The sequence below is a fragment of the Liolophura sinensis genome, chromosome 7, assembly GCF_032854445.1.
Source record: "Liolophura sinensis isolate JHLJ2023 chromosome 7, CUHK_Ljap_v2, whole genome shotgun sequence".
NCBI classification, from domain to species: Eukaryota; Metazoa; Mollusca; class Polyplacophora; order Chitonida; family Chitonidae; genus Liolophura; species Liolophura sinensis.
The window spans coordinates 59,834,259-59,906,347 of NC_088301.1; the positions used below are offsets into that span (position 1 = coordinate 59,834,259).

The following is a 72,089-nucleotide window of genomic DNA, read 5'->3' on the forward strand; positions in this document are numbered from 1 at the left end:
ATAGGATCATTCTGTTTTATATACTAACGTATTCAGGAGAGAATTTTAAGGCAGTTATGCTGGGCATTATTCCAGCGTGTCAAAAAATGATGCGTTTAGGAGGAATTGAACATCCTGTCAAGCTATTTCTCTTCCAAACATTTTATGTAATGTCAGACTACATGGTCATGGCCGACATTTCACATAAAGACATAAATGTAACTTTACACATTAAATAGTCATTTTGCATTAAACAGGTGACAGAATAATGATTTTTTCTGAGTGTATGAAAAAAATTATTGTTACATATCTGTTAAAACTGCTTTCTTTGGTTGTTTATTTTTAGCAATGCTTGGGTCCTCTGATATTCCAGATTGGTAAGTGATTTTTTTAATCTAGTTTATTCTTTAATATTAATTGCAGGAAAGCTGTCCTGTGATTCACTAGATCTGTAAGTTGGCTCAAATGTTTCACTCTGAATAAAAGAAATTGAAAAAGTCAGTTGGATAAAAGTGATGAAAGAGAAAGAAAAAAAAAACCACATAGAAATTGTAGTGTAGTTTCCTGTAACAGAATAAACTGAGATTTTTGCAAGGTTTTTGATTTCTAAAAAAAATTACACTCGTTCTCTGTGGTCTTCTTATTAACATGTTCACACCTCCTTTGCAGGATATATGTGGAATGTGGTTATGAGTTTGACTTTGTCAATTTGCCAAATCCTGATATGTACAAGACGTTCTGGTCAAAGTCTCCTATCAGATATATTGATCAGGTGAGTAGTTGGAAAGTAAAGGTGAAACCAATGAAAATACTCACCAAATTAACCCCTCTTAGCAAATGCTCTTGTTCTTACTGATAACTGTAACGGTCTTTCACTTCCTGTTTGTTTACCCACCTCACACACACTGAAGAGTTACAAAATACATGTAGCAATGCAGGATTATGCTGGAGGATGCAGTCCACGCAAAGTGATGAGAGCACTCAGATGTTTGTACATGTACTTGGTGTATGAAAGTAAATGTTGGAAAGTCAAGTCAAGTATTTGTATTCAGTGATTAGGAAAAGTAACACTTACTTTGCCCACTTGTATAATAATTACAATGTATATTACAAATATTTTATGTAATTGCTACAAAAATACCAATTTATACCTTCAGATGGAATGTGCTATGTGGTTTAAATAGGGTACCTTTCATTAGCTAGGAAACAGGAGGTGCAGGTACAGATTCGAGCTTTGAATCCGAATTTGTGGATTCCCCTGCTCTCAATGCGTGTGGGGTAAGAAGCAGCCAATGAACTGTCTAACGCTTGGTGAAAACCACTTGTATTCCACTAATACTTCATGTGGGTAAATTTGTTAGTAACTTGCCAAAGATCAGTGGTTTACCCTGGGCACTAGTCTTTCCTCCACTGCAGTTGGGAAGGGGTTTACTCTGGGCACTAGGCTTTCCTCCACTGCAGATGGGAAGGGGTTTACCCTGGGCACTAGGCTTTCCTCCACTGCAGATGGGAAAGGGTTTACCCTGGGCACTAGGCTTTCCTCCACTGCAGATGGGAATGGGTTTACCCTGGGCACTAGGCTTTCCTCCACTGCAGATGGGAATGGGTTTACCCTGGGCACTAGGCTTTCCTCCACTGCAGATGGGAAAGGGTTTACCCTGGGCACTAGGCTTTCCTCCACTGCAGATGGGAATGGGTTTACCCTGGGCACTAGGCTTTCCTCCACTGCAGATGGGAAGGGGTTTACCCTGGGCACTAGGCTTTCCTCCACTGCAGATGGGAAGGGGTTTGCCCTGGGCACTAGGCTTTCCTCCACTGCAGGTGGGAATGGGTTTACCCTGGGCACTAGGCTTTCCTCCACTGCAGGTGGGAAGGGGTTTACCCTGGGCACTAGGCTTTCCTCCACTGCAGATGGGAAGGGGTTTCTCCTAAATTCACTAAACAGTGTGGCTTCCATGGCCATATTTATTTTCTGTTTGTTAAGTTTGATAATGTTTCAACCCTACAAAACATGTATTTACAAACAGAAAATGTATTTCATTGTCTATGTTAGACAGGTGACATTGACCCTAATAGTGTAGTTTAAGGTTAGGTGTCAGGTCTGGCATGGGCAGTGCTGGGTGTATCATTCAGTAATGCAGTTTGATATTCATAGTTTTGTGTTAAATCAGGTGAAGACCCCAACCATGATAATGCTTGGAGCAGAAGACAAAAGAGTCCCTCCAAAACAAGGCGAAGAATATTACCGTGCCCTCAAAGCAAGAAACATTCCTGCCAGGTGAGACTGGAAATATGTACATGTATTTTGTACTGGAATGGAATGACTAATAGAAGAGAGTTAATGATGACCACACAACAGTTAATTGGATCCACATGACATATATTGTGTAAACTTTGTTTCTGGCTATTATTTTGTCACCATATTTTGATTTTGCAACACTCTCATACTGAAGAATGGGTATGATGAACCAGCTCATAGGAGATCAGTTTCCTGCTTCTGTGTTCATTTGGAATCTACAAAAAGAATTTATTTTATGCATACATGTACTCTGGCAAAAATTTACCTGGCTGGAGATTTGAACTTCTGTTATTTCACTATGACAGTCTTTCACAATGACCTTCACATTAGCAATGACAGTCACGTTCACAATGACTTTCTCATTTATATTGACTTTGACACTTACAGTGACAATCTTTCACAATGACCTTCACATTAGCAATGACAGTCACGTTCACAATGACTTTCTCATTTATATTGACTTTGACACTCACAGTGACAATCTTTCACAATGACCTTCACATTAGCAATGACAGTCACGTTCACAATGACTTTCTCATTTATATTGACTTTGACACTCACAGTGACAATCTTTCACAATGACCTTCACATTAACAGTGTCAATCACACTCACAATGACTTTCACATTAACAGTGCCAATCACACTCACAATGACTTTCACATTAACAGTGCCAATCACACTCACAATGACTTTCACATTAACAGTGCCAATCACACTCACAATGACTTTCACATTAACAGTGCCAATCACACTCACAATGACTTTCACATTAACAGTGCCAATCACACTCACAATGACTTTCACATTAACAGTGCCAATCACACTCACAATGACTTTCACATTAACAGTGCCAATCACACTCACAATGACTTTCACATTAACAGTGTCAATCACACTCACAATGACTTTCACATTAACAGTGTCAATCACACTCACAATGACTTTCACATTAACAGTGTCAATCACACTCACAATGACTTTCATATTCACAATTACCTTCACATTTACAATGAATTTCATGTTCCTCTTAGACTCCTGGTGTATCCTGAAGATTGTCATCCTATCATCAAGATGGATTCTGAATCAGATGCCTTTGTCAACATCATCAGATGGTTCAGTGATCACCTCTAGAAGACAGGTGTGGCCTCTTTTGAATTCCAGCTGAAGCAGTTTCTACCAATTCAATGTGGTGTGTAGCTCACATCACAGCACAGTCTGGATTGTAACTGTGACTGAAGCTCTGACTCCTAGATTGGATGTTATTTGATACATGCCTCTTTATGAAGATTTTCTTGAAATACCAACTATCTGCATATAATCAGAATATTTCTTGAAACAAGTAAATCTGTAAATTCTTATGTTCACTTAATCATTTTAGTAACAAGTATAATTTTTATTTTGAACCTTATTACAAGTATTTAGTTTTATGACATACACAAATTTTACCATCAATGAATTAAAGAAAAGTGTTTACACATGTAAGTGTATACAGTACATTATTGACTGTACTTAGCTTTTTACTGAAGTTGTGAAAATTACATACTGGTATGATTAAAAGGATTCCATCATTTGTAAAAGTGATGGATGATTTAGCCATTATCATAGTACCATTCATGTTAGTCGGATAGAATCAGCATGTCAGGTTATGTGATGATCTTCTCAGCAGTGGAGGAGCTATAGGCATAACGTGACCTTCTCAGTACATGTAGTGGAGGATCTCCAGGCATAATGTGACCTCAGTATATGTAGTGTAGGATCTCCAGGCATAATGTGATCTTCTCAATGCATGTGATCTTCTCAGTACATGTAGTGTAGGATCTCCAGGCATAATGTGACCTTCTCAGTACATGTATTGTAGGATCTCCAGGCATAATGTGATCTTTTTCAGTACATGTAGTGTAGGATCTCCAGGCATAATGTGATGATCCTCTCAGTACATGTAGTGTAGGATCTCCAGGCATAATGTTGTGATCCTCTCAGTACATATAGTGTAGGATCTCCAGGCATAATGTGGTGATCCTCTCAGTACATATAGTGTAGGATCTCCAGGCATAATGTGGTGATCCTCTCAGTACATATAGTGTAGGATCTCCAGGCATAATGTGGTGATCCTCTCAGTACATGTAGTGTAGGATCTCCAGGCATAATGTGATGATCCTCTCAGTACATATAGTGTAGGATCTCCAGGCATAATGTGGTGATCCTCTCAGTACATATAGTGTAGGATCTCCAGGCATAATGTGGTGATCCTCTCAGTACATATAGTGTAGGATCTCCAGGCATAATGTGGTGATCCTCTCAGTACATATAGTGTAGGATCTCCAGGCATAATGTGGTGATCTTATCAGTACATGTAGGAGCTCCAGGCATAATGTGGTGATCTTCTCAGTGCATGTAGGAGCTCCAGACATGATGTGGTGATCTTCTCAGTACATGTAGGAGCTCCAGGCATAATGTGGTGATCTTCTCAGTGCATGTAGGAGCTCCAGACATGATGTGGTGATCTTCTCACTACATGTAGGAGCTCTAGGCATAATGTAGTGATCCCCTCAGTAATGTAGGAGCTCGAAGCATAATGTGGTGATCCTCTTTGCAGTGTAGGAGCTCGAAGCATAATGTGGTGATCCTCTTTGCAGTGTAGGAGCGTAACTTATCAGCTGTGAGTAGGCTCAGAGGGAAATCGCCATCTGTGACACACCCTATGATAAAGTTTGTGTTGAAGAAGTGATTAAGAGGCCAGTGGTGTTAGTTATTTTTGGATGTGTTTTTGAAAATTTGGACTTAATAATTGTTTTGATACAAACTATTTTTGTAAATTCCCTGGTGAAATCTGCATTGTGAGGTCATCATTTTACCTGTCATTAAAATACAATATCAATTTCCATTTCTTTGTCAATTGTCTGTGGAATAAAAGTTCTGAAATCAAAATCTATTGTCATTTGAGTTATAGATTTTATGAGATAAACATGATCTGTATCCTACAGATATCACTTTTATGAAATTTGAGTCTAAACTATTTCTTGCTAGTTTCAGATATTCCGAAGGTCATGGGACAAATCAAAATTATTGTGTATTTCATAAGTTTGATATCTGAGGATGCTCAACATATTTACCTCATTGAGAACAGTAATTTTCATTAAATTAAGTTTAAAGCCAGGTTCGAACTATTGAAAAGTAATGTGCATGTAACGAATATGAGGAGAGTCTGAACTTCTACCTTTGGAATGAACAAAACAGTGGAGAAATCACTTCACAGAATGATAATAATAATGGATACATGTAACGTATCGCTTTTATTCCTTAATGTGCAGCTGAGGCTGTGGCGATAACATGAAGCAAAATTCTCATTCAATCATTTGATTTGATAATGATCTGAAATTTACTGAAAAAGCTGATGCCAATAACAGAGGTCTTTGTTGCCAGTGGCCAATTCCTAGATATATCTTAAAGCGAGGTGTATGTTATGTTATTGCATATGACATCAAACGTACACATGGTGATTTTGACCAAGGAAAGGTCTGGAATGGTCCATTGTACTGGAAGGTGATGGGACAGAAGCATCATGAAGTTTGCACGTAACGATCCTTGATCTTTATACCTGACCACTCATAGATACATGCAAATAAAATGTTACTGAATACTGTGGTAAACCCCAGTTCAAGAAACAAATGATTCCTAATGTACCTGAGAAACTATCTGGTTGAATGGTCAGAAACTGTGGATCAGGTTTTATCTATAGTAGATTGAACAAAGCATACAATAGTTCAAAGAAAGCTTTAACATAACCATTGGACACTTCTTGCCGATTTTAGATACATTGTATAGACACAAAATGTGCGTGTGTGCACACGCATACATCTAGATGTGTGAGTATAACATAGAGGTAAGGAAATCCTACTTTAAGACTTTTTGTAGAATTTTCATGAATATACGATCTAACCGCATTCTGAGATGGCTGATAAGGGCCACAGTATACCGCAAGTGATGCGAAGGGGCGAAGTTGCGATGCGAAGTGGCTAAGAGACCATAATCCGAAGATACGATGTGAAGGGGCGCCTCGCCGCTTCATCGCCCTCGATATAACTGGGCCATTACTGCAGGCATATTCCGGCCTTTATCAGCCATCGTATCATTCAGTACGGAGGAAACAGGCCTACCGTTTCACATAAGCTACGATCTGTTTGCTACATACCTCACCGATTGAACATATAGCCATTATCACCTGGGAATTTGTCGGTACGCCTATAAAACTGATCAAAATCGATGTGTGGCCTGTACTATTACGGATACACTTAATACAGAGACTTAGTAACTCAACAGATAATTGTTTACAAGATGTTGCTATTACAAAGAGATTTTCCAAAACATAATAGAATATATTTGTACCGTTGTTGATTATTTTCGTTTTTTTCTTCCGTTCCTTGAAGGGCGGCAACAACTACAACTACATAACTACATGATATAATGAACCAGGGATTAATATGATGTGAGACTAATGTATAAGTGACTGAGTACAAATCAACGTGTAAGACGAAAAGAGAAGTATAATCACAAATGCACCGTATTATAATGAGTGTGAAGTTTCTTTACATTCTGCTGCCTTCATTGTTCTAGCGGCACTTGAGCCAATCAGCGGCCGACATCGCTTGTAAGCTGGTTTACAGGCGGTCTTATATGAAGACCGTTTCAGATCACGCGCTCCCGACCGATACATGATACGGAGTTCAGTGCAGGGGAATCTGTACATCAAACATGGCAAAGTTATGCTCTCCTGTATAAAATATAGGCATTCTGGTTCCATCCACCCGACTCTGAAACCACATTCGTCGAAAGCAAATTATTTTGTGAGTATTCGGCAATAAACATCATTACCTTTCAATCATTCAAGCCGTCGGTTGCCAGAGTATATTGACCCGATTCAGAGGCTTGATCTTGTGGATCTGTAGTCCGCCAAAAGTGATGCCCGTTCAAGTTTGCTCTTCACGTCATTCGCTTAGTAATACTGTGATTGTCTGATTTTTTATACACATCGCCATTTATAATAACAAAACTGCAAAAAGAACGTTAATAAAAGGTGTTATTCAACTTAAAGCCAGTCTGAATATTTCAATCTTTTTAATCAGTGATCTGGAAAAAAAAAATGTCAATATGCAATTTTTGTGATTTACTTGTTATGTATTTTAATTGTTTAGGTAAAATTGTTTTGTTCCTGTAAAATGTATGAATATATTTCAGAAAAAAGGAAAAATATCTTATAAAGTATGCTTAATTATATAAGTACAAAGATATGTGAACAGTTGTAATAACAATAGTGAAATCTTCTTACATTTAATGCAGTATCAATTTTTGCACCATATATTGCTGATATCATGACATATACCTTGCCAGGCAGACCTGTTTCCAATTCATTAATCTTATGTAACATTCCACCTCACCTTCTGCTGAAAAATACCATGGTAATAGACAAGGTGGATCACTGAAATTTATTATGGTTGGAAGAAAGGGTAGAGACTAAAAACAAATCCTCGGTCAGAAATGCCTGATACAAAGCATTGGTTTCTAACAGAGCCATACCTGGCCCCCCTTATGTCTGCATGCCTACTGTTACTTCACCACTTATGAATGCATGTCTCAGGAACCTCTCACTAATGCAGTCACTGTGAGTTCAAATCAAGCTTATATTGGCTTCTCCTCTGCCATTTCTTGCTTGGGAAGGTCTTGCAGCAACCTGTGGATGCTCGTGGATTTCCTGTGGGCCTTGTTGGTTTCCTCCCACCATCGTGCTTGCCACTGTCCTGTAAGTGAAATAATCTTGAGTATGGCATAAAACACCAATCATAACATAAATAGCTAATACATGCTTTTACTTGTTGTACTTGCTTGTTGTGCTGAGTGTATTTTCAACAGTTTATGTCAGAACAGCTGACTATTATTGTTATTCCAGCCAGACCTGAGAATATTGCTTCATTCTCTTTTCCCACATTGTGCTTCTGTAGCTTTGATGATGACTGTGTGCATGTAAGCCTGGCTGTACCAACCTGGCTCATATTCCTGACAATATGTCTTCATTGGAATCCATAGTATAGAGTATCACATGGACGTTCATGCTTAGTTTCATTTAATTGTTTTAATGGGTGTTCACAAGAAAACTGACCTTTGTAAGTTGTATAATTAATTACTCCACACATTGTATATTGTGTCTCATGTAAGTGGTTCATGAGATAATTATTATAATTTATTTATTAAGTGAATTGGTTAATGCCTGATAGACCATAACAAAGATACACGTTACATTTGTGTGGTTTTTAAATGTGTTCTTGATGTTTATGTTCAGTGCATGTGATAAAGAGTCTACATCAAGGACACCTGCTAAAATGCACTTTTTCTATAATGATGTCTAATATTAGAATAATATATATTTTTTTTTCACCTGGAATTTTAAAATTTCCAAGAATGCACACTCCTCTGTTACCACAATCGTGTGGCTCAATCCCTAACTTGTGGGTGTTGTTTGATGGTGAATAACTCTGTAAATCCACAGACCTCTGGTTGTGATAGTGACCTGGCCCAGAGAGAATGTACTGAACCTGTGGTATATGTTAACTCGTCCAAATGAAATCAATATGTACTTCAGAATATATCATCTATGTATATAAATTTGCTGTGTCTTTGTTTAAAGTCATTTGAAGGTTAAAATAAAATTCAATGAGGTACACTTGTACGACACTAAATTTTAAGAACAATGTCTATACTGAATATAGTATTATGACATACTATAGAATGGCATAGATAAATAACGCTCTACTGCCATTATTCTCTATTGTGATTTAACTTGCTATGTAAGCTTGCCTGATCTGTGCTGATCCAATCAAATCTTGCCATTCACGTGTCATCCTGTTCTGACCCATCTATTGTGTATGTTTGAACAGGTATGGTATTTACTGTGTAAGTAAGCTCGCATTTCGATGGTCGTACACACTATGGACCTATGTATCTCTATACACTAAGCAGGACTAGGTACATAAATATAGCTATAAATACATAAATGATGTACATAAAGTCTGTTGGATAAAAATTAGAGCCCAAAAATTCAGTTTTCTATGAAGGATTAAGTCCAACAAACAATTCCAACTGCAGTTTCAAACTTCATGTTATTTTCAAGGAATATGAATATGAATGTCCACAGAGGTGTTTATATAGGATATGTGTTACCAGTAACTAAGGAACATGTTACAGTTGTATGTACATGTCAAAACAGGCAGTGTTTTGTTACATGGCATAATACATAGATAAATTGTTGCTGGGAACAAGGTCGCACATGTATAAAGCTGTTACGTAGCGAACAATAGATTAATAAGTACCTAAGAGTGTCTATCCGCAGGGCGACTAGTGACGATGCGTCTTTATTAGCATCAAACGGATGACCCTGCGGATAATCTGTGACATAATATTTGTACATATACAATGAGTAATATGTATACAATGAGTAATAAGAATGAACTGGTTTGACAAAATTAATCAACATGAATTATACAAGCATGTGGTACATCATGATGACTACCAGATCTGCTGGAGATCTGTGGTCTGGCCAATATATTGTTTGCCACATCCCAAGCAAACAAGTGCATATACAACATTTTTATACAGTGCAGTACAAGTCAAATTTTGCATTAAACAAAGAATCTTCTCTCTCACACTGAAAGCTTGATCCTTCTAACATGTGTATGCATGCCCCACATCTAGGTTTATTGCATTTAGAAACCGATGGAGTCACAGATTTTTCTGAAAAGTGAGTGCGAGTTACCATTTTTTTTTTTAGGCTTGGAGTCTGTTGTTTGCTATTAATGACCTTAGATTTGGCTAGAACATCTTTCATCCTGTCACTGTTTTTGAGAATTGGTAAGGCACTCACAATGACTGGGAAGATGTTGTTATTTGTTGAAACAAATGGAATTACTTTATATATATATATATATATATATATATATATATATTATACATATATATATATACATATATATATATACATATATATATATATATAGGTTTGCAATCACATCAAAGAGCACCTTACTGCTGCACACATTAATTATCATTTCCTTTTTTTCAGCATTAAATTTTAATTTAAAGCATACCTTTTGTAAGTTTTACATTGGCCTTGGCACCCAGATTGCTCTGGTGTCTCATCAGATATTTAAATAACTCAAAAGTTATAATGTTGAAAGGTATTTGACTTAATTTTTCCAATAAATCTTATTTATATCTGTTTTCAGTTAAGAGTTGTATGATTCTAGTAAACTCTTGTCAGGTTACAACATTTCAGGGTACCGGTAAAGCCTACAGTTTGAATGTGTTACTGGATTATGTAATTATTTCAGCTGTTACCCAATACTATACCTCTGATTGGACATTTATTTGAGATTGTTGCATCTACCAGCATCAACCAAAATGTGCTTTTCTACAAAACTTTTTTTTTTAATTTAATTTTGTTCCATATAGTGCATGCATGGTAGAAAAACAAGGGAAGTCTTGCCAAACAAGGAATTCACGTAAATTCTTTATAATGTTGGAATATCTTAGATCAACCAAGGGACAATAATAAATATTGCAAGGACGAGGAAGGTATACAGTACAGATCAGGAACAAACATTTATTCTTTCTTTTAAAGAAGATATACTGATATGTACACGTATGATTAAGATTTACCCATTTGCACTGTCCCCTAGCTTGGGACCACTATCCACAAACTGCACATGTGGTGTATTGCAGACAGGTAGAGTCATGTGTCCTTACCAAACCTAACCAATTCTTATACCTGATTCCTCTAGCGAGCTGTAGTCAAGAAGTTTATTCTCTACCTGATATTAGGACAGTGGTCTTCTGTTAACTTGCTTCCCAATAAAACTTGATCAGCCTTGTAGGTGTCAGATAGTCCTTAGGACTGTGTGAAGTTCCAATGAAATAAATAAATAAATAAATAAATGTTCATAATTGTTAATTCATACTCTGTCTGTTGGAGGTTATTTCAGAACAGAATTTCCTTCAGAATTGAACAACCATTGCTCGCTTATGTCTGCCAGACTAACAATCATTCAATTTTTGTGGGATATAACACATTGCATGAGATTGTCCTAACTAATGTTTCCACTGGTTGAATGCAGTGAAATGCATACTACATTTCACTGCAATATATTTAAAAAAAAAACATAATTAAAAAACAACCAACAAAAAAAAAAAACATTTGAAGCGAAGTCATTGAATTTGTTTGATATCATCAATGTGTTTTATGTTAGTTGGCAGTAAATTTTATGGATGTAGGGATAGTGTAACTGTGATGACACCTTGATAATTTACCTGATTGTCTGAGGATCAGTCTGTTGATTTCAGTCTGGCACTTCAGCATTAGGAATTACATTTATGCAGAGCAGGCAGACTGATACTCATGCTCTTTAGTGGATGAACCTGGTGATGCAACTGCACAGTTATTGAAAAAAGTTAATTTATGTTTTTTTATTAGGTTGTGATTTACAAAAGGCACATTCTCTGTATGTTGTAGGCAAAGTCCAGTGTGGTCTTTCATGTTCTGCTAGGTTTTCTACTAATAACATCTTAGTGGCTGAATTCAATGGAAGTTTGACCTGATTTTCAGTTATTTATGGTAAACATATAAAGCTTGTTTGATGTTTATGTGTTCCTTCCAGCCCGAGTTTATTAGGTGCCCTTTACTGAACACACACATGTACTAGTCTTATGAACACTGCCCATTATGGTTTTCCAAAGAGGCCATGGCCATCGAGGGGAGGGTGCCTACCCAGTGCTCAGTCTGAATTGCCGTGCACAGACTCTGTTATACACCAGGCTAAATTCTTTAGATCTTATCGACATACTGCAGAGTTTCACAACTGAGTAAGTTGATTTGCAAAAGATAGGATGGTGCCCCTGGGGGTGTGCTGGGTAAGTGGGCCTGGGTGAGATCTGTGTGGGGATATGCTCACCTGTTGATAACTTCAGGTGGTGATTATATATGCCTAGAGATTCTATCTTACTTGTGCATATCCTCAGACAGAAACATGTGTAGTATTTTGTCCTGTGCATAGAAATCAAAGTACATTCACTGTCAGTATATATATTGGGGGTAAGTATTTGAATTTTTCCACAGTACATCCAGGCATTCACTTTCACTTTCATTGTAATTAAAGTGTATCTGAGGTGAGTAACAACTTTGGTAAGTAATGGTGCTGTATGTTGTGGATTGAATTAAAATAAAAAAGGTTATTTTACATTGCTGTCTCTATTCTAATGCATCCACTGTAGCATAAATAGTACTAGATTTTATTAAACTCCAATTGTGATATAGGTACCTTCAGTACAAAGGTAAGCAATGGAATACTCCATAATCTTAATAATTAATAATAATAATTTAAAAATAGAACATATTTTCTGAAGCTTTGTCAGGAAGAAACTTGTTTTTTGGAGCTTTGTCGCGTAGGGACTTGTGATGCTTCATCCTGCTGGGGACTTGCATTGTGATGCTTCATTATGTTGGGAACTTGTGTTGTGATGTTTCATTCTGTTGGGGGCTTGTATTGTGATGCTTCATTCTGTTGGGGGCTTGTATTGTGATTCTTCATTCTGTTGCGGACTTGCATTGTGGTGCTTCATTATGTTGGGGGCTTGTATTGTGATGCTTCATTCTGTTGGGGGCTTGTATTGTGATGCTTCATTCTGTTGGGGACTTGCATTGTGATGCTTCATCATGTTGGGGGCTTGTATTGTGATGCTTCACTCTGTTGGGGACTTGCATTGTGATGCTTCATCGTGTTGGGGGCTTGTATTGTGATGCTTCATTCTGTTGGGGACTTGCATTGTGGTGTTTCATTATGTTGGGGGCTTGTATTGTGATGCTTCATTCTGTTGGGGGCTTGTATTGTGATGCTTCATTCTGTTGGGGACTTGCATTGTGATGCTTCATCATGATGGGGGCTTGTATTGTGATGCTTCACTCTGTTGGGGACTTGCATTGTGATGCTTCATTCTGTTGGGGGCTTGTATTGTGATGCTTCATTCTGTTGGGGACTTGCATTGTGATGCTTCCTCCTGCTGGGAACTTGTATTGTGATGCTTCATTCTGTTGGGGACTTGCATTGTGATGCTTCATTCTGTTGGGGGCTTGTATTGTGATGCTTCCTTATGTTGGGGACTTGCATTTTGATGCTTCATCCTGCTGGGGACTTGTATTGTAACGCTTCATCCTGCCGGGGGCTTGTATTGTAATGCTTCATCCTGCTGGGGACTTGTAACGCTTCATCCTACTGGGGGCTTGTATTGTGATGTTTCATCCTGCTGGGGACTTTTAATGCTTCATTCTGTTGGGGACTTTTATTGTAATGCTTCATCCTGTTGGGGACTTGTATTGTAATGCTTCATTCTGTTGGGGACTTGTATTGTGATGCTTCATTCTGTTGGGGACTTGCATTGTGGTGCTTCATCATGTTGGGGACTTGTATTGTGATGCTTCATCCTGTTGGGGACTTGCATTGTGATGCTTCATTCTGTTGGGGACTTGTATTGTGATGCTTCATTCTGTTGGGGACTTGCATTGTGATGCTTCATCATGTTGGGGACTTGTATTGTGATGCTTCATCCTGTTGAGGACTTGTATTGTGATGCTTCATTCTGTTGAGGACTTGTATTGTGATGCTTCATTCTGTTGGGGACTTGCATTGTGATGCTTCATCATGTTGGGGACTTGTATTGTGATGCTTCATCCTGTTGGGGACTTGCATTGTGATGCTTCATTCTGTTGAGGACTTGTATTATGATGCTTCATTCTGTTGGGGACTTGCATTGTGGTGCTTCATCATGTTGGGGGCTTGTATTGTGATGCTTCATTCTGCTGGGGACTTGCATTGTGGTGTTTCATCATGTTGGGGCTTGTATTGTGATGCTTCATCCTGCTTCCCAGTGTATTGTGTATTGTGATGCTTCATCCTGCTGGGGACTTGTATTGTAACGCTTCATCCTGCCGGGGGCTTGTATTGTAATGCTTCATCCTGCTGGGGGACTTGTAACGCTTCATCCTACTGGGGGCTTGTATTGTGATGTTTCATCCTGCTGGGGACTTTTAATGCTTCATTCTGTTGGGGACTTGCATTGTAATGCTTCATCCTGTTGGGGACTTGTATTGTAATGCTTCATTCTGTTGGGGACTTGTATTGTAATGCTTCATTCTGTTGGGGACTTGTATTGTAATGCTTCATTCTGTTGGGGACTTGTATTGTAATGCTTCATCCTGCTGGGGGACTTGTATTGTAACGCTTCATCCTGCCGGGGGCTTGTATTGTAATGCTTCATCCTGCTGGGGACTTGTATTGTGATGCTTCATTCTGTTGGGGACTTGCATTGTGATGCTTCATTCTGATGGGGGCTTGTATTGTGATGCTTCCTTATGTTGGGGACTTGCATTTTGATGCTTCATCCTGCTGGGGACTTGTAAGGCTTCATCCTACTGGGGGCTTGTATTGTGATGCTTCATCCTGCTGGGTACTTTTAATGCTTCATTCTGTTGGGGACTTTTATTGTAATGCTTCATCCTGTTGGGGACTTGTATTGTAATGCTTCATTCTGTTGGGGACTTGTATTGTAATGCTTCATTCTGTTGGGGACTTGTATTGTAATGCTTCATTCTGTTGGGGACTTGTATTGTAATGCTTCATTCTGTTGGGGACTTGTATTATAATGCTTCATCCTGTTGGGGACTTGTATTGTAATGCTTCATTCTGTTGGGGACTTGTATTGTAATGCTTCATTCTGTTGGGGACTTGTATTGTAATGCTTCATTCTGTTGGGGACTTGTATTGTGATGCTTCATCCTGCTGGGGACTTGTATTGTAACGCTTCATCCTGCCGAGGGCTTGTATTGTAATGCTTCATCCTGCTGGGGACTTGTAAGGCTTCATCCTACTGGGGGCTTGTATTGTGATGCTTCATCCTGCTGGGTACTTTTAATGCTTCATTCTGTTGGGGACTTGTATTGTAATGCTTCATCCTGTTGGGGACTTGTATTGTAATGCTTCATTCTGTTGGGGACTTGTATTGTAATGCTTCATTCTGTTGGGGACTTGTATTGTAATGCTTCATTTTGTTGGGGACTTGTATTGTAATGCTTCATCCTGTTGGGGACTTGTATTGTAATGCTTCATTCTGTTGGGGGACTTGTATTGTAATGCTTCATTCTGTTGGGGACTTGCATTGTGATGCTTCATTCTGTTGGGGACTTGTATTGTAATGCTTCATTCTGTTGGGGACTTTTATTGTAATGCTTCATCCTGTTGGGGACTTGTATTGTAATGCTTCATTCTGTTGGGGACTTGTATTGTAATGCTTCATTCTGTTGGGGACTTGTATTGTAATGCTTCATTCTGTTGGGGACTTGTATTATAATGCTTCATTCTGTTGGGGTCTTGTATTGTAATGCTTCATTCTGTTGGGGACTTGTATTGTAATGCTTCATTCTGTTGGGGACTTGTATTGTAATGCTTCATCCTGTTGGGGACTTGTATTGTAATGCTTCATTCTGTTGGGGACTTGTATTGTAATGCTTCATTCTGTTGGGGACTTGTATTGTAATGCTTCATTCTGTTGGGGACTTGTATTGTAATGCTTCATTCTGTTGGGACTTTTATTGTAATGCTTCATCCTGTTGGGGACTTGTATTGTAATGCTTCATCGTGTTGGGGACTTGTATTGTAATGCTTCATTCTGTTGGGGACTTGTATTGTAATGCTTCATTCTGTTGGGGACTTGTGTTATAATGCTTCATCCTGTTGTTGACTTGTATTGTAATGCTTCATTCTGTTGGGGACTTGTATTGTAATGCTTCATTCTGTTGGGGACTTGTATTGTAATGCTTCATTCTGTTGGGGACTTGTAACGTGCACCATCACATATAACATTAGTATATAATTCATTGGTGAAAGCATGACTCTAATATGAATTTTCATGTCACTCTGATATCTTATTGTGTCCGTCAGTGCGTCTGTGCGCTGGTGTGTATGCGTGTGTGTGTGTATGTATATATATATCTGTAGGTAAATATATATATATACCTACAGACCGGTTGAGAAAGCTTGGTTACTGGAGTGTGTCGAAGTGGCTGTCAGTCTCATGGAGTGATTCATGAGGGGTATTGTGTGCTTTTCAGCTTACCTACAGGTAGCATGTGCCACCCGTTATATACTCACCTGTAGACCTTGAGAAGGGCTGCTACTGGCTTGTCTTCAGACTTGTGGTCAGGAGGCTTACTTACATGCACATGAGCACATACATGTCTATGTGGGCAGATACCTTGAACCAGTCCTACTGCAAGCTGTTCAGATGAGATCTATATACACGTAGGAAACAAGTTGTGTAGGAAATTCGCTTTTCTTGACTCCTTGTAGGAAGGCTTGACAGACCTCCCAAACTCCTTGAGTTATCTGAAAGTGTGCCACTATGTCAAAGGATATATTCAACTAAGGAGATCACATCTTAAGTCATCGATTAGGAAATCTTTGCCAGGTGACCTTAAAGACTCTGGATTACTAAAGCAAAGGTGAGGTGTAATTGTCATGCTGTACTGTGCATGTTATACAGGTGCAATGTATAGAATGGATCAAAATCCTTGCTAGACACGTCATTTCAGATATTCCAGCAAATGTGTATCCCAAGTTTAATTAACCCAGTCTTGTTTGTTTGGCAAACAGTGAGCTGTTGTACATGCAGCTAAAGTTTACAATGTTATGTAAAAGACTTTTTATTAATATTAATTTCACTTTTTATTCCTGATTTGAATAGCCAAGGCAGAAAATGAGTATTGTTTGTATACATACAATGTAAGCTCACCTCACAAGAGTGGTGTCACTTATGACATGACTGTGTGAATATGCCATCATACATTTGGTGGTGATGATTTTAGTTTTATGGCTCCTGTGTAGTGCCATTCTATGACACTAGTTGGTAAATAATTATCATTTGTCAGGTCTTGTGACTTCATAGTGTCTTGATGAGTATAGGCCTGCGCTTCCCCTATAATTTCTGTGTGGCTTATCATATGGGCTTACATGTAAGTGGAGAACACCTCAATATCTCAGGGGGCCTACGTGGCTCAGTTGGTTAGCCTGCTAGCACAGCATAATCACCCAGGAGCCTCTCATCAATGCGGTCGTTGTGAGTTCAAGTCTAGCTCATGCTGGCTTCCTCTCTGGCCATGCGTGGGAAGGTCTTTCAGCAACCTTTGGAGGGTCATGGGTTTCCCCCGGAGCTCTGCCCAGTTTCCTCCCACCATAATGCTGGTTGCTGTTGTATAAGTGCAATATTCTTGAATACAGCGTAAACCACCAATCAAATAAATAAATAATCAGTATCTCAGTGTGGCTTATACTGTGGGCTTACATGTAAGTGGAGATGACCTCTATAACTCAGTGTGGCTTATACTGTGGGCTTACATGTAGGTGGAGATCACCCTATATCTCAGTGTGGCTTATATTGTGGGCTTATATGTAAGTGCATGAGATCACCTCTTATAATTACAGGTGTAAAATGTAAATGAAGCAGAATTACTAAATGTGCAAGGTTATTAGTACAGTTATGTTTTGAGTGTTATTAAAGTGTATGCTTTTTTCACTCCAACACTTTTAATTAAAGAAGCTTTAACATGATTTGCTGATGGATTCTTTAAAGATCAGATCTGTGCCAGTGTTCTTCCATTCAAGATCGAGACACTTTTAGATATACATGTTTTAGTTATTTGCTCATATCTACATGTTTCCTGTTTCTTGTAAAATAGACATATGCATATGTTATGTTGAGTATGCAGTGCGCATAACATCCATGAAATTAGCAATTGCAATGATGGAACTAGGCTCAGTGACAGATCATGAACGTGCTAGAAGCATAGAATAAAGAGCATCTACACAGCCAACGTATTTTAACAGAGATATTTTTAAGGGCTTATAAAGATACTTTAATATGTGCTCAAAAATAGTCTTTGTACATAAAACATTTCAAATTCATCTGGTTGTATCATATAAATGTACACAATGTAAACAAAATAAAGGCGTTGAAACAAGGAAACTGGGCAAATTTACTATGAAGATTATCTTACAAGGGTTGGGGTTTGACACTTTATTGGCAACATTGTTTTACATGTATGGTATACTAGCTCTCAATTATTGCATGTAATGTGCTGAAATTTGGTAGTAATGTTTGTTTTGGTTGGCGTGGGATATAAGAGCACTTGTGTTATAAGAGTTCAAGGTGTTTATGAGTGTGGATCTTTGAGGTAAAGGCCCATGCCTCTAATATTTCCTGATCAAAACAGGATGCTAGATAAACATTTGGTGAAAACAGATCCTGTTCTTGTCAGTTGTATCTATAATGTGTAGTAAACATCCTTGAAATTCTTTTCATTTATCCTAAACATGAGTCATCATTGTGTCATAAAACTCAGACACTGGAATCATATGTATTTCCTGTGCTGTTTACGTAAATGTGTGTCAGTTTGATTGGGGTAGGTGTACATAGGCCTACACTCACATATAGGTAGGTCTGCTGCATAAGACAACCAATTTTTTGTCTTGCCTCTGTAGTTTGTGGTACACAGGTATACAACTCCCTACAGTCAGGTGCCAAATACAAATTGATCTGTATACAGGTATGAAGTTCTGGACACACATTGATCTTGGTCAGTGATCTTTCAGGTGTGTTTACCTGTTACCTGCTCACCCCTCCCACAGGATGGTACAAATAGAGTTATTACCTGGGATACTACACAAGCCTGAACACAAAGCATGTAACAGTGTTTCTGCCTTTTACACAAACTTTACAAATATTTCGCAAGGATCAGGTTGTCCACCAAACATTCACTTGTATTGGATGTGCGTGTGCATGTGTGGGCGTCGTAACTCTGGTCTCAATGGCCAACTTTGTCAGAGTATGCGTCATTTGCAATGGAACATGGCTTATAGTATGGTGGTTTAGTAATAAATTCCGCCTATAGATGCAGATGTGTCGGGAAACAATTCAATGTTTTGTTGTATTTATATCATGCAATTCATGTGTGAATGTACACCTAAAACTCACACCAGTTAAAGCAATACATGTACTGATGATTAAATAAAGAGAACATTTGTATGTAAAAAAATTTTTGAAATGTCACCTTTCTTGAGAAGTGGCCTATATGTTTCCAATACAGGACTGAATAAAAATAAGTTTCCTGAGCTTATCCCTCTCTGTCCAGTGAAATGTAAACAGATTTGATCAGGTGTGTAGGATGACAGAGATGTAGGATGAGCTGAAGGAGTAATACTGTTCATAAAACCATGTTGTACTCTGTGCGACAAAAACAACAGGTTTAATGTACACAACATGTATGTTTTGTGTAGAGCCAAGTGTTCATTCAGCATAGTTATGTGGAGCAATTGTGTCACAAAGCTCGTCAAGTGACCTGCTCAGGTGAATTGAGTGTCATATTATCTATAATGATACCGTTACCTGTCATTAAAGTATCGTGTATCACAAGGGCCCTATTTTGGCCACGAGAAAGAGCTCATACATGAACACACACACACTCGTAATCAGGGTAGCTTTTAGACAGTCAGCTTTTTGGATTTCCATTTTCATACAGGTATGCTTTTTTTGAAAGGGACTGAAATATGACTTAGTGTGGCTTGTGCTCAGGTTATTGATCACATATCCAGGCAGAAAGCCTGACATGATGTAGAGGCAAGCCAGAGAATGTTATAAACTATTTATTATTGGTTGATCTACCTGAGTGTGTATTACTCCTGTCATTCACTGTATACATGTGGACTGTTCACCTTATTTAGTCATTGGGCGAATTAATTTAGAAGTCAATCTTTACAGATTAATTCACAAGCCCAAATTTTGAAAAAGATATGAATATTGTTAGAGTATGGTAAGTACACGTGAATGATGAGCCAGCAGTAAAGAAGTGTTAATACTAATTTAAAGATTCACAAAGTACAATTATTTGAATTTTGGTTTAGGTTTAAGGCTGGTTTGTGGAATGGGCGTATCCACACAATCATATAATATTGTGTTGCGTGGTATCTATGGAAGTAGCAGCTGTGTATACGCTACATCTATGTCTCTGTTATTTGATTCGCATGATTTGTTTGTTGTGTGTGAATTCTGAGCTTGTCTCGCAAAGCTTCACAACAACTGGGAATGATAAAATCCTTCAAACATTTAGAACATATGTTTAAATTTCAAATGGGAATGATGGGAAGTTCTTCAAACTTTTATAACATGTTTAAGCTTAGATGGGAGTGATAAAGTCCTCAAACGTGTAACATATTTATGAAATTTATCCTTTACAAACTTTAACTGAGTCTTTCATTTCAAACAATTTTGATCATGTGAATAATGCATGCTGTCAGACTGTGTCTGTTCTCGAGTGTACATAGCAGACAGTGTAAAGGATCAGTGGGTTAATTATAGCCGACTGAAAACTGTTAAGTTCAGGTAAAAGTAACATTCACAATGGTAAACAGCAATGGTACTAAACCACAGACTTCAGATTATTTAGACCAACCAAGCAAATTTACAAATTGAACACTGGTATCATTGTGTACTTCTTTCTTTCAGTACATAGCATATTAATCTTACTAATTGTAACATATAACCCAGCATTTTCCTTCTGCTCCGATGTTGACCTGTTCTATTTGCACATAATTATGCTGTGGTACTAATGTGTGTGATTAAATCAAGGTATGTGTCCATAAATAAGTGCCTATGGACAGTGTACATGTCCATGTGCGTATAGCTTATCTGTTTGATATGCATACAAGTGTATGTGCATATACAAGTGTATTTGTGTGCCCTACTTCAGTATTAAGCTATCATCGTACGTCTGCTTCTATGTATACCTGTAAGATATATGCTGTCCCTGCATTTCCTTGTGCACTCTTCTGTCATCATGTCAGCCAATCTGTTGTGGATTTGAGTAAGTCATACATTGACCACCCATTGTGATTGCTGCTTTATATACATGTAGCACGTAGTGCATATATGATGTGAGTGCTACTTATAGCACTTAGGGCTTATATGATGTGAGTGCTACTTATAGCACTTAGGGCTTATGTGATTGAGGATTGCTTATAGCACATAAACCTTATATGTTGTGAGGACTGATTATAACTCTTTGGGTTTACGTGATGTGAGGACTGCTTATAGCACTTAGGGTTTATATGATGTGAGGACTCCTTGTAGCACCTTGAAGGGCTAATACGATGTGAGGACTCCTTGTAGCACTTTGAAGGGCTAATACGATGTGAGGACTCCTTGTAGCACTTTGAAGGGCTAATATGTTGTGAGGACTGATTATAACTCTTTGGGTTTACATGATGTGAGGACTGCTTATAGCACTTAGGGTTTATATGATGTGAGGACTCCTTGTAGCACTTTGAAGGGCTAATATGTTGTGAGGACTGATTATAACTCTTTGGGTTTACATGATGTGAGGACTGCTTATAGCACTTAGGGTTTATATGATGTGAGGACTCCTTGTAGCACTTTGAAGGGCTAATACGATGTGAGGACTCCTTGTAGCACTTTGAAGGGCTAATACAATGTGAGGACTCCTTGTAGCACTTTGAAGGGCTAATATGATGTGAGGACTCCATGTAAGAATTTGGGTTTATATGATGTGAGGATTTTTTGTAGGTTCTTTGTGTTGGTCACAGCTCAGGGTGTACTTGGTGTTTGTGATGTTTGGGCATTTTTTATATGAAACATTGTGCCCGGCTGCAGGAAGACCTGTGAAAAGCCATTGTTCTAAAGGCCATTCATGACTGTTTCATGAAGATATCAAGATAATTCCTGATATGGACACAGTGGTGTTTATGCTCATCATTGGTTATTTTTTGCAAACATTCTAAGTAACTGTAGGCTCAAATTTTTATTTTGTTGTTCTTCTTTTCTTTCTTGCTTCTCTACACTTGCACTGATCATTGGATGCTTATTGTTTGTGATTGATTGTGATGTGACCAGTGTAGTACGTGTGGGTATTGTTTGTGATGTGACCTGCAGTGTAGTACGTGTGGGTATTGTTTGTGATGTGACCTGGAGTGTAGTACATGTGGGTATTGTTTGTGATGTGACCTGGAGTGTAGTACATGTGGGTATTGTTTGTGATGTGACCTGCAGTGTAGTACATGTGGGTATTGTTTGTGATGTGACCTGCAGGGTTGTACGTGTGAGTATTGTTTGTGATGTGACCTGCAGTGTAGCACATGTGGGTATTGTTTGTGATGTGACCTGGAGTGTAGTACATGTGGGTATTGTTTGTGATGTGACCTGCAGGGTGGTACGTGCGGGTATTGTTTGTGATGTGACCTGCAGGGTGGTACGTGTGAGTATTGTTTGTGATGTGACCTGCAGTGTAGTACATGTGAGTATTGTTTTTTACAGAAAAGGCATTTTGTGTAACTGTCCCACAGAATTGAGTTTCTGTTCAATAAAAATGTCAAGGAAGTAAAAATTGTGAAATACATTTAGCTTCTTGAAGTAAAAGATCAATGTTTTATGTTGAAGTCCACCAGTTTCAGAAGTACAGTTGCACCAGAGTATTGGGAGTTAAAACTTGACTGATGTTCTTGTAAAAATCTGAGTGTCGTTCATTGAGTTTTTATAAGTTTGACTGAAAGGTGATGTCTGTCCTTCCATGCATCTTTTGCCAAAATATCTTTGGCAACTAATTTACATATTGTGAACTTAATTGTTTATGTCACATAATATTTTATTGACATTTGACCTACCCTGCTGTGCTGTGAGGACATCATATCCCTAAAACTATGGACCAAATTCAATAAAAGGTACTTGTATTCATTGACCACCCAGAAGGTATTAAGAGTGCAGGGGAGCACAAATGACTTTTGACCTACTTGTTCAGGTCAGATTTTATGTGTCTTGTAAAGCTATATTTCCAAAACTACTCAGCCAAGTTTAATGAACCTTCGTAGGAGGAATCTCTTATAATTAAGGTAGGTTTCTCTGACCATATTATATACATTATTATTGTGGTAAATATGTCAGACTGACATATTAAGCACAATTTCTCACATCAGAGTTCATATCTATCTTCCCATTTTGTCTTCAAGACTACAGTACCAAATATAATGAAACTTGATAGATGGGTTCATTGAGGAGGTCCTGGAAAGAGCCTTAAAAGATGTTGTAAAACAGTCAACAGACATTTAGTGTGGAGTAAATCTGAAGGAATCACAAGGAAGTGTCACCAACTGGTTACCGGGCGTCCTTATTAAAGACATGTTAGAAAATGTTCTTTGTTTATGTTGTCATTATCATTGACCTATATGCAGGGTAAAGGTATTGAGGATTTGGTTGATTTTAGTGCCTGTGAACCTTGACCATGTCACCATCGTTGACAGTAAGGCCTATATCAGTGTTATCAGTATTAACATTTACTAATACCATCCTTTCTCTTTTGTAGGTTTCTCTCGACCATTGTGTGTTCAGTTTATTTTTCCATTGTTTATGATCAGATTCAACTCTCCCAATAATTTTATATAGGTCATCTTGACGTACATATCGCAAAAAAAAATAGCCGCATGTTTAACACAATATGTGTAAATTTGTTGTAAGTTACACAGCAGTCGATCATGATGAAGACATACCAGAAGGCACATGTAAACGTATTAACAATATGACATCCAGATAGTGATAATTAAAGCATGGGGAGGATTTCATAAATCTCTCTAAACATAGAATATAGACAAGTATATATAGGCAGAGAGGATATGCCATGTACATTGAGGGCAGGTAAAAACTTTACAGCACGACTGTCCTTCACAAATAAACTCTTGTGAGTTCTGCTGGCCATGAGTGAGGTGATCCCAGTCTTATTTATGGAGCATATGTGCTTCATGTTGTACAGATGACTACAATCTGAAGCTTGTTGACTAGTCTGCAGTGTGTATTCCCTCAAGCCATTCAGTCATAGTGGCATTACAATGACTCTCTGCTATACATGTATGTTTGTAGTTTAATGCAGTGTTTAATCTTTAAATTAAAACATTATAGTGCTAACACACATTCCAGTAGAAGGGGATGTTTGGAACTGTATTTGTCAATATTTACACTGGTTGTTCTGTTTGTAGTTGCATTTGATATAAAAATGGTGGAACAAAATATGAGATTCAGAACAGATTGCCTCAGAAACCTATGTATGATGGAATTATTAAATAGTGAATTAAACATACAAATGTATGTTTTAGGGGAGTAGCAAAATGTTTAAAAAATGAGAAAAAAGCACCACATAGCTTTTATCATTTAAATTGTATATGTGCATGGAGACAATATGTTTTCAGTTTCCTGATGTAACAGTGTAATAGAATGGATTATTTGTCTGGCGGTGATCCCATATCTTTAGCTGTTTATGAGTGCTGGTGAGGTAATAAAAATATGGTTCTTGTGCATGAAATGACAACCTCACAGCACAAAGACTAAGGACTATGTACATCGAATTTCATAACTCACATATTGTATATCTAGTTACTGTGCCAAAGTGCATGGGAAGGACAGCTGCACAATTTGACAGTCATATTTTTCATACATCTCAGAATGTGTCGGAAGGCAAATGTGTCTCACATATGATGTAATTATGATCTGCTGTTTGATTGTACTCCAAATTAATGATGGAATCATGGCCTCAACTCTGCACAGGTTGATTTACCTGTGTGTTGGCCTCAATTCTGGATAGGTTGATTTACCTGTGTGTTGGCCTCTACTCTATACAGGTTGATTTACCTGTGTGTTGGCCTCAACTCTGCACAGGTTGATTTACCTGTGTGTTGGCCTCAATTCTGGATAGGTTGATTTACCTGTGTGTTGGCCTCTACTCTATACAGGTTGATTTACCTGTGTGTTGGCCTCAACTCTGTACATGTACATGTTGATTTACCTGTGTTTTGACCTCAACTCTCTACAGTTTGATTTACCTGTGTTTTGGCCTCAACTCTAATCCTGTTTACTGTCAGTAGTCTACATTCTTTTGCCTGAATGTTGTGTGAAAAAATACTTTGATTATGAATTGCCTCTGCGAGAATCTGAGACATCTTTTCTTGAAATAGAAAGCAATTAATGTGTTTTAAGCATGATATGTATAAGAAACCATGGAATGAATAATTGTAGTTCTGGTTTTTATTGTGCAATAGCACCTGACATCTGTATACTTGTATATATGTTTTGCCTTGGTGACACCACACACAGCTTACCTGTAACATGGAGGTAGAATGGGAGGAGGAACAACTTGCCCAGTCAGTCCAGCAAGTCAGCCAAACATATCTTCTGTGTCTTTGCATACTGAATGCAACCGCCCGTGGTCACATGGCCTTTAATGTTCAGTGTATGATACCACACTTCACAGAGCGAACGCAACCCCGGCTTGGCGTGATCCGACTCAAGTAGGATCCCACCCTTTGCCCTTACTTTGAGTAAATACTGGTAACTCCAAAATATAGTATGGCCATGCATCTAAGGGGGCAAATTTAATCACTTTGACAGGAATGTAGAATTGAAAGATATATAGTTTGTATAGGATGGTAGACATTGTAGTATGATAAAATTATGTTTTCCGGTTGTCATTAGTTTATAGCAAGTACTCTACCATTTTATTTTAAATTATGATTGAATGTTGAAAAAAATCTGCGACTTTTTCCAGAAATATCCCAAATTGGTCATGTTTGAATTGTATTAAAGCTCTGCACAACTAACAAAACAATGCCTAGTTGGCATGCCCGTCCCACTTGTGAGGGAGCCATACCCCACTCATGTGGCAGCCCTTGTGAGGTAGTCGTGCTCAACCCATTTCTTGTGGGGTAGCCGTACCCCATCCATGTGGCAGCCCTCGTGAGGCAGCTTTACCCCACCCATGTGGCAGCCCTCGTGAGGCAGCTTTACCCCACCCATGAGGCAGCCCTTGTGAGGTAGCCGTACCCCACCCATGTGACACTCCTTGTGAGGTAGCCATACCCCACCCATATGGCCACCCTTGTGAGGTAGCCGCACCCCACCCATATGGCCACCCTTGTGAGGTAGCCGTAACCCACCCATGTGACAGTCCTTGTGAGGTAGCCGTACCCCACCCATATGGCCACCCTTGTGAGGTAGCAGTACCCCACCCATATGGCCACCCTTGTGAGGTAGCCGTACCCCACCCATATGGCCACTCTTGTGAGGTAGCCGTACCCCACCCATGTGGCCACCCTTGTGAGGTAGCCATACCCCACCTATATGGCCACCCTTGTGAGGTAGCCGTACCCCACCCATATGGCCACCCTTGTGAGGTAGCCGTACCCCACCCATATGGCCACCCTTGTGAGGTAGCCGTACCCCACCCATGTGGCCACCCTTGTGAGGTAGCTGTACCCCACCCATGTGACAGTCCTTGTGAGGTAGCCGTACCCCACCCATGTGACAGTCCTTGTGAGGTAGCCGTACCCCACCCATATGGCCACCCTTGTGAGGTAGCCGTACCGCACCCATATGGCCACTCTTGTGAGGTAGCCGTACCTCACCCATATGGCCACTCTTGTGAGGTAGCCGTACCCCACCCATATGGCCACCCTTGTGAGGTAGCCGTACCCCACCCATGTGACAGTCCTTGTGAGGTAGCCGTACCCCACCCATATGGCCACCCTTGTTAGGTAGTCATACCCCACCCAAGAATCAAGTTTACAATCCTGTCACAAAGTACAAATTAAATTACCTCTCAATGTCCTTCAAAAAATAGGCCAAGCTCACAAAATATATATAGGATTCGTCACAAAGCCTCATTATACATCTTGTATAAGTTGAATAAACCTGAATATAAGCTTTCAGATTAAAAAGTGTTAAGGCGGTGGAGACACAGACTAAATGACCTTGAAAACATCTTAATAAAAATCTTTTTTATAACTATTCACCCAAGTACAAATTCATACAATGCGAAATGGGCATGTACAAAATTAAGGCAAATGAGAACATTTGAAAACACATGTAAAATACATAAATGAAATTTGTACTGAAACTTAAATTTCGTGTTTTAAAATCATTTTACTTGGGGGAAAAACTTCTAAGAAACAATTCAGACTTTTTTCTTGGACAAAGTTTAATGGTCATTCATGTGATATATAGCTCATTTCAGTGTTTCCTTGGGCTTTAATTTATTTATGTATTGAGCATTCAAGATCTACATGTATGAATGCTATTGCTAAAGGAGTGAAACAAACCATTTAAAGCCAAAAAGAAAAAAAGGAAAATAGAGGAGAAAAATATTGACCCCCTTCTCTCAACAGTATTTAATTATATCTGATATGTGCTCTATGATAGTGTTTTCTTTGTATTAATAAGCACATAGGACATCCATAATGGAACATCCCCGGTATGTTACTGTGCTTTACATGTATTCAAAATCTGAGTTAAATTCATAGAGCACTTTTCAAGATACCATGGTTGAGCCAAAAATTGCATACTATATACTGTGGCCAATAAGTCTACAGGATAAAATATTCTATGTTGGACATTCCGTAGGCATAATAAAAAGAAAAACCCCAGCCCGTTCATGAAGGAAAGCATCAAGATAAATTTATATAATGCAGAGCATCCTGGTACTTTCAACTTGAGTCTCATTTACATGTAGATATAGCTCACAAACTAGTGATGGTTAGCTTTGAATTGGTTCAGACCTTTTAAGCATACTTTGCTTCAAAATGACAAAAGTTATGTGAAGTTATCTTCACTTAAACCTGTCTATCTTGTTTGCTTATGTCAAAATGTAATATGTCTGTCTTATCTCCATGTGATTTGGACAAACAGACAGGTACACTAGCTATTACACTTGATAATCAAGGCAAAGAAAGAAAACACAGGTAGGGGAAAAACAACTACATGTACACAGTAAGACTTAAATATTGCCATTTGATCACAGGATACCTTGGCCGCTTGTGCCCCACCTACCTGGGTATTTGTGTCCCACCCATTTAGGCTCTTGTGCCTTACCAACCTAGCCACTCATGCCTCACTCACCTGGCTCCTCCTGTCCCAGTGGTGCCCAACCCATGTGCCCCAACCATATAACCACTCATGCCCCATCCACCTGACTGCTCGTTCCCAAACCATGTGCCCCACCCACCCCACCCCACCAGTCATGCCCCACCCAACTCAAAACTTGTGCCCGACTCACCTGGCTGCTCCTGCCCGAATGGTGCCAAACTCATGTGCCCCAACCACATAACCACTCATGCCCCATCCACCTGACCCCTCGTGCCTTAACCATGTGCTCACCCACCTCACCAATCGTGCCCCACCCAACTCGAAACTCGTGTTCGACTCACTTGAGTACTCCGCTCCACCCACATAACCATTCATGACCTACCGATGTGCCAACCCACCTGATCACTTGTGCCCAACTCATCTAACTATTTGTACCCCAGTTTGACTGTACTTAGTCATTTATTCAAACTAGATCCAACAGGCTTTATTGCCCAGGTCTTCTGTTGACCCTGGGCAATCCTGGTTGTCATCCCAATACAGGGTGGGCATACACAGTATATATTCAAACAAATCAAAACACAAAGTTTGAAGTGACCCTTGTACATGCTTTGTACATGTATGTGTGGGCAGATCCCTATATTTCATGTGTATCATATTAGATACACATGAAATTCTGCCTGACATACAATCCATGAAATATGGACTATCATCCTACGTGATAGACATGCAAATACAATGTAATGCAGAGATAAACTGGCCGTTCTGTCTTAGCATTGCAAGGATATCCATTTGCAGGGCTCTTTCACAAGAGGGCAGGGTTACCACATGGGCAAGGCTGGGCTCCCTTACAAGTGGGATGGGGCCACCATATGGGTGGGGTACGGCTAACTCAAAAGGACTGCCACATGGGTGGGGTATGGCTACCTCACAAGGGCTGCCACATGGGTGGGGTACGGCTACCTCACAAGGGCTGCTACATGGGTGAGGTACGGCTGCCTCACCAGGACTACCACATGGATGGGGTACAGCTGCCTCACAAGGACTGCCACATGGGTGGGGTAAAGCTGCCTCACAAGGGCTGCCACATGGGTGGGGTACAGCTACCTCACAAGGACTGCCACATGGGTGGGGTACAGCTACCTCACAAGGGTAGGCATATGGGTGAGGTACGGCTACCTCACAAGGGCTGCCACATGGGTGGGGTAAAGCTACCTCACAAGGACTGCCACATGGGTGGGATATGGCTACCTCACAAGGGCTGCCTCATGGGTGGGGTACGGCTACCTCACAAGGGCTGCTACGTGGGTGAGGTACGGCTACCTCACAAGGGCTGCCACATGGGTGAGGTACGGCTACCTCACAAGGGCTGCCTCATGGGTGGGGTAAAGCTGCCTCACAAGGGCTACCACATGGGTGGGGTACAGCTACCTCACAAGGGTGGCCATATGGGTAAGGTACGGCTACCTCACAAGGGCTGCCACATGGGTGAGGTACGGCTACCTCACAAGGGCTGCCTCATGGGTGGGGCACACGTACATCACAAGGACTGCCACATGCGTGAAGTACAGCTACCTCACGAGAGCTGCCACATGGATGAGGTATGGCTACCTCACAAGGGCTGCCTCATGGGTGGGGTAAAGCTGCCTCACAAAGGCTGCCACATGGGTGAGGTACGGCTACCTCACAAGGGCTGCCTCATGGGTGGGGTAAAGCTGCCTCACAAGGGCTGCCTCATGGGTGGACTAACTCACAAGGGCTGCCACATGGGTGGGGTACAGCTACCTCACAAGGACTGCCACATGGGTGGGGTATGGCTACCTCACAAGGGCTGCCACATGGGTGGGGTACGGCTACCTCACAAGGGCTGCTACATGGGTGAGGTACGGCTGCCTCACCAGGACTACCACATGGATGGGGTACAGCTGCCTCACAAGGACTGCCACGTGGGTGGGGTAAAGCTGCCTCACAAGGGCTGCCACATGGGTGGGGTACGGCTACCTCACAAGGGCTGCTACATGGGTGAGGTACGGCTGCCTCACCAGGACTACCACATGGATGGGGTACAGCTGCCTCACAAGGACTGCCACATGGGTGGGGTAAAGCTGCCTCACAAGGGCTGCCACATGGGTGGGGTACAGCTACCTCACAAGGACTGCCACATGGGTGGGGTACAGCTACCTCACAAGGGTAGGCATATGGGTGAGGTACGGCTACCTCACAAGGGCTGCCACATGGGTGGGGTAAAGCTACCTCACAAGGACTGCCACATGGGTGGGATATGGCTACCTCACAAGGGCTGCCTCATGGATGGGGTACGGCTACCTCACAAGGGCTGCTACGTGGGTGAGTTACGGCTACCTCACAAGGGCTGCCACATGGGTGAGGTACGGCTACCTCACAAGGGCTGCCTCATGGGTGGGGTAAAGCTGCCTCACAAGGGCTACCACATGGGTGGGGTACAGCTACCTCACAAGGGTGGCCATATGGGTAAGGTACGGCTACCTCACAAGGGCTGCCACATGGGTGAGGTACGGCTACCTCACAAGGGCTGCCTCATGGGTGGGGCACACGTACATCACAAGGACTGCCACATGCGTGAAGTACAGCTACCTCACGAGAGCTGCCACATGGATGAGGTATGGCTACCTCACAAGGGCTGCCTCATGGGTGGGGTAAAGCTGCCTCACAAAGGCTGCCACATGGGTGAGGTACGGCTACCTCACAAGGGCTGCCTCATGGGTGGGGTAAAGCTGCCTCACAAGGGCTGCCTCATGGGTGGACTAACTCACAAGGGCTGCCACATGGGTGGGGTACAGCTACCTCACAAGGACTGTCACATAGGTGGGGTACGGCCACTTCACAAGGGTGGCCATATGGGTGGGGTACGGCTACCTCACAATGGCTGCCACATGGGTGGGGTACGGCTACCTCACAAGGGCTGCCTCATGGGTGGGGTACAGCTACCTCACAAGGACTGTCACATAGGTGGGGTACGGCTACCTCACAAGGGCTGCCTCATGGGTGGGGTACAGCTACCTCACAAGGGCTGCCACATAGGTGGGGTACGGCCACCTCACAAGGGTGGCCATATGGGTGAGGTACAGCTACCTCACAAGGACTGTCACATGGGTGGGGTACAGCTACCTCACAAGGACTGCCACATGGGTGGGGTATGGCTACCTCACAAGGGCTACCTCATGGGTGGGGTAAAGCTACCTCACAAGGGCTGCCACATGGGTGGGGCACAGCTACCTCACAAGGGCTGCTACATGGGTGGGGTACAGCTAACTCACAAGGACTGCCACATGGGTGGGGTACAGCTACCTCACAAGGGCTGCCACATGGGTGGGGTACAGCTACCTTACAAGGACTGCCACATGGGTGGGGTACAGCTACCTCACAAGGGCTGCCACATGGGTGGGGTAAAGCTACCTCACAAGCACTGCCACATGAGTGGGGTACAGCCACCTCACAAGGGTGGCCATATGGGTGAGGTACATCTACCTCACAAGGGCTGCCTCATGGGTGGGGTAAAGCTCCCTCACAAGGGCTGCCACATGGGTGAGGTACGGCTACCTCACAAGGGCTGTCACATTAGTGGGGTACAGCTACCTCGCAAGGGCTTCCACATGGGTGGGGTAGGGATTTATTGACAAAGAGGCAGATACTATGCATAAATTTAGACAGACTTTTGTGGCATGAATACATGTGATTTTTTTTTCTTTCAGCGAGCATTAATGTCAAGCCAAGGAAACTACGTACAGATGTGTGCATGATAGTACTGGATTCTGGAGTGAGGATAATTCATGTTCTATAATCTGACTGGTGTGCATGTCCTTACATTTGGGAGAGAGCAGTATGACTCTCCAGTGGTTGATTTTTATCTGCTTGCTTGTTGGATGGTTTCCAGGTGCGAAATTTTAAATTGACTTTATTACTTTATTTTTTAATGCTCTATAAGGCTACATACAGGTGGACTGTTTTTGTGTTTCTAAAATTATACACAGTAACGTAACATCAATTTATGTTTCAAGAATCTTTCCTTTTATTTGTGAATAATATACATGTAGGACTAATATGGTTACACACACACACACATTTATATATATATATATATATATATATATATATATATATATATATATATATATATATACATAAAATATTGGTTGCACTTTAGTGAAGAGGTTTGGATCAAACTAAAAAATGTGTGTAAAACAGTTGTGTGAGGTAAAGAAATAAATGTTTCTTTACAGTGAAACATAGTCAAGTTTTAATTGTGACTTTTGTTCATTAACAGGTAGCAGCTTTGCTCAGAATCGTACACAAATTGGTGTGAGAGATAGTGGACAGCTGTGTCCATATCTTTGGAATCTCAGTGCAGATGTAGGGGACAATGGAACCTGCTTCCGGGCATTCTTCCAAGAGGCGGCCAATTGGTCGCAAGCATTAAGGATTTGCCGGCAACATGATGGGTTCCTTCTCAAAGCAACCAAGGACTTAAAATTTAAAATCCCATCTGTTTTGAGTAATTTCGGTATGGATTAATCAATACTCTTGTTATAATACGAAATTTAATCTGCCATGTTTCATTTGCTCATAATATATGTATGCCCACTAACGAGGTATGTTTTATTTTGATCTAATCAGGATATTTAAACAGCATAGTGAAAATTAAAATGATAACAGCTTATATGTCATCCAGCTCCCTCACACTGAAGAATTAGGTCTGTCATAAAACACAACAAACCGATCACCATTACCTTTTTATTGTTTTGGCTGTTCAGTAGTTTTTTCAGCCTTTATTCCAATCCATGACTGTGGTGACTTGTATTTAGTGATATTCGTTGGAATATGTAGACAGTTTTGTGAACCATGAAAAAAATAGTACTGATATCAGATTTCTATGGTTGGAATGGGTGATGTTAAAAGATTTTTTTCTATAAAAACTAGTGGCGGGTTGTGGTCCATTGGTTAGGTATTTTTCTTTTATTCACCAGGAGACATGAGATAAGATTTCAATCCTGGCCTTTGAAAAGGATTTGTGGTTTCCGTGCTGTCAATGGTGACGATAAGGTTTCCCTGCTGTCACTGAGCAGTGGACCATGGTGACGATAAGGGTTCCCTGTTGTCACTGAGTATTGGGCAATGGTGACAATAAGGTTTCCCTGCTATCACTGAGTTTTGGGCAATGGTGACAATAAGGTTTCCCTGCTGTCACTGAGCAGAGGACCATGGTGACTATAAGGTTTCCCTGCCATCGCTGAGTATTGGGCAATGGTGACAATAAGGTTTCCCTGCTGTCACTGAATATTGGGCAATGGTGACAATAAGGTTTCCCTGCTGTCACTGAGCATTGGGCCATGCTGACGATAAGGTTTCCCTGCTGTCATTGAGCATTGGGCCATAGTGACAATAAGGTTTCCCTGCTGTCATTGAGCATTGGGCCATGGTGACGATAAGGTTTCCCTGCTGTCATTGAGCATTGGGCCATGGTGGCGATAAGGTTTCCCTGCTGTCATTGAGCATTGGACCATAGTGACGATAAGGTTTCCCTGCTGTCATTGAGCATTGGGCCATGGTGACGATAAGGTTTCCTTGCTGTCACTGAGTATTGGGCCATGGTGACAATAAGCAGTCATTGAGGCAGGCGTGACTGTTTGTGCATACTTATGATATGCTAAGATTGCCTGACAGATGACCAAGTCCATAGAATAAATTTGGGGAATTTGGAGAGTATTCATTAAATGGAATGCATCATTTGTTTCAGAACTTGAGTATGTGTGGACAGGACTCCACATCCATCCTCGCACAGGTAAACTGATATGGGATGAGATTGAGGAAAGGGTTCTTCAGTCATCAGACATTGAGGAATTTTCTGTTATGTAAGTACAAATATATGAATGAACCACGTCAAGCTGTGATAATGTAAGAAATTTTTGTTATGATAATGTTCATTGGCCTACAGATTTAAGAAAAATATTGGAATTTTAGGGTGTGTCATACATGTAAGTTAGGTACAATGAATATGAACTGTTCAGTTTGCACAAAGAAAAACTTTGGCAGATGGATGACATGGGTGGTTGGGACATGAAGCAGGTTTGAACCAAAGACTTGTGCTTATATCACTAGATTAAATCGGAATTAAATTTATGTCACAACTGGAATTGTTTGCAGGGTTCTTAACTCACACAGGGAACACATGTTTAGTTTCAGTTCATACATTAGAATGGACACTGTACCCACCACTTTCATTTAACATGCACAAATGCAGCAATTCATTTTTAGAGTGCATTTAAAGTGCATTTTTAGAGGTAATATTAAATAAGTGTCACACAGTATTATTTTTGGTGCTGAAACTTACAATTGTGTTTGGCTAATTTCCCAAGAGCTAGGGAGACTTGGTTAGCAATGCAGCCTGGTGTTTTAAAGGTGTGGTGAGATGTAGAGCTGAGAAGATTGGTTAGCAATGCAACGTCATGTTTTAAAAGTGTTGTGGGTCCAAGAGGTTAGGGGATGTGGTAAGCACTGCAGCCTCATGTTTTAAAAGTTTTGTGGGCCCTAGAGCTGAGGGCAGTTAATAGTTAGCAATGGAGCGTCATGTGGGCTCTAGAGCTGGGGATTTTTGGATAGCAATATAACCTCACATTGTAAAGTGTGGTGGACCTGATAGCGGAGGGGATTTGGTAAGCAATGCAGCCTCGTTTTTAGAAGTGTGGTGGGCCCTAAAGTTAAAAGGGGATTTGATTAGCAATGCAACTTCATGTTTTAAAAGTGTGGTGGGCTCTAGAGCTGGGGATTTTTGGATAGCAATATAACCTCACATTGTAAAGTGTGGCGGACCCGATAGCGGAGGAGATTTGGTAAGCAATGCAGCCTCATGTTTTAAAAGTGTGGTGGGCCCTAAAGTTAAGGGGATTTGATTAGCAATGCAGCCTCATGTTTTAAAAGTGTGGTGGGCCCTAGAGCTGAGGGAATTTTTTTAGTTATACAGCTTTGTTTTTAGAAGTTTTGTGAGCCCTAGAGCTGAGGGCAGTTAATAGTTAGCAATGGAGCGTCATGTTTTAAAGGTGTGGTGGGCCCTAAAGCTGAGGGCATTTAATTAGCAATGAAGCGTCATGTTTTAAAAGTGTGGTTGCGCCCTAAAGCTCAGGGCACTTAATGGTTAGCAGTGAAGCCTCATGTTTTAAAGTGTGGTGGGCCCTAAAGCTGAGGGCAGTTAATAGTTCACAATGGAGCCTCATGATTTAAAAGTGTGGTGGGCCCTAAAACTAGGCGAATTTTTTTTTTAGTAATGCAGCATCGTTTTTAAAAGTGTGGGGGGCTCTAGAGCTGAGGGCATTTAATAGTTAGCAATGGAGTCTCATGTTTAAAAAGTGTGGTGGGCCCAAAAGCTGAGGGCATTTAATAGTTAGCAGTGGAGCCCCATGTTTTAAAAGTGTGGTGGGCCCTAAAGCTGAGGGCATTTAATAGTTAGCAGTGGAGTGTCATGTTTTAAAAGTGTGGTGGGCCCTAAAGCTGAGGGCATTTAATAGTTAGCAGTGGAACCTCATGTTTTAAAAGTGTGGTGGGCCCTAAAGCTGAGGGCATTTAATAGTTAGCAGTGGAACCTCATGTTTTAAAAGTGTGGTGGGCCCTAATGCTGAGGGCATTTAATAGCTAGCAGTGGAACCTCATGATTTAAAAGTGTGGTGGGCCCTAAAGCTGAACACTGTCAAACAAATAAAAACATTCTGATTGATGTAACACAAATGATATAAATAAATCCCAGAGAAACCCTGGAGACAAATGATAAAAATGCTAGTGCTTTTGATTTTCAGGAACATGATGAGTTGGTCAAGCGGACAGCCAAACATGACCAGTGGAAGATGTGTGCTTGCCAATGTGAAGAATGATCAGTTTCGCACAGTCCAATTTTCACTACACAATTGCTCCGACAAGCGCCCATTCATTTGCCAAAGAGAACCGATTTTGCCTAAAGTTGAAACAGGTAAAGTAAAACAGGTAAAGTAAAATAGGTAAAGTAAAATAAGAAGTACCTACCCATATACAAATCTTTATTTTCTGAGAGTGCATTAATTTATTTACAAAAACGAAATGGTCTTCCTGTTTTAGGAAAAAGTTCTTCCTAGAGGATCTGGGCCTCCTTGGCTCAGTTGGTTTGTGTGCTAGCGCAGCGTAATGACCTTGGAGCCTCTCAGCAACCTGCGGATGGCCTTGGGTTTCCCCCGGCCTCTGCCCGGTTTTCTTCCACCATAATGCTAGCCGCCGTCAAATAAGTAAAATATTCTTGAGTATGGCGTAAAACACCAATCAAATAAATAAATAAATAAATCCTAGAGGGCCTGTACAAAATAAGTTCATGCAAATGGCAGTTAATAAGAATGTTAAGGAGCATCATTTAGACTGCTATAGAAAGCACCAGACAATATCTGAACAACAATAAATCAGGAGCTTCCGTGGCCCAGAGGCTGAGCACAATGACCCAGGAGCTTCCATGGCTCAGTGGCCGAGCACAGTAACCCAGGAGCCTCCATGGCCCAGTGGCCGAGCACACTGACACCAGTGGCTGAGCAGAGTGACCCAGGAGCTTCCGTGGCCCAGTGGCTGAGCACAATGACCCAGGAGCCTCCGTGGCCCAGTGGCTGAGCACAATAACCCAGGAGCCTCCATGGCCCAGTGGCTGAGCACAATAGCCCAGGAGCCTCCATGGCCCAGTGGCCAAACACAATGACCCAGGAGCTTCCGTGGCCCAGTGGCTGAGCACAATAATCCAGGAGCCTCCATGGCCCAGTGGCCGGGCACAATAACCCAGGAGCCTCCAGTGTCACTAACTCAGGAGCATGTCATCAATGTGATAAATTTGAGTTCAAGTCAAACTTATGCTGGCTTTTTCTCTGGCCATAAGAGAAAAGGCCTGCCTGTAAGCTGCGGAGTATTACCCAGATTTTGCAGGGTTTCCTGTCACCTACAATTGTCTTAATTTGTGATAATTTACTGTAAGGACATATTGTTTTGAGTTATTTTATCATGTTTTTGATATACCATATTAAAATGTTTAAAATGCAGCCAACCTGGATAATCCATGTGCTTAATTCATCAGCATGACTGCCATCCATTTGTTCTATCTCCATATGTCTTGTTGTCCAGGTCACCCATGCTCTGAAGGGTGGTATGGTGGAACATACTTGGACAAGTGTTACAGCATTAGTTTACAGCGATTGACACATTCAATGGCAGAGAAAAATTGCAGCCGGATTAGGAACGCTGGGAACCTAGGCACACTTGTCTCTCCATCATCAGTCCTTGTAGAAGCTTACATCAGGAACATGATTAAGCCGGGCCCGGGTAAGTTTGCGTTCTGGTTTTACCATGTCGAGGTGCCTTTGTGGTTTTGGTGCTGTCCAAATTTGCCTTTCATACCTCCTTGGGAAGGCAACCAGATTTGCACTGGTCTATGGATGGAATCATGTTAATGTTAGGGTTTCTGTGTGTTTGTGTGTGAAAAAGTAGTTATGGTATGTAAGGACTTTTTTGCTGTTTTTACGGAAGTTAAGCCACAGTGGAATTTAGTAATTTTTCTTGTATGTGAATGTTACTTTGCATGCATTGATTTAAACTTCCAAATACCCAGTGTAAAATTGTGGGTTGGAGGAGAGCATGCAAGGAGAACAGCTGGTACAGTCTTTAGTTGAATTGTGTTGTACTCCATTTTGGTGCTTTGTATAATAGAGTTAATACCTGTAGACAAGAACAAACATTCAAATCTCAGACAAATATCAATACATATGCTTTAGCATGCATCTTCATCACCTTGCTTTTTTTAAAATTAATTTTGTCCTTAATAATAAATAGGCAGCATCAGAGCTTTTTGGAAAATCCAATTGAATTTTTGCTGTTAATGTATTGTAACATATTAACCCAAATACTCAACTGTCACAAAATATCAGCTTCCTCTGTGAACGTGTTACCATTCATAATTGGTAAGTTCTTCAGATTTATAACATAGTTCATTTTCAAACTTTAGAATCAGATTAACAGTATTATAGTACACATACAAGTCTAATATTTATTGAAAGGCAATAATTTGAGCTATTCTTGTTAAGCGCAGGAAATTCCATTTGATTTTAGAATAAGGATTTTTTTTTTACCAAAATCTCTGGTATAACCTCTTTAATGGTATATTCCACCTTTGTTTGTACCATGCATTGACAGTATTTTTCTTTGAGAGATCTTTTCTTCAGGTAAATTTTGAACAGTTGGAATAGAAACAAATTTCTCAAGTGTGGTTCTATGAAGCAGAGTATATAGGCCAGAATTAGGGCTGATGAGTTCTGCAATTCTTGAGACAGTAAATTTTTGCAGCTGAATGTTGCAAAACAGTAACGTATAAATAAATATTATAAGCACTGTATTTTTTTTATCCTTATATATTTTATATACCAGCATTTATTGGCTGTTCATGTACCAGCAGTGTTTGCTGCCTTATCATCCCTCAAGATGCTTTAATATAACCAAAATATAGAAATGATAAAGCTGCACCAAGTCCCGACATCAAATAGTCTACTGTAAACATTCATTGGGAACCACAGTCCCAATACCCAAGTCATGTCTGAATTTTATTAAGGATTATGGCAAGAGAATCTTTGAGGACTGTATTGCATATGAAAACAATTCATTTTTTATCTGTTAATATGACTAAAGCTCTAACACTGTTCCAGACTGTGACAAAACAGTTTAATAGTATATCTTAACATTTGTGTTACAAATTATGGCATACACTTCTGAATTTTAAAATACATTTATATAGGTATTTTATGCTGAAACTAACAAGTTCAACTCTAGCTTCTAGGTATATTTTTATTAGAACAAATACTTCTGTTTTATTAAAAACCTTTTAATTGTACTGTTTTTCCAAGTTGTTTGATACCAAAGTTGACAGAAACTCTATCAATACATATATCAGATGGGCATAAAAAAATGGGCCGTACTTTCAAGCTGCATTACTCCATTATCCTTTGTTCAAACCCTTACAAACTTTAGACTGTCAAATGGCATGATTTTGTTACTATACTGACCAATTTTTATTGTCATAGCTTGAGTAGTCTGTACACAGGGTTGAAATGAAAACATAGCCTCAAAAACACATGTTCCGGTGACCCACACTTGTCAGGTGTCATGAGTAGAGCGCGCTGCACCTGTGTGACTTGCATCAATCAAGCGTAGTCTGGAAAATTGTCTGGCTCTAGAAACCCTTCTGCCAGATAGGCACAAGTTTTGCTGAATCAAGATGGTTTTCTCTGCAGCAGACAAGGAATTGATCACCTTTTCAACTCTTCGACTTGTTTTTGATTTTGATCCCATGAACAGAAATCTTAAAGGATGAAATAGAAATTTGGTCTGTATACTTAGGACATAATGGCTTTTGAATGTGTAAATTTTTAGAAGCTGACATAAGAGGGTTTCAAAGATAGAGTTTCAAAGTAGGACCCATTTTTATGCCCAGCTGTTATATGTATGTCAAAATGATCGAGGAGTTAATTGTATGTGTTTGTCGTTATTTTTGAATTTGTATTTCAGGAGCAGAAACAGGCTTCTGGACTGGTCTGAAATACAATACTTCCGCTCGGGATTACTTCTGGGAAGATGGAACACGAGTCAATAATAATATGATGTCCCCAAATTCATTAAATTGGACCGAGGGCAAAAATTGTGGGATTATTTACTTAGACTCAGCACAGGGCCAGTCTTCATTGCGTTGGAAGTGGGAAGATTGTAATCAAGAAGCATACCAAATTTGTGAACTTCCCAAAACAAAAAGTATTTTAGTTTATTTTTCCTACATTTTTAAACACCGTCTAACTCTTCAAACATGTAACAGAATCCATATTAGTTGAATCTAAGTGTAAAGCTCATTCTAAGTTTATAAATTCTCAACAACAGAGTGTAAACTCAGTTCTTTAGTTACAAGGGCTATACATTGAATATGCAGAACAAATAACTCCAGATGTACAAACAAGGGGCATTTTGTTGATAAATGAAATGTACATGAAGACAAGATATGTGTAAACAAATTATTCATGAATATCAGAATCTGTTGACCTTTCAGAAAAGGGTTTGTATATGTCTGCTTTACCTTTTTGCTCTAAAAGGAAGCTACCAGGCCACACTTAAGCTGAAAACTGCCACAGGTGAAGTGTCTGGTGGTAAAAACAAATATGGGGGAGACAGACCTGTGGAGGTGCCTAAAGGTCAACTGAACTTCATAATAACCAACCTCAGCCCTGAATCAAAAGCAGTTTTTCTTTGGAACTGGGAGGTAGTTTTCTCAAATCTGTCAATGGAATTACAAGGATATTACTTCTACAACACATGGGAGTTGCATCCATTGAAGAAAAAGACCACAAACCAGATACTCATTGTCCATCCAGGTCAGTGTGCAGCAATACATTATATTCAGTTTATATCATCATGATGTTCATTCTAGTTATACATGGATATTTAGGGGTCAACGCTAGTTCCTAGCGGGACACCTCTTGAAATCGTTCGGATTATTAGGGGTCCACACAGGTAGTCCTGCAGCACCAAATTGTAGCCCAAGGCATGCTCTTTCTGTAAGGTGGGAGCAGATTTGTGCCACGATTAATAGTTTTCTTGCTAGAAGCATTTAAATGACGATAACGTTTTTTTTTTTTTTTTTAGAAATACATGTTGATTCTAAAATAATTATCCATGTTATATTTAACGCCGTGTTATCCATGGCTCCCTGTTGTTTTAAAAACATCAGTTCTTTGAGGTGGACATAAATGTAATTCTTGAGCATAAAATCCATGTGGTTGAAGTGTATTTATGGTAGACATATCTATATTTAGTGAACATTACATGCTTTTGGTGGATATAAGTGTATTTGTAGTGGACATAGGTGTATTTCATGTAGCTGTGTCATGGACGTAGCTATATTTCATGAAAATTGCATCCTACTGTTGGATATGTGTGGTGGACATGGTTGAACATTACATCCTTATGATGGATATAGGTGTATTTGTGGTGGCCATAGGTGTATTTCGTGAACATTGCTCCTTCATGGGAAGTGTATGAGTGTATGGTGGTGCAGTACATCATTTCAGTGACCATGTATATTTTATCTTGTTTCAGATTACCTGACTTTCAGATGCCGGCTGGATATTTCTAACCTCTTTACACTGATGGATCTCAGTGTGACTAAGTTTAACCTGTTTCAACACCCAGCTTCGTTAGATGGGTCATTTCAGGTCTTGGTTAACTCCTTGAGGAGATTGTCAGGAAGAGTACGTGAGATTGCGGGCTGGGAAACAGTAGAGTTGACCCTGAGACACTTCAGCTACCTAGGGTAAATTCTTATGTCCTACTTGTATCTTTGTGTCATTCCCATAATCGCACAAAGGCTGAGGGAGGGAGTTTTTTTTTAGGTTTGAGCCTCACTTTGATGCTTTAGCAGACTATCTAAAAGCCTTCCTGACGTAATATTTCCACAACATATGAATGAATATAACCAAACATGGCTTGAAGCTATGTAAAAAGGCTATAAGGAGCTTACAAACAGTACAAGTGTGTATATATGCGCATTCATCTGTTTGTTGTTTGACATTATAGCAATCAATATCCTCATCTGGTAGATGTCTCCTCAATTAGTATAGCAAAACAATCCACAACAGATGATGTACTTGTACCTCGGATACACATCAACAAAACAGTCCACAAAATATAATGTACTTGTACCTCGGATACACCTCAGCAAAACAATCCACAAAATATGATATACTTGTACCTCGGATACACATCAACAAAACAATCCACAACAGATGATATAGCTGTACCTCGGATACACCTCAGCAAAACAATCCACAACAGATGATATAGTTGTACCTCGGATACACCTCAGCAAAACAATCCACAACAGATGATGTACTTGTACCTTGTATACACCTCAGCAAAACAATCCACAACAGATGATATAGCTGTACCTCGGATACACCTCAGCTAAACAATCCACAACAGATGATGTACTTGTACCTTATATACACCTCGGCAAAACAATCCACAACAGATGATATAGTTGTACCTCGGATACACCTCAGCAGAACAATCCACAACAGATGATGTACTTGTACCTTGTATACACCTCAGCAAAACAATCCACAACAGATGATGTACCTCGGATACACCTCAGCAAAACAATCTGCAACAGATGATGTACTTGTAATTCGGATACACCTCAGCAAAACAATCCACAAAATATGATATACTTGTACCTCGGATACACCTCAGCAATACAATCCATAATGGATGATATACTTTTACCTCGGATAGACCTCAGCAAAACAGTCCACAATGGATGATGTTGTCTATGTCGTCAAACTCATTCATCCAACTTGTTTCTTATTACCCAATTTCCCCACACAGCACATCCACTATCATTTCGTCACCCAATTTCTCCACACAACACATCCATTGTCATTTCATCACCCAACTTCCCCACACAACACAACAACTGTCATTTGATCACCCATTTTCCCCACACAACACAACCACTGTCAGTTCATCACCCGACTTCCCCACACAATGTATCCACTGTCATTTCATCACCCAACTTCCCCACATAACACATCCACTGTCATTTCATCACCAACTTCCTCACACAACACATCCACTATCATTTCATCACCAAACTTCCCCACACGACACCATCCACTATCATTTCATCACCAAACTTCCCCACACAACACATCCACTATCATTTCATCACCCAACTTCCCCACACAACACATCCACTGTCATTTCATCACCAAACTTCCCCACACAACACATGCACTGTCATTTCATCACCCAACTTCCCCACACAACACATCCACTGTCATTTCATCACCAAACTTCCCCACACAACACATCCACTATCATTTCATCACCCAACTTCCCCACACAACACATCCACCATCATATCATCACCAAACTTCCCCACACGACACCATCCACTGTCATTTCATCACCAAACTTCCCCACACAACACATCCACTGTCATTTCATCACCCGACTTCCCCACACAACACAACAACTGTCATTTCATCACCCAACTTCCCCACACAACACAACAACTGTCATTTCATCACCCAACTTCCCCACACAACACAACCACTGTCATTTCATTCATACACACCTGAGGTTTTGAAAATGAAGGCCTTACCTGTATAAAGCAGTGATTCACATTTGCTTGCCATGTTATGTGAGAAAGCTGAGTCCGTGTAAACTTTATGTATATGGAATATTAGGATGTGATTGACCTAAATGTTTTACATTTGTATTTTAGACCAAACAGGACACATCTAATGGCGCATTTTAATGCCACTGTGAAACTTCGGTCTAACACAGCTGACCGATTAGAGGCTGCAGTATTGAGGATTTTACAAGAGCAATGAAGACCGCTATTAGAGAGGAAGCCAATGGAATGGAGCTAAGGAATGGGGATGTTAACAAAGTTTTGGACTCCCTGGAAGTTCTACCTACCCGTAAGAATCTCAACATTATACTTGCAGTGGAATATACAAGCAGCATATACTGTGGTATTGTGAGTACATAGATGCCATATAAAGCGTACTGAATATGGTGGTGTACAGGTATCCAGTAGGCCTATGTTAGTTGTTCCAGTGAACATTTGAGCTGTGAGGTGGAGTGCATGAGGATGGGTTATTTTTGCACTGTTTTGGTTGCAAGTCAAGTAGTTATTGTTTCCTCTCGCCACAGTTCTGTCCACTGTCTTCTAGGTTAGAGGTACATGTATACCTTGAGGGTTGCACTTTTCAACATTGTGCTGAAACTTGAAACATCGCATTTCAGGAATTAATTCACAAGTTATTGCTGTAGAAAGAGGGAATCTGGAAAATGGAGAGTTTATCAACTCCTCCTACAATGTTTAACAGATTTTACATGATGAAAATATTGTTTCCTGCTATGGGTGTCTAGCGGCAATTTTATAGTCAGGAAGGTGGACAAGGATATTATTACAAACATTTTTTAACCTCATCCACCTTACAGACCGACCATAAATCTGCTGCCAGACACACATGGCAGGAAACATTTCACTTCTATAACCCTCCCCAAAACATTTACTGCAGGTATAATCAAATATAAAGAACTCCAGTCATGTAAACACTTTCACACCCATACGATGTAGCATTGGAAGATCCCAGCAAAATTATTCCGAATAGCACGTGACTGCAATGTCATACACATCAAACCATTGTTTCTAGACAAAGGGGTACAGTTCAAACAAGTATCAAACTAATGGCAAATGTGGCTGTTGAAAATAGTTTGTGAAGTGTTTTGAACAATGAAACATTCATTGGTAGTGGTCTGCTTGTAATCTTCAACAATGACATATTTCTCACCATGGAATGAACACTGCTGCCAAGTGTTGTTTATCGGAAATGAAATACAGAGTTGCAAATCATTCGCCATATACTGATTACATCAGTTTAACCTTTCTGTGATGTCTTGAAGTGACTCTAGCTACGATCGAAGAGGGAATGAGTCATTTTTCTGTTTCACCTGGCATGTTTATCTATCCATTCATTTATGTCAGCAAAAACAACATCCCATTTTATAATAGACTCATCTGTTCTGTTTACATCATTGGCCAAGTGTTTTTGCATGCGCACCAGAGTGGACAGTAGTAAAACATGAGATTTATAGTCTCTGATCGTCTTCCTTATATGTAATTACGAAAATAGTTGAGGGCTATAGAATGGGCTGTTTTCCAAGGTCAGTATAAGAAAAGACTTGCTGCATAGAGAGTAAAACCAGAGCAGCCACAACAGTGGGATAATTGGCAAATGCTGCATATTCCATTTTTAACAAAATTAAATGTCTTTTGTTCTGTTTTAGATGTTAAGGCTTTATTTATTTGTTTATTTGATTGGGGTTTTACTCAAGAATATTTCACTCAAGTTGATGCAGCCAGCATTATGGTGGGAGGAAACCGGACAGACCCCGGGGGAAACCCATGACCATCCACAGGTTGCTGAAAGACCTGTTATGGCTTTTGGTTTGAAGGATTGGCACTTTAGATTCCTCTACTTTCAATCCGGACTGCCCTTGTATTATTAAACATGTCATGTAGCCACATGAGAAAATGTTCTACATATGTGCTTGGTATTTGCTGCTTTTTATTTCAGGTAAATGTGTGGAACTAAGAGACAAGTCATCAGCAGGATTACCTTTTGGTCTACCAGGTGAAACCTACAGATCAGAAGAAACCTGTAAAGAATGTGAGTTGATTAGTGTCACAAAAAATACCATACTAGTAATTGTTAATTGGTAACAAGATTACTAATTTTCGAATATCTACTGTTAGAAGTCCATTACCTAGAAGTATGCAACTTCCCTATAGCTGGTCTCCATAGCACAGTACACATGTTATGTCATCTGTTGCCTCCTGGTGGAGAAATGTACCCACCTCTTGGGTGGAAATTGTGAACTGAATCATGGGAAATCTAATTGAAAAACGGTTGCTATTAGAACTGGCAACACCGAAACCCATTGACTATTTTTATATTTCCAAGCAACTCTAAAACTATTACTATCAAAGACATTGTTGTTCGTTCACAAAACTCTCCATTGTTGTAATTTTTCAAAGTCTATTTCAACACAACCGCGTTTCGATCACACCTTGCATCAGCCTTTTCTCAAACGTTAACTGCTCAGTAGAGCGAGAGAGAAAAAAAATACATGGCTGCACAGATACGTCATATACAGGCATGAGATTTGTCCTCTTTTTGGAGGAATTCCTCTTTATTTATACAAAAAATACATCAGATAAATGTTCAGAATTTAATTCAGAAATGCTGAAAATGTCAAAATTATGAGTATTATGTATAGTTTCCTTTTTTCATCCCAGTGTCCGTCTCATGCCTGCATATAATGTGTTAGAGATGGAAGAAAAGTGTAAAATGTCATGGAGACTAGCTATGGGGAAGTTGCATACGTCTAGGTAATGGACTTTTGCTACTGTATAAATTATGGGTAGGTTATTGTCATTATTATTTGATTATTTCAGTTTTACGCTGTAATCAAGAGTATTTTACTTATATGATGGCATCCAGCCATTATGGCAGGAGGAAACTGTGCAGAGTCTGTGGGAACCCCATGACCAGTCGCAGGTTGCTGCCAGATCTTCCCATGTGAGGCTGGAGAGGAACCTAGACAGAGGCCGGGTGAACCCCACTACCATCCGCAGGTTGCTGCCAGACCTTCCCATGTGTGGATGGAGAGAAAGCCAGACATACCCCGTGGTAGTCCCACAAACATACGCCGGCTGCTGGCACACACGTGTTAGTGTATGTTAATTTTGTTGATGTTTTGTCTCAAAACTCAAATGATTGAGTTGAGTTACCTTGTACTTTGAGTTATATATTGATTTATGTATTTACAGCTGGCGAACCCGTGTTGGTTGCTCATTGCTCTGGTGATTTTTATGATGGATTAAAGTGGGTTATCATCAACCAGACAAAGTGTGACAGCACTAAGCAACCTTTAAGTCTGGATGATCTTGAAAAGGTAAGTCCTCACCAACCGGCCAGACTGGGGTATTCTTGTGAATACCATTTTGAAAACGAGGCACCAACATTCATAAAGAAGAACTTACTTTGGGGATATATTTTGAGCACCTTTTATTATTTATTTGTATATATGTGTATATAAATAAAAATAAAGCTTGGAAATTATTTTATTAATTTTTGAGAAATCTGGACTAACATATTTAAATCTGAGGAGGACCTATTTTCTTGATCACAATACCTTGAAAAAGTGGACAATCATAAAAAAATCACACTCAGACAAAATGGAAAGGTGAACATTCAGTTTTCACTGAAACACAAAGTGAAATTGGTGTTGCCGAAAGCTAATTTTTCAGGATTTTCCTCAAAGAAAATGGTGATTGATCATTGTGTCTCAGTAAACTAGCACTGAGGTAACAAATGCCTTAAACTGATTTTATGTGGTTATTCTTATTGCTTTACAGACAGAAGTAAACTCTGATACAGCTTTTGACATCGCTGACTCGCTCGCAAACATTTCCCGAAATACAGAGGACCTTGTTCCAGAAATGATCATCAAAATAACAGGCATCTTGGAGAAAATTGTTGGTCAGGAGAGAGTGGACACAAGGGTACATGTTTACAGCTGGAAATAAAACATGAAAAAAAAGATTATGTATTTATTAGTACATTTAAGAATTTTGAAGAAATGTTTAGGAAAAATTTACCCTTCAAAATCATGCTCTTGTTGATTGCTGTGCCACACATGTACATGTATTTAATTTCCAAAGCACACAAGTTTTAAGTGATTAGTTCAGCAGTCAAGGCACTGAATTCTGTCTGGTAGTTGAAACAAATTGTTGATTTGTATACCTTTGATTCTGTGGCTGTTGAAGGCTGGTGGGAGAGTGTGTATGACCATTGACAATGTGATGAAGGTTTGACCCAGATATGTTGATGAAGCCTCAGATGACCGATTCTACATCTACCAGGTTAGCAATCAAAGTGGAAAGCTTCCCAAATCTGTGCGCTCAGAGTTAAAACATACTGAGAATTATGTTATGCTTTCTGTTGCGTTGCATACACGATTGTAAATTTTAGCTATAGCCAGAATTATACTGCATAATTCTCGACAGTCTGAGTTGCCAAGGACATCATGGCTTGTTCCCCTTGGATACTTGTAATGTCGCATTGTCCAAGTGATGGACAGTTTCTTTAAAACTTTACGTTGGACAGCTGTAAAGATTAATACTAATAATGCTTAACTTTCACCATCTTAAAGCAATAAGAGGAGAGGGCTCTTGGCAACATTTTTGGAGAAATGGTTAGAAGTGGTGCAGTTTAACCAATAGATCCACTGATTAACTTCACATAGTAAGGTGTGCAGGTCACTCTGAGAAAGGACTTAAAATACATCATAATGCTGCATTAAATCATGGGGAAAAAGCTTCAAAAGAATTGTCAGTGTTTTACTAATGGCAAGTACCGCTCACCAGTCCAGACTCAAGCATTATTCACCAGCCCAAACTCAAGGCATTACTGATATTGTTATTGTTACTGCTGTTGTGTGACAAAGCTAGTTTTGTTTTCTAATACTGATAGCAGTTTAGGATAAATGTTCATGTATATAAGGTCTGAACAAACAGCTTTTGTCTTGTTGATAATCCTGATGACCACCAAATAAATGTTGAAATACTGATGTTTGCCAACGATGGATTTTAAGTCCTTTCTCAGTGACCTTCATAAGTTGCAGTTTATGTTGAGCATACAAAGTGGTTTTCAACTTCCTGGGAGATCTTGCGAATGCCACAAGTGGTTTACAGTGTACATGTTGCCTCTTTGGAGAGAATGTTCTAAAATAGAAACAGATACAGTATTTCACCATAATAACCCATTTATGTTCAACAGTACATGTTATACCCCAAGCACTCATTCACTCACTCAACAGTACATGTTAAACCCCAAGCACTCATTCACTCACTCAACAGTACATGTTAAACCCCAAGCACTCATTCACTCACTCAACAGTACATGTTAAACCTCAAGCACTCATTCACTCACGCAACTGTACATGTTAAACCCCAAGCACTCATTCACTCATGCAACAGTACATGTTAAACCCCAAGCACTCATTCACTCACTCAACTCCTGTTAAACCCCAAGCACTCATTCACTCACTCAATAGTACATGTTAAACCCCAAGCACTCACTCAGTCACTCAACAGTACATGTTAAACCCAAACCACTCACTCACTCACTCACTCAACAGTACATGTTAAACCCCAACCACTCATTCACTCACTAAACAGTACATGTTAAACCCCAAGCACTCATTCACTCACTCAACAGTACGTTAAACCCCAACCACTCATTCACTCACTCAACAGTACATGTTAAACCCCACTCAGTCACTCACTCAACAGTACATGTTAAACCCCAACCACTCACTCAGTCACTCAACAGTACATGTTAAACCCCAAGCACTCATTCACTCACTCAACAGTACATGTTAAACCCCAAGCACTCATTCACTCGCTCAACAGTACATGTTAAACCCCAAGCACTCACTCACTCAACAGTACATGTTAAACCCCAAGCACTCATTCACTCACTCAACAGTACATGTTAAACCCCAAGCACTCATTCACTCGCTCAACAGTACATGTTAAACCCCAAGCACTCATTCACTCGCTCAACAGTACATGTTAAACCCCAAGCACTCACTCACTCAACAGTTACATGTTAAACCCCAACATTTAACACTCACTCACTCAACAGTACATGTTATGTTATGTGATATGATGCATCCTGGAAAGTCTTTGCTCTTATCCATGTCTGGCTACTGACTATGGGGATGGCAGCAAGGGTTGATACATTAATCAGTATCCAAGTACGATGTAAAACCTCTAACATACATACATACATACATACATACATACACATGAACAGAAATTCCTTCACAATTTGGTTGTCTTCTAGACTTTTGCAGATTTTGGAAAAATACACAGAGCGAGCAATTCTTGGAACTAACGGCAATCAGCGGCAAACTTACAGGGTACTGGCCCTGGAGATGTGGAATGTACAGAACAGCACTGAGGTGAATGGCATCAGGTACCTCCAGGTTGATGAGCCTCCCGCGGGAGCAACTCAGGAGTTTGACTGGTTTTCAAACCAAACATTCAAAACAAGAATTGTATCTGATGAAGATGAAGATGATGATGACAACGACATAAACAATGTTGATGTGTCTATTTCTCTGCCCCCATCTTTGATACAGGATAGACTAAAAGGTCTGGGACTACTTTCTGCGTCAACATCTTCATAGTGTGAAAATTGGTATTAGTGTTCAAATATTATTCTTTGGCTTTGATTTGGCTAAGTATAATCTATAGTGTTAGAATAAGAATAGAGACTCTGTACCCACAGTGTGTTGTAGTCTTGCTTAACTTCTCAGTGTGGGTTTTTGGGCACTGAACAAATGATGTGTATAAGTGTGTATGCTTTAGTGTTATCTGTGTTTGGCCATTGTAAAGAAGGTTTTGTTAGATTATGTCTATAATTAAATGTATATATATAGTTGTTTTACCAAAACTTGCCTCCATGACTAACATACTCATTTTGTCAGATTCTGAGAGGTTCTATTCATTCTATTCATCTTTAAAAGTTGATGTGAGGTTTGGTTTGAAGGCAGGATGATAAATAGAGTAGACGTTTCGGCACCAAAGGTAATGTTTTATGACTCTAAATCATGGATTTATGTTTGTATCTCAGCTTCGCAGGCCAAAGGTGAAAACCTGAGGATGTCTTTCATTGTTCAGAGGCTTGACGTATTATTCAGTGGACAACCATCCAGTGATAATACTTCTGTGGTAGGAAGTCTCATTGTGTCAGCTTCTCTGGGCAATGAAAAGATAGAGAATTTAGCAGAGGACCAACAGATAAGGACAATCTTTTTTGTTAACCAGGTAAAAATGTGTAGATAGGTATTTCTAATTAGAAGAAACTTGTGTACAAGAACTTCATGCACATCTTGATTCTTCCAACATAATGCTACACATTTGTATTACAACTCTGGCAGGTAAAATTCTCAATACACTATTATTGTTAATACAATATTGGCCAAGCCTGTTTGAAAACAGAACTTTATTGGGATGAGGAATAAAGTGCTATTACCAGGGATTACCTTATTGGGATCGCTTATAAAAACATAAACTGTTTTTTCTTTTGTGTTTTTAAAAGGCATATTGCCAGAAAAGCTTAAAAGGGATCACTTGCCATATTGAAGCAAACAGTTTCACTTAACTTTTATACATGATTTTCAAGTGTTTCTTTCTATCAAATGTAGACTAAGACGGGTACTCCTCGCTGTGTGTTCTGGGACTTTGCCCTACATGGTGGTAAAGGTGGGTGGTCAGGTAGAGGCTGCACCTTACTAAACATCACAGGAAAGGAAGGATATTATGAATGCAGTTGCAACCACCTCACCAACTTCGCTGTCCTCATTGTAAGTTGTATGTGCAGATTGGCAAATTGCTTAACTCATCGTAAGTTGTATGCGCAGATTGATAAATTGTCCTCATTGTAAGTTGTATGTACAGATTGGCAAATTGTCTTCATTGTAAGTTGTATGTACAGATTGGCAAATTGTCTTCATTGTAAGTTGTATGTGCAGATTGGCAAATTGTCTTCATCGTAAGTTGTATGTGCAGATTGGCAAATTGTTTAACTACAATGTACTGTCCCTTCTCAAATGGTAAATGCCTATACTAGTAGTTTTGCAATGAAAAACCCATGATACCTTGTGTCTTACTGAATGGTCACTTGGAGAGAGCAGCAGGAGTGGTTTGGGGATTACTAGTATGTGGACAACTCATGCTTTGCTGAGCAGTCAGTCAATTAAGTCTGTAATTGGGTACACCTTCACATCTAGAAGGACAGACAGGCCAAGTGACAGTGAGGTACCGGTAGTCAGTTGTCAGTCAAAGAGTATGCCTGTACTGTGTGTGTAGATGTGTATGAGCTGATGGCGTGGGCTGGTATTTCCCATTGCAGGACTATGGTGGGAAGATAGATGAAGTGCACAACACTGCCCTGACGGTCATTACCATCATCGGCCTGTCCTTGTCCATCATTGGCCTCAGTTTGACTGTCATCACCTTCCTTCTGTTCAGGTAAACATGTCACATGAAGCTTACCACTAGCATGCTTAACAGAGACCCCCATTAATGTGTTCAGGGCAGTGCTTTGCCTATTGGTAGCTGTAAAGAAAGCGAGTTAATATCTATTTAATGATAGTGCCACTGGTTTACATTAGTTTATTTGAATATAAACTCACACTATCCTAAAACACTAACTTCAAAGAAATGTGTACCAGTCTCTTGGTCCAAAAAATGCATATGTCTTCGTTTTTGCAGAAAACTTCGCAAGGGGAATAACCAGAAGACGCTGTTTAACTTGGCGCTGGCGTTGCTGGCTGCCTGGATCCTCTTCCTGGTCGGCATCATCCTGACACAAGAGAACCTGCACAGCCAGGTGGGCTGCCTTGTCGTCGCTGTTCTCCTCCACTACTTCCTGCTGGCAGGATTTATGTGGATGCTGGTGGAAGCTGTTCTCCAGTACTTGAGATTTGTCAAGATTTTGGGCACCTACATACCATACTTCATCATCAAAGCCTCCTTTATAGCATGGGGTAAGAGCTTTGCTTTCTTATCGCCAGAAAAATCTGGACTAATTTAGAAACTCACAAATGCACTTACGGATACAATTTATGAACTCGTAATTAAATATTGAGCCTTTAAATTCATCAATTGATTTTCAAATTTGATCGTAACAGTGGAATAGTCCTTACTATCTAGAAAGTGAACACTGAAAGACTAAAATTTTTATTTTACATTTTAATGCTGACAGCCTGTGCTTTATTAGTACAGCTATACTTGGGTAAGACTATACTGTGGTCTGTAGTGTTGTCTGTGATGGTTGTGGTATGTGATGCGGTCCCTGCGTATGTGTTCGTTAGACTTCTTTCCTACATCCTTGAGTAGAGATGTACTTGTATGCTGAAATTGTATTTCTCAATTCATGTCAATAGTTACTGATCAGAAATGATATACATTCCAGATAAAACAATAACTGGGTATGAATTTCTCATATTTCACATCTGAGTGATATATATATATATATATATATATATATATATATATATATATATATATATATATATATATATATATATATATATATATGTATTTTAAAGGAATGGCAACCCCATGTGTAAGCATGATATGTGCCAATGCTGTACAAAAAAAAAAACAAAAAAACATCAGTTTATTATCTGTCTCCTTTATAAACACATGAGTGGATGGACAGAGATGCAAAGACAATGGAAAGGGAAAAAGATTAGGTCATTAGGCCAATATTCTATCAATTCATTAAACCTTGAACTAATAACTACATACCATCTAGAATTTCTTACATCATTGTAAAAAAAGGAGGCAACTGCCTGGAGGCTATGATTATGCAATGATCTGAACACAGTTTCCAGGGAAGGGTTAGTGACCCCATCTTTAATTAGATGTGCCAGAAAAAAACGTTTCCTTGCATTATTCTAGGTTTTACATTGAAATAACAGGTGTGAGATGGAATCCTCCACTAAACAGGTCTCACAAAGACCTGAGTCATGCTGATTGAATCTATGTAAATATGAATTCATGGGGAAATGACCCTAGACCACATCTGAGTTATATTTTTAATGATACAATTAAACACATTTTTATTAAAGTTTCCCTTTTTTACCACAGTGTGATGTTTTGGTGAATTCTAACATCAAACCCTTAGACATTAGCTAACCAGTGTAATGGAGTATAATTTTGTTATTCCGCTACAGGTGTCCCATTAATTCCTGTCATCGTGGTTCTGTCTATAAACTACAACCTCTACTACCGAGCCGAAGGGATGAACATCACAAAGTTGTGAGTTTATTCTTCACTATTTTCATATAAGTTTATATACGTATAGTACATTTGGTTCTGATAGTGTAATTATACATTACAGGCTTGACTGTCGTATTCATGCGCCAGCATCAGCTTTGTTTTGTGTTAGCAGTGCAGGTTTTCTTCAGTGGATGACTGTATATTAAAGATTTGCTTGTTAAGTGGGTCCTTGACAATGAACTCACAATGCCTGATGTGATACATACCAAGTGGCAGTGTGTGTAGAAAATTAGGTACTGGACACAATGAACTCACAATGTCTGATCATACATACCAAGTGGCAGTGTGTGTAGAAAATTAGGTAGTGGACACAATGAACTCACAATGTCTGATGTGATACATACCAAGTGGCAGTGTGAGTAGAAAATTAGGTACTGGACACAATGAACTCACAATGTCTGATCATACATACCAAGTGGCAGTGTGTGTAGAAAATTAGATACTGGACACAATGAACTCACAATGCCTGATGTGATACATACCAAGTGGTAGTGTGTGTAGAAAATTAGGTACTGGACACAATGAACTCACAATGTCTGATCATACATACCAAGTGGCAGTGTGTGTAGAAAATTAGATACTGGACACAATGAACTCACAATGTCTGATCATACATACCAAGTGGCAGTGTGTGTAGAAAATTAGGTACTGGACACAATGAACTCACAATGTCTGATGTGATACATACCAAGTGGCAGTGTGAGTAGAAAATTAGGTACTGGACACAATGAACTCACAATGTCTGATGTGATACATACCAAGTGGCAGTGTGTGTAGAAAATTAGGTACTGGACACAATGAACTCACAATGTCTGATGTGATACATACCAAGTGGCAGTGTGTGTAGAAAATTAGATACTGGACACAATGAACTCACAATGTCTGATCATACATACCAAGTGGCAGTGTGTGTAGAAAATTAGATACTGGACACAGTGAACTCACAATGTCTGATGTGATACATACCAAGTGGCAGTGTGTGTAGAAAATTAGGTACTGGACACAATGAACTCACAATGTCTGATCATACATACCAAGTGGCAGTGTGTGTAGAAAATTAGATACTGGACACAATGAACTCACAATGTCTGATCATACATACCAAGTGGCAGTGTGTGTAGAAAATTAGATACTGGACACAATGAACTCACAATGTCTGATCATACATACCAAGTGGCAGTGCGTGTAGAAAATTAGGTAGTGGACACAATGAACTCACAATGTCTGATGTGATACATACCAAGTGGCAGTGTGTGTAGAAAATTAGGTAGTGGACACAGTGAACTCACAATGTCTGATGTGATACATACCAAGTGGTAGTGTGTGTAGAAAATTAGGTACTGGACACAATGAACTCACAATGTCTGATGTGATACATACCAAGTGGCAGTGTGTGTAGAAAATTAGATACTGGACGCAATGAACTCACAATGTCTGATCATACATACCAAGTGGCAGTGTGAGTAGAAAATTAGATACTGGACACAATGAACTCACAATGTCTGATGTGATACATACCAAGTGGCAGTGTGTGTAGAAAATTAGGTACTGGACACAATGAACTCACAATGTCTGATGTGATACATACCAAGTGGCAGTGTGTGTAGAAAATTAGATACTGGACACAATGAACTCACCATGTCTGATGTGATACATACCAAGTGGCAGTGTGTGTAGAAAATTAGGTACTGGACACAATGAACTCACAATGTCTGATGTGATACATACCAAGTGGTAGTGTGTGTAGAAAATTAGATACTGGACACAGTGAACTCACAATGTCTGATGTGATACATACCAAGTGGCAGTGTGTGTAGAAAATTAGGTACTGGACACAATGAACTCACCATGTCTGATGTGATACATACCAAGTGGCAGTGTGTGTAGAAAATTAGGTACTGGACACAATGAACTCACAATGTCTGATCATACATACCAAGTGGCAGTGTGAGTAGAAAATTAGGTACTGGACACAATGAACTCACAATGCCTGATGTGATACATACCAAGTGGTAGTGTGTGTAGGAAATTAGATACTGGACACAGTGAACTCACAATGTCTGATGTGATACATACCAAGTGGCAGTGTGTGTAGAAAATTAGGTACTGGACACAATGAACTCACAATGTCTGATGTGATACATACCAAGTGGCAGTGTGTGTAGAAAATTAGGTACTGGACACAATGAACTCACCATGTCTGATGTGATACATACCAAGTGGCAGTGTGTGTAGAAAATTAGGTACTGGACGCAATGAACTCACAATGTCTGATCGTACATACCAAGTGGCAGTGTGTGTAGAAAATTAGATACTGGACACAGTGAACTCACAATGTCTGATGTGATACATACCAAGTGGCAGTGTGTGTAGAAAATTAGGTACTGGACACAATGAACTCACAATGTCTGATGTGATACATACCAAGTGGCATTGTGAGTAGAAAATTAGGTACTGGACGCAATGAACTCACAATGTCTGATCATACATACCAAGTGGCAGTGTGAGTAGAAAATTAGATACTGGACACAGTGAACTCACAATGTCTGATGTGATACATACCAAGTGGCAGTGTGAGTAGAAAATTAGGTACTGGACGCAATGAACTCACAATGTCTGATCATACATACCAAGTGGTAGTGTGTGTAGAAAATTAGGTACTGGACGCAATGAACTCACAATGTCTGATGTGATACATACCAAGTGGCAGTGTGTGTAGAAAATTAGGTAGTGGACACAATGAACTCACAATGCCTGATGTGATACATACCAAGTGGCAGTGTGTGTAGAAAATTAGGTACTGGACACAATGAACTCACAATGTCTGATGTGATACATACCAAGTGGCAGTGTGTGTAGAAAATTAGGTAGTGGACACAATGAACTCACAATGTCTGATCATACATACCAAGTGGCAGTGTGTGTAGAAAATTAGGTACTGGACACAATGAACTCACAATGTCTGATGTGATACATACCAAGTGGCAGTGTGTGTAGAAAATTAGATACTGGACACAATGAACTCACCATGTCTGATGTGATACATACCAAGTGGCAGTGTGTGTAGAAAATTAGATACTGGACACAATGAACTCACAATGTCTGATCATACATACCAAGTGGCAGTGTGTGTAGAAAATTAGATACTGGACACAGTGAACTCACAATGTCTGATGTGATACATACCAAGTGGCAGTGTGTGTAGAAAATTAGGTACTGGACACAATGAACTCACAATGTCTGATGTGATACATACCAAGTGGCAGTGTGAGTAGAAAATTAGGTAGTGGACACAATGAACTCACAATGTCTGATCATACATACCAAGTGGCAGTGTGAGTAGAAAATTAGATACTGGACACAGTTATATGTCACCGTCAGTCAACGGATTGTTACAGAATGTCAGCTGACTTGGAGGCATTCTGACATAGAACTGGCAAATAGTTCTTTATTGCAGTAAATAACAGTTTTATATAAACAGGTTTTTTCCACGCAAATAATGTCTTGGTTATGTCTTGGACAGCAGCCATGTCTGTCATACACATATGGTTAGAAAATTAGTTGAGGTAAAAAGGACATAGATTTGTATATGAAGATCCAACATTTTAACAGTTTAAAGAGATTTTTCAGGAGATGTTTGTGTTATATTTGTATTTTTCAGCTGCTGGATGGATCAGTATACGTCATACTTTGCCTTCTTGTTGCCCATTGGGCTGATTATCTTGGTAAACCTGGTGGTGTTCGCCCTCATCATATGGACCATCTGTACCCGGCCCAAAGGTTTGCAGACCAACCAGTCCAAGACAAAGTCAGCCATGGTCAGTCTGCAAGCAGGCATTGCATGTTTTGTCTTACTAGGTAGGTTGATTAAATGACCAGGTTGTTAATCAGATTGAACTAATGATGTCTCTCACTGAAAGAGTGAAATTCATGTACTGAATTACCAAACATATATACATGTAAATATGGGATATGTGTTATGTTTTATGTGATATGTTTTTTTTCCACTGTTTGGCCAACATAACCAACAACTCCACTATAGGAAATTATGATGTGTTTGGGTTTTGTCTAAGGTCAAGGTTAGTTGTTGTCTTAAACTATTGTCTCGAAGACTGTATACACAGTCAGTAAGAATATCAGGGTGGGTCCTGATGTGATGAACCCTGAAGCCACTGATTTTTGTCTAGCACAACTTCACATGTGACCTTTGTCCTGTAGATATCAAAATCACACACAATATATTGTACTAAAGGATCTCTTTTTATTCATTTACAGGCTTAACATGGATCTTTGGCTTTCTAGCCATTGAGAATGCCCGCCTTGTCTTCCAGTACATTTTCACAGTCCTGAATTCCTTCCATGGCTTCTTCATATTTTTGTTCTTCACCCTGAGGGAGAAGAAGGTCCGGCAGCAGTGGAGGGCATTGTGTTGCAAGAAGACAGAGCGACAGAGGCCATACGTCTCCTCTGAGATGTACTCTAATTCCAACAAACATTCCGGAAGTGACGACACAACATCCAATTTCACTTCACAGATGGTCATCGATAATGGTGGAAAGTTCCAGCGAATTAATAGCTCTGGCGAAAGTGTAGAAACAAACAAACCAACTCAGGAATCCATGTCCTTCATGAGTAATCGATATAAGCATTAATGAGGATTCACGCTTCAGACCTCCTAGGAGGAACATTAATGTGATACTTTCTAGCATATACAAAATATGACGTCTTACAAACCTAAGAAGACCTTTATATGCTTAAGCCATTGAAGATGCTCATGAACGATTTCTGCACATAGAATGACATTTGGTTCCTTTGAAAATTCCAGGAGGAAATGCTGTTGGGATGCTAGAAATGCCTTGTTGATACTACTTTATACTGTGTGCACTGCCTAAATGTTGGAAATTTACCAAAGCATAAATTCATGTTTTCACACTGACTGTATCAGAACCTAGCTTAAAATGTTGATACGCCTTCTCTTTGAAGCTGGACCAGCATGTTGCGTTTACCAGAATGAAAGTAAAATTGTTGGTATGACATTTGCCTGAAGATGGAAGCATGACTGCTTCTGCTAGTGTGCTGTGATGAAAAGGTCTTATGTGAAAAGTCACGTATCCAGAAACATTTGGTTGTACTGGCAATTTTTCATGATAGATGAAACTTGAATGTTATAGTGATGAGACGGGATACAGCCGACATGCAATCTCATCTCGCACAATAGAGATTACATCTAATCAAGAGGGGCAATCCGATGACTGCCGTAAATACGGAGGAGCTGAGGTAGTTCTATATGTGTACAGATGTACCACATGTAGATAGACCACCTCCACAAAAGTGGATGTTTTTTTTATCCATTATTTATAGTTAAAGAAAAAAAAAATTAAGTATAGCAGATCAGATATCCAGCAAAAAACTTGGCACAAAAACATTTTCATTTCTCTTTTAGGGATTTTGTAAGACAGATGAATACATTCACCTGTGTGAAATCTATGGTGGGGTTTATGAGCCATACAGCAGGTGTTTTATGGGTGTGTTTGGGCAACGTTTTTGGAGTTTTGGATGACGTAGATAGCACTCTTATTCCAACACGCTGCATATGTACTGCTACTCACGAGAAATGACCACTCTAAACACAGCTTTTAATGTTGGATTAGCTCTTATCACCCAAAAGTAAAAGGCAACAAATAATGATGTAAAGAAATTTGCCTACAGGTAAATACAAAGCAAGAGTCATTTGGCATGTGAGTTTGGCTTTCCCACCTTACAATTCCAACATTTGACTTCATCTTATTCTGTCAAAAAAGCATGGAAAAAAAAAAAAACAACTTTTGGAGAGTTTTCAATAATTTTACAGTGTAATCTCCTTAAGAGATTACCTCAGCCGACTCGGTCTGCATGGCGTTGGGAATTTAGGTCAAGTAAGTACTAATGAAACCATTTACATTCATGAACTTTGGGGAACTGCTTTATCTATGCTTAAGTCTAAGAATCCTGATACTATAGCCATTGTCAGATAATATTTTACTGAGTTTAATATACCACTTTATTTTCTTCATCATGCTCACATGCATGATCACTGTGTATTCTTGTGCAACAGCACCTGCAGTTGTTACCAGGAAGTATGGAAGTGTGTATGTGTCATACCAGGCCTATGGGTGTCCACATAGGGTTATAACAAGGCAGGCAAAGAATTGTAGTTAATAAGCACAGTTTAACTTAACCCAGAGTTTGATGATAAAAATATTTTCAGTTGGTTATCATCAGTAAAAGGGAGTATTCTTGTACCGGTCCAGTGACCATGTATATACACAGGCATCTACCTCATGTATTCTGGTTAAAATTGGTGCTATAACAGAAAACACGGTCACACTGACACTGGTACCTGCCAAGTTGCCATGATGTTCACAAGGATAACGAACAAAGTGTCAAAGGTCATCACTGACAAGCTAGAAATCACCCTGCTCTGCAACACCTGCAATAGGATCTCATTTCTTCACAGATGTTAATTTATTTCAAAAAATGATTGTTACTTGACTTATATTGAGACTCAATGCTTAAAGCACAAGGCTATTCAAAAAATTCTACTCTGGTGACTTGGTTTTATTAAAGTTATAGTTTTAGTTATAGGTATTTTAAATTCATTATGTGTGAAGCAAAGGGTAATCTAGCTCATAAACTTGGTCAAACAACTAAATGAGATGAAATGTTTTGTTATGTTCTAATCACAACACTGTGAACAAGCTTACTATATATCTTGTGAGTTTTAACATATTTTTATCATATTGCTCAACAATGTTGTATTTTACATGTTTTTCCTTACCCTTTGTTAGTATTGCTAACTTGGGCTCATTCCATACATTATGTTTTTACATCAGTCTTTTTTTTTCTGTTCAATGTATTTATCCTAATTCCTCAACCTTTTGGCATATGAAAGAGTAACTTTCAGTGCAATTTTATGCACATATTTAATTTGAGTTTGGAGACAAAACTATATTGGTTGGATTGGCCAGCTTCACCACTTCCCAATAAGTACTGTTTTATCAGCCAACGCAGAATAATGCCTTTAGAATATGCTTGAATAAACACATTGACCACATCTGAAAAGGTTGAAGAATTACAGTAGACAAGTTTTATTGTTTATAGGGGTATTTATAAAATGTAATACATTGTAATTTTCTTATACACAACTTTAAAAGCTATATTAAAGTTTATATATACATTGTATTTTTTTGTACCATAAAGTTAGTTTTAAGGTGTAAGGAGAGAACCCACACTGTAAGGATTTTTAACATGTTTATCTCAGTTCCTAAGTCCAAACATAGTAAAGAAACATCTTTCATGATTTAAGCAGAGCATTGCCTTTCATTATTCTCTCAATTTTAGACAAAATCTTCCATATTTAGAAAGCTATGACCGCCTGTCAAATTTTTGATTTTTATTTTAAATTGTGCCAGCAATTTTGCACTTGTTTATCTCATTTTTTCAGTTAGTAAAAATTATAGGTACTACATAAAAATCTGTTTTCTAATTAACTAGAAACACTTCTGCTTCATTGCTCTTCTGCTGAGTATATAAGCCTCCGTTGTACACCTGAAATCCATGCTTTCTGCGGATCTGAATGTAGTACATTTAGTGATGTACACTTGTACATTTCATCTGCAGCTAAATTACTTTTATCTCCATCTAAGTTTTTAGTAAGTGATATTTTTGGTGGAGTAATGTGTACATGACATACTTAACTGATGAAGTTCTTATTTTCTTCTGAGATTTTAGAAATGTGGCCAAAGGGTATGTTTATTATGAATTGTGAGATTTTTGTTCATGCATGTTTCATATACATGTGTAGCTATTGGGGTAAATTGATGTTTAAGTTTAGCTATCATCTTAGATTGGCTATGTGCAAGTGTGACGCTGGACAAACTTTTTACAGGTGGACAAACATGTTACAGCTGGACACAACTGTTATAGCTTGACCAAGTTGTGACAGATGGACATGCTTGTTACAACTGGACAAAGTTGTTACAGATGGACATGCTTGTTACAACTGGACAAATTGTTACACATGGACACAGTTGTTACATATGGATACAGTTATTACAGATGGGCAAAGTTGTTACAGAATGCATAATCAAGGAATAGTGTCCATATTTGAAATTGTCCATCAGTCACAAAATAAAATAAACAAGTACAGAAAAATATGTCTGCATTTAGTTACATTAAACAACTTGGCCAAAAAGTCAAGTATCCTGTTGTAGTAAGTGAAGTTAACAAAGCATCTGACACAACTGGTTTTCTCAGTGCATGATATCTAGAAGTGTAGATAAAATATGCTGCCCGATTTTCAGGCAAATCCTGAAATATACTGTTTGTTAATTTACATATTATGGTAGTGTTGGAAAATTCAAGATATTTTCTGATGAGTTGTGTTAAAAAAACATTATTATATATGAAACTCATTACACTATTGTATGTACATGTATGCACAAATGCCACTGGGACCCTCCAAATAAAATATCATCCGTGAGAGGCTTTTACTATATGTACTATGTATATAATGCTGGGTAACTCTAAAAACATGAGATATCATTCACATTCTTAATACTTGTAGTACTTTATACAGGTTGTAATCCATGGTCACTACACCATTTTGTAGATTTCTTGTACATATTTTGAAATAAAATACTAAGAAGAATTAATATACTTCAGTTTTCATTTGTATTTCTTTTCTTTATTATAAACTTTCATTAAAGAAAAACATGCAAGGTGCAAGTATACAAATAAATCCTCTCACACCTACAATTAACAACGTTTGGTAAATGGCGTTTTCAAAAGTACCCTTCTCTAGATCATTGCTTGTACATGTCCCATACAGGTTTGAGCTGTCAGAATGGTTGCTATCAACAGAAACCAGGCATTCAGAGAATATCGGTAGCTCACCTGATTCAGCAGTTTATAAAACTGCATAATGTTCCAGTCGTGATACATTCAAATACTGACCTCTAAACCAAAATATACTAGAATGATTGACACTGTCATACACAGACATAATTTTCAAAGTAGACAGTGCCAAGATCTTGCCATTAAATCAACAAGAAAGGTCAAGTATTATTATCCTGTCACAACTATGACTTTATCGTATGCATAACGTCAGGATGAAGATGCATACCTGAGTGTCAATCTTAAAATATGTGCATACTCGCTAAATTTGGTCAGGTATCAAAAATGCACTGGCAAATTTGATCAACATCGTGTAATGAAGCACACAAATACACACACACAGCTTTTCAATAAAATATAACATTTATTAAAAACATTCAGTTTTGGTACTCATAACTCGTGTATAAAAATATATATATATACCATAGAAGCCCCTGTATTGTGTACAAAAGTTTTATCTGTCTACATTCCTATATCACACCCCCATTTCAATAAACAACATGCGACAAAAGTGGAAAAATACAGTACCATTATCAATATGTACATATAAAAGATCTGTAGTGTGTGAAGAGATAAAATTTTATTTACTTTCCACTCTTAAAGCTGTATCCATCCATTAATCTACGATTCACAACTGCTGTTATGTACATGCACATCTTTATTCAATTTTCCGATGCCTAACTAGCTTACTATTTTGCTTGTATCAGAGTATTTCTTCAACTTTACACTTATTTTTGAGTGACAATGTAAATGAATGGATCCACCAAGCAGGAAAGACCAGCTATTTGTTGACCTAGTTTATCAACTGTCACTGAGAAAGTTTATCAATCAATGGACCTAGATACTGAAAGTGAAAGTGACTGGGGTAAAAATCTTTTCTTATTATGACTTTTCATATTTAACAAAAATAATCTGAACTGTCATCACATTAGGTACTGCCATGAAACTTGTATATTAATACAATAGCTTTCTGACAACCAACATTCAATAACTCACAGGACAACGGTTACATGGGATAAACACGGAAAATACATTTGCACCAATTTTATGAAAGTAGTGTAATCTGCTGACGGTAAAAATCTTATTTTAAAACTGCAAAACTGATACACAAGGCTTCTACTGAAGACAAGTTTGTTATAACTGAACTGTCACAGATTGGTACATAGGGTACAAATCACCAGCCCATAAACTCTGTCAGAGCTACACATACACTGTTTTAACTACCATGTTCAAGGCTGCAGAAGTTCAGGCTCAATGCCCAGCTGGCGATGATGGTCAGCTATTTTACCATATCAAAATCTCTGTTATATTCTTCCTATGCACCAAAATGCCAGTGTTAAGCCTTTCAGGGTTATCCACAGTTTATCAGAAGGATGCTGTTATTACAGTGGTGTCACAATGCTAGAATCTCCTGGAACACCTGTAATCAAGATGGTACACATTAATTTAGCACAAATATTACAGTAACATAACATCAGTAGTTGGACAGACATTCCACAGTTCAGCAGGACAGACATTACACAGTTCAGCAGGACAGACATTACACAGTTTACCAGGACAGACATTACACAGTTCAGCAGGACAGACATTACACAGTTTACCAGGACAGACATTACACAGTTCAGCAGGACAGACATTACACAGTTTACCAGGACAGACATTACACAGTTCAGCAGGACAGACATTACACAGTTTACCAGGACAGACATTACAGAGTTTAACAGGACAGACATTACACAGTTTAGCATACCGCAGAGAGTCACAGTACCGATACCAATAGTATATAAAAGTAAATAAACCAGAAAGTCAGCACGCTTTATATACGACAGCCAATTATGCTTTTTTGTGAAAGTACACAGAAAAGCAAATGAAGACATATCTCAACACCCAAATCAGACCACAGACCACGACAGTGCCACATGACAATGAGTAAGCCAAAGCTATCAGAATACGTATGATTATCCTGTATACCCTGACAAAGACTGCAATTAGCAATCTGCTAAAATACCCACCTGAGAAAGAGAACACTTGGGTGCCAAAAGGCACATTCAGGGGACTGCAGAACACTTGTACACCTTGATTCAATCATATAATACTCAGGTGTGATCCATATAGATCTACATGTAGGTCTTTAGTTGTGTTTCAGTTGCGTACATTAAAAAGTGTTCTGAGATGCAATCTGAAGATCAATACAAACACAGAGTTTGTTTTTAGGCATCCAAAAAGAAAGCTGGAAGCCTACTGTTCTTGCTTGGAACATTAAAATTATTCTTTTCCCATTTTGTGTTGGTTTTTTTTTGTTGTTTTCATAGAAAACTACATATCATACACTGTAGCTCTTTGAAATTTGGCAGCAAAATTCTCAAAGACAATGTCTCAAAAGTTTTTGAAGTGTGTTCTTTCAGGACACTTGGTACTGCCATGAAACTTGTGTAAACCCTACTGGATCCTGTGCAAAACCTTACACATCCTCAAGAACCAATCGAAAGATCTTTCTGAAATGTGCATGTAGAGCAATAAAACTTACACAAAGTTTGAAAAAAATTAAAATCTTTTTAGGACTCACCAGAGGTTGTGTTTATTTATAAAAAAAAACGTTTTGAATTCTGATATAAACTTGATGTATTAAGGTATATTTAGGTTTGGTGATTCTGAATCAACTTTCGTTTCTGTTTAACTTCCGAAGTTACCTAACCTGAATGGCCTGAAATTCGAGGTCTGGAAATTTGTAATTTGCACCAAATTATATCCCAAGGTATGCACTTTCGCTAAAAGTGTTTAAATGACACCCTATTTCAGATACAGAAATGAAAGTCATTTAACATTGACTTAGAGGGTAAATGGACAATTACATGCTCTTGAACTGCCTAGTTAATTGTCCATGATTTCCCCAAGCTGACTGCGTATCGTAACATACAAGCACCACTGCAGTACAGTCTCCTGCAACTCCCCATTGGTCACAGGGCAATGGTGACAATGAAGATCATTTGCCTTCCACCAATTCCGCGGTTAACTCCAGGACCTTCACTTGACTGTAGGTATATATAGAGGATGTACAATGAGTGACCCATTATATCAGTTTTATTAAACGACTGGTGTAATTTTAATTTGTTCCAAGTTTTTGGTGAGGAACAAAGGAAAATTACATCACAAGTTTAGTAAATTTGATACAATGGGTCAAGATTTACATCCCACAATTTATTTTGAATGGATTTAGGAGTTTGATAGAGAAGACAACATACTGATACTGATACAGCCAAACCACACATTTCACAAAACATAGTTCTAGAAAACATTGAGGAAATCTGATTTTCGTCAACAGAAAACGTAACACAGTCCATATCACTGAATATCACTCAATATCACAGACACAGTGAAATTATAGGATAAATATGTATATATCAACTTCCAAACTCAAACACTTGATTGTATGTATACATTTATTTATTTATTTATTTGATTGGTGTTTCATGCCGTACTCAAGAATATTTCACTTACACGACGGCGGTCAGCATTATGGTGGGTGGAAACCGGGCAGAGCCCGGGGGAAACCCACGACCTTCTGCAGGTTGCTGGCAGACCTTCCCACTTACGACCGGAGAGGAAGCCAGCATGAGCTGGACTTGAACTCACAGTGACCGCATTGGTGAGAGGCTCCTGGGTCATTACGCTGCGCTAGCGCGCTAACCGACTGAGCCACTGAGGCCCCTGTATGTATACATGTGCAACTTACATCCTTGACAAGAGCACGTTTCCTTTTTTGACTTGCCAAACATCGACGAGCGACACTGTACAAGGTTCTAACACTGCCTTCAATCCAGTCTCCGCCATATCTATCCACCATCATCATTATGTCTTCACAGTTCTCAAGAACATGGCTTCTCTGCAATCACAGAGTACATGTTTTCAGTGGCATATATACAAGCAGATTCACAGATGTTTCCTCAGTAATATTTAACAAAAAGAATCCTATTAGCACCTGAGGTCTTGTCAGCCATTCACACATTTCAATACACACTTGCTGAGTACAAGATATTATGATTAAGAATCAGGGTTTCTTTTGGCATCACTATCTCTTAAGTTTGATTAAAACTCTGTAGAAGGTGCCAGCTTGCAGCTCTAAGACTACATATTTTTACATGGTAAAACATCTTAAAAAAGTTTTCCTTAAAAGTTTTCACCTAATCTACATGTATAAGATTCCTGATGACAACAACCCATTTCACCCACCCATCTGTTCACCCAATGTATCCCTTTAACCTTTTCCTTTTTCTCGTATACATCTACATGTACAGTGTCTGTATCTTTCATTACCAAATGAAAAATTGCTCGGTTTTAAATCTGTTACTTACCAAAAGCATTCAAAGTTAACAACACTCCACAGGTTAGCTACATGACTTTGTAAATATTCAGAGTGTAAAAGCGAATGACATTAACTATAAAGACACCCATTCCCTTGCCTAACTATATACATATACAAATTTGACAATTTGACTGATTCATCTGTGTTTTAGCCATTTAAACAAAACTAATCCAAATTATTGTGATAACAGCTGAAAAAGAATTATCTAATATTTAACAGAAACAAGCGAACAACTCTCTTATGAACAAGCAATTATCCTGCTTCAAATGAGCACAGCTGTGGTGTGGAACACATGAAATGTCTTATAGCACTTCATTAATGTTCAACACAATGTAACAAGGGATAGCAATGCCTCACAGACACTAGTGGCACATGTCAGACCACTGATGTTAAACACAATGTTACAAGCGATAGCAATGCCTCACGGACACAAGTGGCACACATCAGGGTACTGATGTTAAACACAATGTTACAAGGGATAGCAATGCCTCACGGACACTAGTGGCACATGTCAGACCACTGATGTTAAACACAATGTAACAAGGGATAGCTCTGCCTCATGGACACAAGTGGCACACATCAGGGTACTGATGTTAAACACAATGTTACAAGGGATAGCAATGCCTCACGGACACTAGTGGCACATGTCAGACCACTGATGTTAAACACAATGTAACAAGGGATAGCTCTGCCTCACGGACACAAGTGGCACACATCAGGGTACTGATGTTAAACACAATGTTACAAGGGATAGCAATGCCTCACGGACACTAGTGGCACATGTCAGACCACTGATGTTAAACACAATGTAACAAGGGATAGCTCTGCCTCACGGACACAAGTGGCACACATCAGGGTACTGAAGTTAAACACAATGTTACAAGGGATAGCTCTGCCTCACGGGCACAAGTGGCACACATCAGAGTACTGATGTTAAACACAATGTTACAAGGGATAGCAATGTCACACGGACACTAGTGGCACCTGTCAGACCACTGATGTTAAACACAATGTAACAAGGGATAGCTCTGCCTCACGGACACAAGTGGCACACATCAGGGTACTGATGTTAAACACAATGTTACAAGGGATAGCAATGCCTCACGGACACTAGTGACACATGTCAGACCACTGATGTTAAACACAATGTAACAAGGGATAGCTCTGCCTCACGGACACAAGTGGCACACATCAGGGTACTGAAGTTAAACACAATGTTACAAGGGATAGCTCTGCCTCACGGGCACAAGTGGCACACATCAGAGTACTGATGTTAAACACAATGTTACAAGGGATAGCAATGTCACACGGACACTAGTGGCACCTGTCAGACCACTGATGTTAAACACAATGTAACAAGGGATAGCTCTGCCTCACGGACACAAGTGGCACACATCAGGGTACTGATGTTAAACACAATGTTACAAGGGATAGCAATGCCTCACGGACACTAGTGACACATGTCAGACCACTGATGTTAAACACAATGTAACAAGGGATAGCTCTGCCTCACGGACACAAGTGGCACACATCAGGGTACTGATGTTAAACACAATGTAACAAGGGATAGCTCTGCCTCACAGACACAAGTGGCACACATCAGGGTACTGATGTTAAACACAATGTTACAAGGGATAGCAATTCCTCACGGACACGAGTGGCACACATCAGGGTACTGATGTTAAACACAATGTAACAAGGGATAGCTCTGCCTCACGGACACAAGTGGCACACATCAGGGTACTGATGTTAAACACAATGTTACAAGGGATAGCTCTGCCCCATGGACATGTCAGGGTACTGATGTTAAACACAATGTTACAAGGGATAGCAATGTCTCACAGACACGAGTGGCACATGTCAGACCACTGATGTTAAACACAATGTTACAAGGGATAGCAATGCCTCACGGACACAAGTGGCACACATATCAGGGTACTGATGTTAAACACAATGTTACAAGGGATAGCAATGCCTCACGGACATGAGTGGCACATGTCAGACCACTGATGTTAAACACAATGTTACAAGGGATAGCTCTGCCTCACGGACATGTCAGGGTACCGATGTTAAACACAATGTAACAAGGGATAGCTTTGCCTCATGGACACGAGTGATATATGTGAGGGTAATGACATGCCTGTCCACTCTTCTGTGTTATCTATACAGTATATGCCAAGTGAATGCATGGCTACCGTTGTGCATTGGTTCTGATATTTCCCAACAAAGTACACATCAAAGGTATGTGCCCCAGGTGCCAGGTAAGCGAAAGTCCCAATCCAGATACTCTTCTTTGTCTAGTGTATTTCAATAACTTGTTTGTTTGCTCTGATTATTATGGTCCTATCAAAATGATGTCTCATTGCCTCTATATCCAAATGCCTCTTAACTGCTACTGTTGTCTCACTGAATCATCCTACTTCACACACCATACATCATCACTCTTAGCTCCCTCAGATAATAACCTACCAGATCCCGCTCTTCCCTCTTAGCATCATAGGCTGGTAATCCTGTTATTAACTCCAAAATTACCTTGACAAAAAAAAAAAACAGACACAAATTAATACTATCATAATGGCTTCAAATTCTTAAATCCAACAACAAGTACTGTTTTTTAAACATTTGACACCTTATACCAGATATAAGTAACAAAATAGGATATAAATCTGCTTAACAAATGAATAATTCGTGGTTACCATGAATTTGTACCAGGGCCACATTGTGGGGTGGTAATCAGATGCATCCATCATCAGTACATCATCTTACCACGCCAAAACTGAAGGAGTCCAGTTTAGCGGACACATCAAAGTTGTGTGCCTCAGGTGCCAGATAGGCCGATGTCCCTATTAGGATGCTCGTCTCTGCCTGAGTGTGTCCGTCTCCGCTTGGGCCAAGTCGGGTGGTCGCAAAATCACCAAGTTTGGGCACAAAATCCTTGTCCAGCAAAATGTTTGCACTGAAATGTCAGGTCACCATCTAAATTCAAATGTCAACATTAAACTGTGCTTAAACTGTGCTTAAAACTTACAAAAAACATGCACTGTGTCAGACAAGAGATCCTAATGAATGATATAGTTATCTATATGAGAGTGCTTGTAAACAATCCTTGTTTACAGTTCCATCTTGTACTGAAACAGCTGAAAGAACATTCATTTTAATCAAATATATAAAGCCATTGTAGTGTAAAGACTAATGTTAATCAAAAAAAAAAAAAGTCAGGAAAAATAGTGGACGAGTATATGTAATATTCCACAGTCTAGAATTGCCTACCTCTTGATGTCCCTGTGGATGTAGCCTAAGCTATTCAAGAATGCAATTCCTGACGCTGAACCTTTACAAATGCTAATCCTCACTTCTGCAGACAATGGTGGGGTGCCGTTCTGAAAATGAGAAAACTGGTATGTGTACATTCACAACTCGTACAAGAACTTTTTGCCAACTTAGTACGACAATGTAATCAAAACTAAAGCTGATTTGTTTCAGGTACCGGACAAGCCTCATCACATAAAGCTGCAGCCAACACATCCAGCACACTACCTCACTGGTCTTGTATGGTTTGATACACACAGTGACTTTAACATGAGAGTTGTTTTGAGTTCACATTACCTGAAACACCTGGCAGCAAATAACACTCAGCTAATGTCAGGTTAATTGGATATTTTCCATTTTCATCATTATGTTGCAATGCAATGTCGACCATGGCAGTAATGACACTTCTGCTGAATGTTATATCTATAGAACCTTCACTCAAACAATCAAACCAATTTCATACCAATCAAAACCACACCATCTCTTTCAGCTTTTAAGTCATGCTATTTGAAAAATTACTTCAACCCATAAATTGGAATGGATGTCTATTTAAGACTTCAGCTTGTATGTAGCGATCTATTATTGACTGTTTCCATGTTTTTAGGAAATGGAACCGTATATACTGTTTGTACTTGTTTGTGTATTGTTATAGAGGGCCTCTGGGAAGAGCAAGTTGTTCAATTTGACAGAGGTACACTCTGTAATAAATGGTTTTATTTATTCATTCATTCTAGTGATGCATCACAATGCCATCCTTAACACAACATCTTAAGCTCTAAACCACTTTCTGAAGAATGGATAACTTAGACTAATTAGATACACAAGAGTCTGGTATGTTATTATTCAAATAGTGAATGTATCTGTGTACAGAGGCCAGTCCTTTTCTGTCCTTGTTGCTGTAGGCCCAGGCCCAATCTTCTGAACACCAACTCAGATCTAAGATGAATTCTTCGCACCTTGCAGGACAATCTGTCTTCCAGTGACCCATTCACCATATAGTCATACACAATGCATGATTTTGGCCCATCGCAGGAGTAACCCAATAGTGTCAGCAAATTTTCATTCTTCAGTCTGTAAATTTGCACAAATAAAATCTAAATTATCATTCCAATTTTGTTGGTACAGATAAGCTATTATTATGCTTTTAATAAGCAGGTAAGTACATAATTTATTAACTATTCATGTCATATGAAAAAAGACAGGGAAGTTTTAGCCTATTGGTTTGAAACAATTTTAAGAATTGTGTTAAATCATGTAAAATGTAATGAATAATATATGTCATCTGGCTAGTTACCTTGAAAGTGTGTCCACTTCAGTACGAAACTGTTTCCTTAAGGTGTCTGTTTGGTTTTTGAGCACTTTGACAGCAACCTTCCTGTCATCCCTGTCCACACCTGATAACGAAAGATAAATAAAAAAATTACCAACAAGAAAAGTTTTAAAATTAAGCCATCTGCATTTTGAGTGTTGGAATTTTCTTGTCATAGGGTACAGGGCATGTGATACAAAGACAACAGGTTATACAATGATAAAAATACGCCACAAGTTAACCATGTGTTAAAGTCTTGTAGTTATTCAAAGTTTCCATTAAAAT

The 72,089-nt window shown here is 39.4% G+C and overlaps 5 protein-coding genes across 6 annotated transcripts in view; 3 read left to right on the plus strand and 2 right to left on the minus strand.

The window, feature by feature from the left end:
• LOC135469911 (acylamino-acid-releasing enzyme-like) overlaps positions 1 to 5,197 on the plus strand; it is a 25,449-nt gene extending 20,252 nt beyond the window's left edge. Inside the window, exons 19-22 of the mRNA XM_064748550.1 lie at positions 326 to 356; positions 649 to 751; positions 2,151 to 2,257; positions 3,311 to 5,197. Coding sequence (XP_064604620.1) covers positions 326 to 356; positions 649 to 751; positions 2,151 to 2,257; positions 3,311 to 3,410 — 341 coding nt within the window. The 3' untranslated portion in view covers positions 3,411 to 5,197. The remainder of the gene's footprint in view (positions 1 to 325; positions 357 to 648; positions 752 to 2,150; positions 2,258 to 3,310) is intronic.
• An 11,486-nt stretch (positions 5,198 to 16,683) lies between these two features.
• Positions 16,684 to 45,634, plus strand: LOC135470546 (uncharacterized). Its single transcript, XM_064749556.1, has 11 exons — positions 16,684 to 16,872; positions 32,063 to 32,244; positions 32,635 to 32,871; positions 34,105 to 34,219; positions 36,155 to 36,324; positions 37,485 to 37,682; positions 39,915 to 40,154; positions 40,487 to 40,765; positions 41,490 to 41,703; positions 43,678 to 43,876; positions 45,542 to 45,634. Exons 2-10 carry the CDS (start codon positions 32,166 to 32,168, stop codon positions 43,784 to 43,786), a joined length of 1,641 nt encoding a protein of 546 aa, XP_064605626.1. The 5' UTR covers positions 16,684 to 16,872; positions 32,063 to 32,165; the 3' UTR covers positions 43,787 to 43,876; positions 45,542 to 45,634.
• On the minus strand, positions 26,130 to 26,990 carry LOC135471083 (circumsporozoite protein-like). Its single transcript, XM_064750131.1, has one exon. The coding sequence runs from the start codon at positions 26,988 to 26,990 to the stop codon at positions 26,130 to 26,132; it is 861 nt and encodes a 286-aa protein (XP_064606201.1).
• Positions 45,635 to 47,393: 1,759 nt separating the features above from the next.
• LOC135470545 (adhesion G-protein coupled receptor G6-like) lies at positions 47,394 to 62,541 on the plus strand. Its single transcript, XM_064749555.1, has 10 exons — positions 47,394 to 47,532; positions 47,797 to 47,892; positions 49,880 to 50,190; positions 50,672 to 50,865; positions 51,246 to 51,404; positions 51,953 to 52,071; positions 52,315 to 52,589; positions 53,784 to 53,868; positions 57,551 to 57,747; positions 58,165 to 62,541. Exons 2-10 carry the CDS (start codon positions 47,852 to 47,854, stop codon positions 58,539 to 58,541), a joined length of 1,758 nt encoding a protein of 585 aa, XP_064605625.1. The 5' UTR covers positions 47,394 to 47,532; positions 47,797 to 47,851; the 3' UTR covers positions 58,542 to 62,541.
• Positions 62,542 to 62,961: 420 nt separating this feature from the next.
• The window catches only part of LOC135470265 (interleukin-1 receptor-associated kinase 4-like), a 19,302-nt gene continuing 10,174 nt past the window's right edge, over positions 62,962 to 72,089 (minus strand). For both annotated transcript variants that reach the window (XM_064749098.1, XM_064749097.1), the window contains exons 7-13: positions 71,790 to 71,889; positions 71,452 to 71,566; positions 70,457 to 70,566; positions 69,953 to 70,142; positions 69,656 to 69,718; positions 66,557 to 66,706; positions 62,962 to 64,243 (exon numbers count right to left, since the gene is read on the minus strand). In XM_064749098.1, coding sequence (XP_064605168.1) covers positions 64,217 to 64,243; positions 66,557 to 66,706; positions 69,656 to 69,718; positions 69,953 to 70,142; positions 70,457 to 70,566; positions 71,452 to 71,566; positions 71,790 to 71,889 — 755 coding nt within the window. In that variant the 3' untranslated portion in view covers positions 62,962 to 64,216. The remainder of the gene's footprint in view (positions 64,244 to 66,556; positions 66,707 to 69,655; positions 69,719 to 69,952; positions 70,143 to 70,456; positions 70,567 to 71,451; positions 71,567 to 71,789; positions 71,890 to 72,089) is intronic.

Bases quoted from the DNA above. Each gene is read 5' to 3' on its own strand.
- LOC135470546 (XM_064749556.1), top strand. From the start codon at position 32,166: ATGTCCTTACATTTGGGAGAGAGCAGTATGACTCTCCAGTGGTTGATT. The intron at 37,683-39,914 runs GTAAGTTTGCGT...TTTGTATTTCAG, and splicing joins CATGATTAAGCCGGGCCCGG to GAGCAGAAACAGGCTTCTGG. The intron at 41,704-43,677 runs GTAAATTCTTAT...TTTGTATTTTAG, and splicing joins AGACACTTCAGCTACCTAGG to ACCAAACAGGACACATCTAA.
- LOC135470545 (XM_064749555.1), top strand. From the start codon at position 47,852: ATGTTGATGAAGCCTCAGATGACCGATTCTACATCTACCAG. The intron at 52,590-53,783 runs GTAAGAGCTTTG...ATTCCGCTACAG, and splicing joins AGCCTCCTTTATAGCATGGG to GTGTCCCATTAATTCCTGTC. The intron at 53,869-57,550 runs GTGAGTTTATTC...TGTATTTTTCAG, and splicing joins GGGATGAACATCACAAAGTT to CTGCTGGATGGATCAGTATA.
- LOC135471083 (XM_064750131.1), bottom strand. From the start codon at position 26,990: ATGGGTGGGGTACGGCTACCTCACAAGGACTGTCACATGGGTGGGGTA.